The following is a 59,200-nucleotide window of genomic DNA, read 5'->3' as shown; positions in this document are numbered from 1 at the left end:
GATTCTATGATTCTACGATTCTATGATCATAACTGCTAACACTCAGAAGAAAAATGGCCAGAAAAATCCTCATTCAGAGCCTTGGGCTTGTGTTTTCTGAGTGTTTACGTACAGGAAGTGGGATAGAGGCTAAGGACTAAGCTGGAATTAATACTGTTTCCTAAATGCCTTCTTTCCATCCATAAACAGACTGAAATTAAGAAGGTATCAGAGGAAACGTGGAGAGATAAGAGCTATTTTCCCTGGACTCTAGTTGTTTTCATCAGACTATGTAAAACTAGCCATGCAGTGTGGGTGTTTTTCTCTTAACTTTGGTCCTCTTCTGGGCTGTGACCCCTGGAAATGTCCTTGGAAGCCAAAATCCTAAGTCCTCTCTTGGGACCACAACTCCCAGCATCTTCAGTCTCCCCACAGGCCTGTTTTTGTGGGCAGCACCTCATCCAGGCTATGATCTCCCTTGCCATTAGGTTGGGAAGAGTCTAGGAGACAGAGGTCACCAAGGAAGAACAGATAAAGCAAAAGTATGGGGTCAAGAATGTGATGCTCTGGAGAGAAGAAAAGAAAGGGAAGGTATGGGACGGAGACAGTTTTCTTGCTGTGCCTTTCTCAGCCATTAGACATGTGGGGTTGGCCAGGTTCCTTGTAAAAAAGACACACAAAGTCAGAGTTCAAGCTTCTGTGCAAGCTCTGTTCTCAGAAATGGCTTTCAGGTTTTTTATTTAGTAGGTGCCACTAGATTAAGGAAATCTGAATCTCTGTCTTTCCAGACAGACTGGATGGGATGGGACAGTCATAGGGAAAAGGTACTGAATGACTGAGAAAAACAGCAAAACAAATTAATGAAGCAAGAAAAGGAAGACTGACATGTATAATCAGTAATGCTCCAGTGACGTGGCCATTTTGTATATACCACCTGAAGGAAGAGGTTTGATTCCTTCACAGGTAATCTAGAAGTGCAAGTATAGCACAAAAGTCCATGGATTGAAGCCTCTATAGTTTCTCTATGCAAAACTTCTGATTTCATTTTGAGCTATGACCACACATGGTAAATTAGTTGAATGAGAGGCAATTCACATCCCAGGCTCAGAATGGAGTTTGGAAAGGAAAAATAAGATAAATCCACCATGTTTGAATTAAGTGGAGTAAACTATTTCTAGCAACAAATACATCAGATAAATATGAATGCTACCTCCTCCTGTGGTAGCCTAGTTTTTACATACACCTCTAGCTTCAGGAGCAATAGGCATGGAAGAATATATCTCATTAAAAACGCAACAACAACAAAAAAGCCAGCTGCTGGTCATCATGTCTACAAGTTAACAATTAGAGTATAACAAATATAATTGAGAAGTCCAACCAGGAGATGAAGGAAAAATTCAATATCCAGTCACAGAGGTGGTTGCTTTGGAGGGCACCCAATGTGCAGGCCAACGTTCTCTGTCCTGACTACTGAAGACAATTAGTGCTGTGGCAGCCCTTTCCCCAGTCTGATCTGAAGTGGACTGTGTCACTGCTGAACACACACTAGGAAAGAAGTAGGGTAGCCTTTGCCTCTTCATATCGGCTAGGAGAGACTTTAAGGCTACCTAAATTTTCCCTCACCCTTCCATCAAATAGGTCCTTAAGATGTTGGCACAACCAATCTTATAGCAGAGAGGTAGCCCAGATATACCTTGGCCCTTTTTGGCCCATTAAACACTGCCTGCAGAAACTGGTGTTTGCTGCCGAGGTGTTATGTATGGGCTAACATCATGCAATCTCTTGTGGACCTTAAGGTAGGCTGTCTGATAAAACAAATGGCCAGCAGCACTTTTTAACCAAATCTGGACAGTGGATTGGCGTTGTAGGACTTTAGCATCCTCAGCAAGCCCTTTGACACACTTAGAAGCAAACCTGAAAACAAATTCATGCTACCTGTCCACATGGCACAGAGCTTGCTGATAGTTCCAGGCTAATTCACGTCACTAGGCTGTTAAGTAAACCATATAAAGCCCATACTGTTTTATGTAAGGCCAAAACTGCAGGCCAGTGGATGTTCTTCCAGGTCTGTGGCATCTCTTTGACTGCTGCAGCCAGGCAAATCTTTGTTATGGTACGATTTCATATAACTGAAGGCAGGATGCAGAACATGGCTAATCCCATGGAAATCCAGAGACACTCTTGCCCTGCCTATCCTTTCCAAAAAGAAGGCTTGGTTACTTGCACACGAAGAGTTGGTACACGAAGGACCTCTCCTGTGCCTCACGGGACCATATCCTCCTGACACTGCCAGGAAACTTCTCTTGCTCCAGCTGCCAGGAGCTTCTGCCATTAAGAATAATCCTTAAGTAGCAGACAGGGCACTGGAGATGTTGCTTTTAAATAACATTTGCCACCAGCTCTTGGCATTCAGGGCCAAGAATAAACTTTTTTTAATTTTTTTTGCACGTGGCCCAGCACAGTGGACCTTACCTCTGCAGAAAGACCAGTGGTGTTGGTCAAAATGTATGTATGCAGATGCAAGTGGTCACCTGGAGTGAAAGTCAAGTGACTCTTCGAAGGCACAGTTGTGCCAAGACATAAAGACACTTCAGATATCAAACCTGAGAGCAAAACTTTGGGCAGGGCTCGTTTCTGGGCTCATGTCACTGTGCAGTGTCCTGACCAGCATGGTAACTCCCAGCCTATTGGCAGCAGGGGCCACTGAGGGAAGCGGCTGTCTGCAGCTCAGCTGATGCTGCTTACAACCCATCTCACCTGCATCTTGAGGGAAATGGGGTGTTTGCTGAAGCAGTAGCAAAGACCAGGATCAAGCAAGGCTTTACAAATCCTTAAATTGCTGTAGCTGACTCACTGTAATTCACCTGCCCAAGCCCTAAAAGTATGTTTAAAAGCTCCCTTCAGAGAAGATGGCTTAGCCTGGGTTAACTTTTATTGATATGTTTAGATGTGCAAACAGCAGCAGTTAGTTAAATCACTGAAAGTGTTTTTACAGCAGAGCTTGCACAAAGGTCTCATTTTAGTTAAATTAGCTTAGTGGCTGCATGTAGAAAAGGTCAAAGAACCAAACAAGAAAAGTGTCAGAACTTATACCCAAACCAAGGTATTTCTTCCATTCTGTTATACACACAAGGAATTGCATTTGCCATGTACCGTGTTTGTGGAGCCAAGGAAGAATCTAATTGCATCCATGCAAGGACAGCCGGATTCCACGAAAGCTGGAACTGGCAATTAAAATAGAGTCCCGGTATTTTTAATTGTGGATCCAGGTATCAATGGAAGATCCTTTAAAATGAGTGTCCAAGCATTCTGATGGAAGTTGCAGCATGGCATGATCCATCTTGATTTTCCCAACAACTCACAGGTCTGCTATTGGAGATCACAGGCTGGCTTGGGGAAACTCCTGAGAAGGGGTGGAACTTCAGATCACGACTCGCTATGGACAAAGTCCATCAAAGAGTGATGAGAGGCATCTCAGCTTGATAGTCAAGGCAGCAAAGTGTCATACACAACTGGATCAACTGGGATCCAATTTCAGCTTTAGTGGAGAGCAAGACTCAAATTTCACATAATTTGATCCTTATAAAGATCTAGATGACTTAGCTGCTCTTTCATCACACTCTGCTAGTGATCAGAGCAAAAAAGATTGTGTGCCTTGAAGTTTTGTGTCTTCAGCATGTTGTCCCTCAAGTTCTCAGGAGGAAAATGAAGCACGGGCTGTGATATTGGTAGGACCTCATCATTTCTTTATGGGCTGAAATAGGTTTTTTTTGGCTCTTGTCCCAAGTGTTTATTTCAAGGTGATACCTCCATTGCCTGCCAAGGGAGCTGCAGATGCCTCCTTGGGCTCGGTACCAAAAAGGCAATGGAAGAAGCTGGACTTCTGCATTTGTTCACTCAGAGCAGTAATGAGTTAGAGGAAAAGGCAATGTGTCTACTTGCTGTTCTCATTTTGGAGCAGTGAATAAAGAGAGGTATGCATTTCATTCCTCTCAGGAAGTTTATCAAACTAGCAGAAGCACTAACAAAGACAGTTTTCTCATACCTCCATCTGACTCTCTAAAGAAGGTTTTGCACGATTTCACTCTAAGCAGCACTGCTGCTGTTACCTACTTTATCCCATCCATCCTGTTTTGTCCTTCCATCTGGTCCTTAACTGCTGGCTGGACAAGAGACATAAGTTAATGAGGCAGCCCACAGGCCAAAGAAAACACCTGGTGAACTCAAGTTGCAGTCCCTTTTACAGTGGATCTCCTACCCTAGTTTCAGCTTCCACAGAACTTGTGAAAATTTAATCCTCCGAGACACCGGTGAATACCTTCAATGACTATTATAGGACAGAGTGACTGATGGCAAGGCAACAGCCTATTTATATATCCTGATTCCTGATGAAAATCAGACCAGGATTTTTCATTGAGAAAGAAGTTAATTCTTGAAAGATCCATTTTCTGATATTTAGGGATTTTGACAAGTGAAAATATTTAAGAAAAGGAAGGAAACAAACAAAAGTAAATTTTAGTGCCCTCAAAGGGCTCACCTCCACATTCTAACAAATGTCATAAGTATGGATAGTGAATGCAGAAATTTGTGACTAGGTGCTTTTATTTTTATTCTCACCCACACTACTTTATGGTTAAAACAAATCAATTTTCTGTCCCACTCCACAAATAACCTCTCCTGTCTGCTATCATCTTCTTTTGCCCTCCAAACTACAGAACTAGCTAGAAGACTGCAGAGTTCCCAGCAGCAAGAATGCATTACTTCTTAGTACTTCATTATTGTGAAGGTGAGATGAATAGAAAGAACTCTGCTCCAGGTGACATTTGTCATTTGTCACTGTCAGCTTATTGTTATAGGTGCAGAGCATTGGAAAGAGGACAGTCACCTGGCTCCTGAGGAAAACAGGTTTCTGGATGTTGTTGGAGGCTGGTCAAGATGTAATTCTTCATGGTTGATGGCTCCCTTTAACACATCTTCACTTGTACTTTAGGAAGGTTGATACTGGATGAGCAGACTGGTATACTAGAAAACCACTGGCAATTATAGACAACAGAGTTCCCTTCCAGAGGAAATAGTTTTCTCCACCATCACCTGAGCTCCTTAGATGCCTAGAAGGCATTAACATATTGCAAGCCCTCTAGCACACCTTCTTTTACTTTGCAAATGGATCTATACCACACACTCTTGCAATACCCATGCTCTTAGGGCAGGGAAGTCTGCCAGCCCAAGGCACTGAGTTATTGTTGTTCTCTTTTCTCCCCAAAGAAGTCCCAGGCCTGTGCCTATCCAGCAACATTGCTATTAATAATATCTCACCTGGGGACTGAAATCTACTGAAAAGAGCATGTACACTGTAATTTCTGATAGCAAATGTCAAACCACTCAGTGTTTCTTTTGTAATATTCTCTAGGGTGGAAGTGGTTTTTTTTAGCAGAGATGGCAAATGCATTACACACCTTAATTTCAGGACTGTCATTCAGAGAGACGAGCAATAGACAGGAACCGAGAGGAAAGCTCCCCTTTCATATCCCCGGTGGGCACACTGTTCTGCACAGCATGCTTCTCTGCCCGCTAAAGGAGCGCTGCCAGTTAGTTTATGCTGCAGGCTTGACCTGGTACTGTGGAACAGCTCAGGTGTTTTCTCTTTGCTCAGGCCTTCACTTTGATGTAAGGAAATCAATCATCCCATAGTGCAATGCAGGCAAACTTCACAAATTCAGACTGGAGGGCCATGAGAGCAGGATGTGGCATAAGGAAGGCAATAGCAGGGCTTGCACCCTTCAACAGAGAGGGCGCGACGGTTTAACTTTCCCATTACATGATCCCCAACTGATGGTTTAATAAGTTTATCTGGGATCTTGACAAGTCAGAGGAGAATCAATCTCTATTAACTTTGGCATCTGACTGGTATGCCCAAGCAGTAACTAGTGGAGACAATTGCTTGCCACAAAAATTCTCCATGTGCCAAGGTTGGAAAACATATTACAACCCCTCTCAGTTCCCTCCTGTCCCCGTTGCAACCTGCCGAATCAACAAAGAAGAGGTCAGTGGCCCCTGGCGTAGGATGCAAAGAAGACATGATAGTAAAACATATAAAGACAGCAGTATCTGTAGAAGGTAGCAGTACTCTGGAAAGGTGGAAGGCTTTTCTGGTTTTCCCTGAGCTTCTACCATAATGTTCAGTCTCTGGTTTGGAAGAGCACTGTGGTGTACCAGAGAAAGGTTCCCCGTGAGTGCCTTGGCAGAGCATCAGACGCAGAAGGCCACCAAGACCAACATGTCTGTGGATGCTGGTTTTGTTCCAAAGACATCTGAAGTATGCATAACACTCATTGCCACTTTCCTGACCAGGGTCAGACCTCTGTCACACTTAGCTGTCCAGAGAGCTCTTAGGACACCAGATATGAAGCACGGTTTCCTCTGGCTGCTGAAATGGCAACACAACTCCTCTGAATCTCCTCGTGCCAGTCCTCTAAAGCATGTCTGGCAACAAGTGAGCTCATATGGTTTGAAAATCAGGATGAAATGCGTCATCAATTTGAAATCCATTCTTCTGGGGTGCTTGTCTGGAATTTTTTTTTAAAAAACTTTGTTTTTCTAAATCATTGACCTCAGACAAACCAGTGGATAAATTATATTTTTTCCTATGTCAACTGTTTGTTATCAGAGGAAATGTCCTCAGAGTCAGGACTTGCTGGTTTTTGTGTTTTATCTGTGGAGCAAATTCCATTAAGTGAAATTTAATGCCAAAGCTCTAAGGTCTGCATTCCTGGGGAATGACTGTTTGGGGGGCATTGTCTTTGAATCGGGAGAAAACACAAGCTGATAAAACACTTGTTGGATTATTTAGTCATGCCATCTTTTGCTGGATAGCTAACACACACATACAAATCACTAGAGGCAAAAATATTTCCTAAGTGGAACATTGATGATTCCTGAAAGATACAGCAATGGTCTTAGGCAAGTAAGCAGCCCTACTGGTGATTAAACTGTTCCTGACATACATAACAGCCTGAACAAGATCTCCCTCTGCCCTCTCAGAGTGACAAATCTTGTTTGTATCTGGTGATGTTGTGCAGCAACACGCATGGGGAAAGAAAACATCATCCTGTTTAATCTTCTGAAAAACATAACTGTGGCTGATTCTTCATCAGTTTACACCATGTAATTTAGGACCAGCTAGAGGAAGCTTGAGTCGTCTTCTCATCCCCATCTGTAGAAAGAGGGGCAGAGCAAGCTGGGGCAGAACAGTTGCTGGTTTATATCTGGGAGCCTCATTGCATGTATGCATAAAGCTTAACAACCAGTCAGTGTGCAGTGCTTACACCTGAGCAAAGGGTACATTATTGTGTACAGCATCCCATAAGGAAGAAGAACTAGGAGGGAGTCTGTGCACCTAATGAAAAACTATGATTGCTATGGGGAAGCATTATGGGGGGGATCATCTGCTGCCCTGGAGATGAAATCAGGAAGAGGACACTTGTCTGGAAACCTTCATTGCTTCTCTCCCCACTTGCTGCCAGAGAGCGTTTTCCCCTTCTCGTTTCTCTTTCTCTCATTTGATTTTTATTATCCCCCAAAAGTCACTTCCACCATTACAGTCAATGCATGCCATCAGCTACTGACCCTGCTAATAAATAGTTGTGCACCTGTCTCAGCATGCTTTGTGCAGCATGTTCCATGCTGGATAATTGACAAAGCCAGAGAAATTATAGTACTTGGGTAAGGCCTTATCTAGGAGCTCCTGCACCCATCGATAAGGATTGGTATGGGTTCAGCTTCAGCTCCTTGTTTCCTCTGTGTTGCCTGCAAGGGAGCAGGTGTAGTCTGGGGGGCAGTTGGGGACCCCAGTGAGGGCTCCTGGGCTCCCACTTTGCGAACTGTCACTGCTGGAAACCTCAGTGCCCAGATCAGCTAGATTTGTGTGCCAGTGTGCTAGGTCCCTGGCCTGGCTGAAGCAGGTAAGCAGGCTGATGGCCAGAAGTGCTAAGCAGCATCCTTACACCCATGATGTAGCGGTAGCTGCTGTGGGCTGCTACTGTAGATGCAGTAACACAAATCAGTTGTGATTGCTTTTCAACCATGGCGAGATAAATTTGCTAGAAAATAATTTATCAACCTGACAAAGTTCATTAACTACAATGGGTCCATAAAATGCTCCTGTTTCTCTGATGTGTAGGGGCATCGGCTGTCCCCCTTGTAAGGAAGGCTTGCCTTCAACAGGACGTGTTTGAGAAAGTGAGTGTCCAGCTGGAAAGAGGGAGAGCGGCTGGGCAACAGCTACATCGCCTGATTGAAAGAATACAACTGTTTTGCTGAGCTCTGTTCCCAGTGTTACTATGATTATGAATTCAGTTGTTCATATTTTGTTATAGGCATATTCATGGATTAGGCATTCAGTTTCCACACTGTCATTAAAACCATAGTCTGGCTCCAGGGCACTCCGTCCCTCTGCTGACCTGTTGGCTTGCTGAACCTACAAGGATAAGGTACTCGAAGTGACATGATTTTGGAAAAAATAGTCAGCTTTTTCTGCAGAGGGTAGGAATCATTTGACACTTCATAGGTGTCAGATAAACATAGCAAACAGATGATGTCAGCTCCGTGGTAATGAGACAAATATGACTTACATCTGCTAAGAAATATTCAGGGCTGGCTTCTGACACCCTCTGACTCTTCTGACTGTCTTACCTCTGCATGTGTGGCCCTAGAGAAGACACTGGCAGTATTTGCATCAGGAGCTACTACTGTGAGGAGGGAGTGAATTGATCTGGGTCCAATGGCTACTGAAGTGCTAATGCTCTGGAAATCCCAGGAGCCAGCATTGTCTAAAGGATTAGCACAGTAATTAATAGGCTCTCTAAATACCTCTGAGTTTCCAGAAGTTCAGCTTTAACGACCTTTCCTTGAGGTCAAGGTTTCCTGGCTAGGCGACAGCCAGTAACGGTTATTTGAACTTTATGCAGTTCAGCTAGGTATTTCAAAAATAGAAGTTTTCCCCATCACAGCATTACAGCACAGGATATAGCTCTGTGTGTTCCAGTGTGTACCCGCACTTTGTTACTGAGGCCAAGCTGGATTTCCAAGGATCCAGAAAAGCACCAAGATAGCTTCAGGTGTGCAATTATGCAGGCACTGCCACTGGGACATGCAGCTGGACTTCAGGAAGTCTCAGGGTTCAACGCAACATGTGAAACTGTGGCTTTTCCTGACTGTGCAAGTCTTGCCTCGTCCCTCCACATCACACCTCTCCCTGGCACCATGGCAGGTCTATGACACATTGCAAGGCGGCTTTTTATTCCTCTCCCTGCCAACTGCCCAAGCAGCAGTGTGATGAGGCCACCTCAGGATTACTGCTGGGTGACCACAGCTCTCCCTGATAGGGTGGTAGATGCCAGCTGAAGCATGGTTCATCCTGAAACCTGCTGCTGAGCATCCTTTGCCAGCCCCCTGTGGCAAGCAGTAGGTGGGCTGTCATCGCCCTGTGTTACCCTGGCTATCAGGTGAGGGGATGTTGGACCCACTGCAGCACTGCTAGACAAGTCCTTTCAGGCAGAAAACCATGTAATCATAGGCCAGACACCACCTGGTTTTGGGTCTTAGAGTAGAGATATTGCCCTTGTGCTAGGCAGGACAGGTAGCATTGCTCACACTCCTGCAGAGGTTTGGGTTGCTCCCTGCTTGCTGCCTGAGGGAGTTCTGCAGCTTTTCCCAGGAGTGGTCCCCATCCCCCTCTTGCCCCCTTACCCTTCCATGGGTGCTGTTTGTCCCGGACCATAATGGCCAGGTATGTCTTGCTTTCTGTTTCACCCTTCCTGGCCTTTTGCCTGCTGCTTCCCAAACTGGCTTGGCTGCAGCAAGTGATGTGCACAGCAGCACTCAGAGCTGGGGTGGCAGGCAGAGCTAAGCCCAGCCCAGCCTAGCTTTTTGTTTGATGATGAAGGTGCATGGGCAGAAGGGCTGCCCCACACTGCTGGGTGGTGTCGATGTTGCCCTATCCTGTCCAGCTCCAGGTGCCATCTCTGCTCCTATCCATCCACAAGCACCAGTGCCCAGGAAGAGTGTGACTGGTCTGTGGGTAAAGGAGTCTTTTATTTTTCCTCACCTCAACTCCACAGCCTTCTCCTTTCTACCTTTTTTTTTCTCTGTTCTCCTGCTTTCCCCCAGCTCATCTCTCTAGGATGCCCTGCCCCTGCTTTCCCCACCTAAGGGGCTCTGGGGCAGGCTGGAGAAGCCCACAGGGGGAGGCAGGGAGCCTGCCAGCTCCTCCAGGTGCTCCCCTTCTGTCCCACTGTTGGGGTCTGCCAGGAAGACAGCTGGTACTCTCAGCCGTACGAAGCAGCCCAAAGCAGCCCGAGATACTTAGCACAGAGTCTGTCATCTTGTGCCTGAGGGTGAAAGTGAGGAGAGCGAAGGGGAGGGAATACCTCTCCCCACTGTGCACTGCTTAGAAAGAAACATGGTTTGTTATGATGCCAGAGCATCAAGCATGTTGTTGCTTAATTTGCCTTGTGGGCCTCTTGCATGGCTTACATCATAGCATTTCAGCTCAGACCCATATGTTATCAGCTGCTAAAAGGACTAATCTGAAAAATATCTGACAGTGTATGTAACTCTCATAGCTACTGAAATAGTTTAAACAGATATGCCGTGCTTCTGTTAACGCTCTCTTAGACACCCATAAAAATGCTAGTCACACAAGTAGATAGATGCTTTTGTACCCCTGAGACCAAAGATCATGCCCAGTTTTGGGAGAGATCTCATCCTGAAAGGAGGAATTAAATACAGGTTTGTTGAAGAATAATAACAGCAAAAAATTTCCTTTGCAACTCTAGTTCAAATTTTTTTCCCTAACCTATCTGATCACATACTCTGTCTGATACTCTGGGCTGGAAAAAATGTTTGATTGATGCCTTGCATGCAAGCACAAGTCCAGCCCTTCAGTATGCAAGGTATTCACAGCTAATCCCAAAGGCAGGGTAAAACTGGCTGGAGTTTGTGACCCAGTCAGACTCCACTCCCACCAAGACTGATATTGTGGTGGACAAGATGTCTGCATCTTTCCTGTTTCTTTGCCCTTATGGTTTGTCAACATCACAAGAGACTTTTTGGTCTGTATTTACGGGCTTGTGTCTGGCCAGTACACCTGCCTGTTCACTTCTTTACTGCACACTCTCCATCCCAGAGCCCCATTTGGTTGGTGTCACCTGACTTGCCTGCTGTATTTTCTCCCAGGCACCAGCTCAAGGCATTAATGTGATTGATCCAAAAGGTGATCTTGAATTTAGTCCTCTGAGGTTAAAAGGAACTGGCAGTCCTGCATAAAATATGGCAGCCTGTGAGACAGATGATATAGCACTGTCATCCATAAACTGGTGGCCCAGTCTTGGAGAGGAAGAAAAGTGAAGCTGGCCATAGTCAGTCTGTCTTGAATAGACATGGGACAATTCATGGCTGGAAGGGAATGTTCCCATCCACTAGAAGTGTCTCATCCTGAAGTTCCTCAGAGAGAGAGCAAGTTTGGGCAGATGAAATATAGCACAGTGCTTGCAGCTGGATAAAGCAGATCCATCCCTCCTTATACCAGGGACAGGAGGGATGTCTAACAAGTAATTGCATATTTGAAGAAAATAGCTGAATTAAACTCTTCCAGCTAGCTCATAGAGGAGATGCCTTGACCGAAGGTGAGTCAGTGTCCTTAAACCAATTTTTCCTGCCTACTATAGAACAGCCTGAGAAAGCTGACGTGACTAAACAGACTAGAAGCTACTTTCACAGTCTCTCTGCCTCCTTTTAGAATGTCCTTTTTTTATGAGACCTTGCAGCAAGCAGACCTTTGATAATGGCCTAAGCATAACTGGGTTGAGTACTGAATCGTTTGTGCAGCCCACGTCTTGTTATGTGTGTTGCCTGCATTTATACAGCTGAGACCATGCCACTTGAAGAACACACAAAAAACCCATTTATTATAGCTGGTAACTCAGTAAAACACTGGAGATGTCACAGATTTTTTCCCAGATCCCTTTAATTTCAAAAGTAATCATCTGACACAGTTCAAAGACTGAATACCTCCCTGCATAAAACAGAATGGAGGGGCTACATGGACTTAGTTGCCCTAAAGGGGAACTGAGACTTTACCCTGATTTTCCTTTTATTTTGTCCATAATTTCTGGAAACCTTTCCTATTGCATTAATTCAGCTTTCAGTACTCTTAATCTGAAATTGACTTTGCCTGCCCCCTGCCAGGGCTTTTTTTAATGTATTAATAACACTGGATAGGATAGGTCAGCATTAAAGCGAGACCAGAAATCTGATCAAATTTCTGGTTTACTCTTGTTCCCTGCAGCCACACAGTCTATGCATCCAGAAAATTATTTTCTGAGGGGCTGCACTTCAATGCACAAGTTGACTCCGAAAAAAATTAATTAACCTTCTTGACTTTTACCTTGCTTAAGCTATTTCCCACTTCCACAAGTGTCTTTTTGTTTCTCTTCTAATTGCATAGAAACCAGAATGTAACCCAGCACCATCAACTAAAAAAGAATCCAGATGATGCATTTCAATATGATTAAGCCCGTTATGTTTTATTTTTCTAAGTGCAGCTTCAAGTGACAAACCTTTAGAATTGCAGGTATGTCTGAAAGAGATGTTTTTAATCAAAAAGTTATAACAATTAAGGAACAAGGGACTTTTGGCTCCATTTTCTGCAGAGGAAGGTGGGGAGGCAACAGAGTGCCAATGCTGCAGGGTAGCCTCTCCCAGCTTGTGACCTTACGTGGGCCAGGTTGTTAATGGAGATTTTAGTAATTACAGTTTTTAGTAATTATAGCTATGACCACTAGTATCAGACATAAATGCTGCGGGGCACCTTCTTCTGAGAAGGAACTGGTTCAGTACTTGGGGGGACACATGCAATGTAGGCTGTTGACTGTGAAAACAACAGCATGGTCAAGGGGCAAGACGGGCCACTGAAGAACCTGTCTACCTTGGTCCATCTTCACCTTTCACAGTGCCTGTCCCAGAAACACATAGGTCTTGTTCAGGTGAAGCACTCCTTTCCTTGTGGCTAGCATAAGAGGTCTTCTCTGGCAGTATACACCAATTTGTTTTCCCCCTATGAATAGCTGTGGTGAGATGACGGTCTGTCCAAGCCTAGCTGAGCCTCTGAGCTGAGGCATGGCAGATCCTACAAAACATGGCAACGGAAGAAGTGACAAAACTAGCAATGCCAAAGTGCAACCTGGTAATTAGTGGCAATCCTTGCAAGGAATCCACAACACACCTCAAAGAAACTGAGTTTACCAGCCCCCACAGTCCTGTGGGGCAGCGAGAAAATGTTAACTCAGTCTGCTGCTAACCCCTCTGCAGAAACAAAATTCTCAGTCCTCTGCAAGGGAAAAGCTGCGTCAGTGGCATGAAGCGTGGTAAGACCGGAATAATACTGTTATGGGAAGGTGCCCTGGCTGCAGCCACCCGGGAGTTAAGTTGCGATCTTGGAGAAGAAGTATTAGATGGGCAGAAGACCAAAAGGCAAAACTTTGTCCCCATTTGGATTTAAGAAAGAGTTTTGTTTTCTAGCAGTTTGTGTTTTTGTTCTCTGAGGCCAGGGTAGAATCAGACACACGGTAACCAGGACAAACATCAGACTGAGGATTAGGCTCAGCACTTACGAGCCATTTGGGGAGACGGGTGTGTTTCTACTCAGAAGTGTGGAAAAGTCAGAGCAGCAAGGATGCAAAAATGCTCTAATGAGCGTAATTCAGGCATCACACAGGCCTGCTAATTGGCACAGTGCCTGGGGTTTGTTACTGGACGACCATAACAACATGCCCCAGACAATCAAGTCACACTTCCTCCATCCTTAGAGTAAATGAGGAAAGGCTTTAGTTTCTGGAAGCGTTCTGCTGGCAACTGCAGAAATCCGTTGTCATTTTCTTTCTGCCAGGGAGGGTGTCAGCTTGCCAGAAGGCAAGCAGACCTCTGCTCGCCATGCGGCAGACTCCCTTACTGACTGAACAGCATTGTCTGTTTCACATTCATTTTCCTCCACTCCTGCTGGCACAGAGGTAACTTCTAGTGGCTGTTTCTAGCCACTATGCACAGTTTGCAATGGAGAAGCAAATACTGTCTGCTTCTTCAACAGACAGTCCCACTGGGTTTTTTCCTTCTCTTAGGACTTGCTCTTGATGACCAGGCAGGTGTTCACGTTAACTTAGGAGACACAAGAAAGATGACTGCTGTGCACAGCCTCTCTAGCATAAGGTTTCTGTGAACTAATCAAAGTGCTTGTCCTGTCCCTGGCTGTGGCACTCTGGATGTGGCATGCAGTCGTTAGGAGAATGGGGACCACGCATGAGATCAAAGCACAGATGCAACTCCCAGTTATTCAGCCCAAAGGCCTGTGACGCTGTCCCAACAGGGGTGGGTGTTCCTAAGTGTTATAGCTATGCTGAATTATTACATCCTCTCATTAGCAAGAAATTTCTGCCACTCCTTTCTAGTTATGCTTTCTGGACTGTTTGTGCCTTCCTTCCCCAAAGGTCCTAAATACTCACTGCTGGTCAACTTGTTGCCCTGTTCCACATGGAGATGTCCAAGCAGACTTACTAGGCTGTCCAAAGGAAATGGGAGCAGTGGAGAGATGCTCTTTGCTTCCTGTCTTTGAAGCTGGTCATGGTCTATTTCACATACACCTTAAAAGTCACTTTCTGAGTACCAGCCATTATGGAACAAGACCAAGCCATATTACTGAGCACTCCAGACAGCTTTGTTGTGTTTCAGCTGCCAGCAGGGGCTTTGAGACATTTTCCTCTCCTTTACTATCAATGGCACCAGGTTCAGATGCATTTTTGTTCCAGGGTCTTTCGAAGAACTAGGGCATTGCATGGGGCTGGTATTTCATACTCCAAACATACGCCATTTTCAGCTGAAGCTTCCTGCAAATTAGCTGAGAGAGGACCCAGAAGCCTGTTACTGGTAACAAACTTCAGCTTTATCAAGGTTACATACTATACAACACTGTGTCACTATCACTGTCACTTACATTAATAGCATTAGCAATCCTATTTTTAATCCCAGCCATTGCATTAGTGCTTGCTATTAGCAAAGCAGTTACTCATTCTGTTGCCAAACATTTGCAACGTTGTGAATGAAGGCAGGAGCACCCCCTATCTTTTGAAAAGCTGCAGAGTGCTCATCTGCACAACCAAACCATGATGATACTGAGGCTAATCAGCACATGCAAATGAGGGCTACCATCCTTGCAGAAGGTTTTCTCCTCCAGGGCAAATCATTATTCTTCAAAGACCAAGAAAAGCAGTTTCTCCTGGGAAGGGTAGGGGTGAAGAGTCTGCATTTAACCTACTTATCTTCATTTCTATGAAGCAACTTCTGTGGGGTGGCACGAAAGCATTCATGATTCATAAACAGTATTCTCTTTGCCCAACTGCTTTAGAGCTTTTGCACTTCCCCAAGCCCCTTCTACGGAATCTGACCTCAGGCATTTCTCCTGTTTTATGCAATAGTGGAAAAGGCTGTTCCAGAGAGGCAGGATTCAGCATAAACTATGTGTAATTTTGTACTTGGACTGCCTGAGTCATATATCTTGGGGAGAAGGATGATGGGTAATCTACTAGCCTGAGTACAAGAGTGGAAGTTAGAACCACCATGTTTAGCCATAGAGATAGCTCAGCAATTCCTGGAAATGTCAACTGTTGAACACTTTCCTACTGTTCACATAGGCTTAGCCAAGCTGGTATATCAATGTTAACTACCAGAGGAGAGAGCTTGATCTGCACTTCAAAATCTTTACAGAAGCCTAGATAAGTAGTCATGTGGCCAGTGGATGCTAGGTTCTCTGCTGTCACTTCTACTTTGCTTTCAGCAGCAAAGAGGATATCCTCTACCCGTAGAGGGATTCCAGCTTGCAAAGTCTTGGGGACTCTCACAGAGAGATGAGACCTTTCAGGGTTACTAAGTGAGTCCTCCAGGAGAGTTTACATTTGGATGGTGCAGTTACTTGTTTTAGGCAAAATAAACATCTTGCATGGGCAGTGGATAATATCCATCAAGTTCTTGACACATAGGTACGATGTTTATCTACAGGTGGATGGGACAGCTGGTTACAGGACTACAGTCACTGGACACCCGTGTCACTGCTTGGATGTACAAGGATGGTTGTGACCTTGTCTCAACCTCAGCCACTAAGCAATAGCACCGCTTAAAGCAGCCACCCTTCCCTCCTGAAGATCCTGTAGTGCATTTGCCCCCAGGAGCAAGCTGATGATAAGTGTTGGTAGTGGGTGAGAGCATCTGCTGTTCAAGTGTTGTTTGTGCCCCCAGGATTTGGAGGACTTTAAGCCAGCCTACAGGCTGGAAGCTTCTGTTGCACTTCATCTCAGCTCCCACCCACCACCCCTCCAATAAATCAGGGAAAACATTTGCTCTTTGGTACAAGAGATTGTTAATCTTCTAAGTCATGGGATGCCTCTGTTCTGAAGTAATTCTCACTACCATAGCTGTCATAGCAGAGTATTGACACAGTGTCTGGTTTCAGGCCAAGATACAGAAAGTCAATCTCTGCATTTGTTTCTTCCTTCTCTGGGATGGAAGGAGCACTGCTGAGATCCTGGGTCTCCTCACTGGCTTCAGGAAGAAAGCCCTGGATAGGTGTCTTCAAGCCAAAGGGCTTTCCATTTCCAAGAAATGAACTCTGAAACCTCCACACGTGCCTAGGGCATGACGCACTGGAAGGCACTTAGATGGCTGCCTTATTAGAGCAATGCTCTGAATACTTCCGGAGCTCCCAGCTCAGCCAGGTCTCTGAGTGCCACTCCTTCACCAAAAGGGGTTTTGAGCCTCTTTGGATTTGGTAAAGCAGTTTATAACAGGCCATGTAAGTCCTATTCAAAGGAAGTTGTCACTTGGAAATGAAAGTAATAGGTACTAAAGTATAAGACTTCCTTTCTGTTATTTCATTGATATGACCCACAATGTGTGATTTAGTACCATGACAACTGAGCTGCTGGTTATAAAACAGACACAAGGTAGCTGTGGTCTGCCAGTTCTTATTTGGAGTTTTATTACTTTGAGCTTTATTTCATAATCATTAGCTATCAGATAAATATTGCACATTTTAGTTGAATATGGTAAGATGGTGTGTGCAGATGCTAAGAGGTCAGACTTACAGGGCTTTTTTTTTTTAATTATTAAAATGGTTCAGGTACACTAGGATGGTATTATTTTGTTTTCTAGAGCTTTTACTAGGGGATGATTTTAAAACTGGATGCTGGATTGCAGGTTTCTGAATTTATACTGTGGCATTCATGTAAGTGGTCTTTATAGCGTATTGCTCTGGATTACTGCTTTCACGGCCCTAGTAGTTCCCACTGCTTTTTCCAGGAATGATGCTGTAGGCGCAGGTATCTGAGTCTCCTCATATACATTCAGCAGATTACTGTCTGTTTTTGCGGAGGATCTGACTCACCACACCCTCAGCTTTAGGGCCTTTAGGGTGCAAAGGTGGAACACAAGAAGGGAACCTCCCAAGAGCCAGAACTCCAGATGAGAGTTGCTCTTTGCAGATTCTCTACCACATATAGAGGGCCCACGATGCATTACTTGGCATCCTCAGTGACTTTTTCTGTTTGGGATGAATCCTTTGTGTCTAGGGTTATTCCAATTACATGAGGGGACACACTGCCACCCTTGATCCTAACCTGAATCCCCTCAGTCCTCCACCTTGCCAGTTCCTTTTCAGTTGTGGCCCCGTGAAGGCTCCTCTGCAGGCTGTGATCCAGCCTGTCCAATTGGGGAAGCAAGAGGCATTCCTTTTCCACCTCTTCACAGACATACAGGTCAAATAACACCCTCATTTTTAACTCTCTGCTGTGCAAAAGGTGCTTCCTCTTGGATGCAGACAATTTTGCAGCTGCCGAATGGCCTTGTTGAGGTGTTTTTCCTTTCCTGTCACTGTGCATACCCTGAACATCAGGAAATCATTACAGCAAATTGGGAAACTGTATGTGTGTGTACACATAGTGAACACATCACCCAATTGTCTGCAGTAATGTGCACTGTAAGTTAAAATACCTCCCATACAATATTTGGCTTCGAAAGCTTGGTTCCAAATTAGCCATTACCAGAGTAATGATTTAATCAGTTGTTAACAATCACTGTATTCCCTACCAACTGATGAGCATGTAACCTTGCAATGACTCCCTCGCCACCTCCTCTGTTGCTATCATCAGAAGAGCTGGCCTTACTTTGGGTGGTTTCTATGCACTGTTGACAGGGTTCCTCTCTCCTGAGTTCCCAGGCCATCATATTGAGTGCAGGGAAATCTCTTGCTATCCCCAAGGCAAAGATACAAAATTGAAACCTCAGCAGCTGTCATTTATGTTAAAAATCCACCTTCTAATTAAACTGGTGCTAGGTTACCTCCTGGACCTAAAGTCTTAGAGAATGAGGTCTAGTTTCCAAGGAGAATTAATTCTGTTCATACTGACGGCTTTGTCTCGGGCTCAGACAATCCATGCAATCCTTAGAAAGTGCAGAGCTCTAAATACACCCTGGTGGAGAGAGCCATACTGTCCTCAACTCCATTGTCAGGGTAGCCTTCCTAGATGTGCATGGGCCTGATCATGTTCCACCTCTTTCTTGCTGGGAGATGTGTAACTTTCCTTAAGTTCTTGTCATCAAGACAAGGGTGGAAACGGGGGCATCAGGAAGATACCGGTGACTTGTGACATTTGCCCTGCCATACTTAGTCTGGAGACATGTTGAATAATTTTGCCATCAGTAGGACTTTTCTAGTAAGGGCTACTTTGTCATGACTCCAGCAAAAGTTCATAGCATCAGGTAGAAGGAACACTCTGAGATCAGAAATCCCTAAGGCTCTATATCTTTTTTCTGAATGATAAGCCAGAAGGGTTCCCAGTGCCATTGTTAAGGGTTTGTTGTCACTAAAGAAGAGTTCTCAGGCTCATAATCTGAGCATAGTACATGTTGCTTTGCTTGCACTACATGGGCTAAACTTCAGTGACTAGCTGCAACACCTCGAGGCATTTGATACAGTTTTCACCCCATCAGCTTTAGCTGAGATGGACTGAACTAACTTGGGGATCGTGTCATCCAAATCATGCACTCATAATTGTGAGGAGTTGGCATGCTAAGAACATACTTAGCTGTGAGCTGCAGAAATGAGAAGGGTTTGCTTGCTTGTCCTGTAATGCTCCCTGAGGCCACCTGCTTCCAGACCTTGTGGAGAAGTGCAGAGGCAGGAGTGTGGCAGAGAGAGGCAATAGGACAAAGACAGCACAGAGTGAAAAACAATGTTTTCGCAAGGACAGCCGTTTGGGACACACACTCTTCCTTCCTCTTTTCCTTCCTCCCTCTCTTCCTCCCCCCTTTCCTGTGCCCCTTCTTCTGTCCTTCAATTCCTCTGTCCCTCCATTTGTCCATCCCTTGTCAGTTTCGCATCTCATTCAGTACCTGTAAGTAGGTGGAAGGAATCTGACCTGCATGTTTCCACCAGGCTTGGCAACAAGTGGGTGTGAAACACATCCAAGACGTCTTTGCTGCATCACTCCCTCCTTTGCTCACTCCTAGCTTTCCTCCCTCCTGTGTAGTACTTGTCAATAGCAAATGACTTTACATACTGATATCATGTAAGGACAGCCAGATCAGATGTCTGCCCTGCCCTCTCTCCAAGAGTGGCAGATAGGTAGAGAAGGGTAAGAGCAAGGCAAGTATACATGATATTTCCACCTTACACAACCTCCACATGCTTTCAGTTCAGATATTTCCCACATCTGATGTGGTCTCCATGGGTTTAGTAATTCTCATTGTATTAGTATCTAAGATCAGCCCCCTCCTTGAACCCATGGGAACTTTTATGATCCACAACCTCTTGCAGCAAGGAGTTCTCCAATTTCCCTCCACCTCACATGAAGAGCCACATCTTTCTGAATACAGTGCCCAGTAGTTTTTATTGATAACTCTATTTCTTGTATTAGAAGAGGTACTGAACAGACAGCCCTTTCTTATCCTCTACAAGATAACTGTGTTTTCATAGACATTTATGATATCTCCTCTCAGTTGTCCTTTCTTCCTAACTGAGACCCAGCCTACTCAGTGCTCTCTGGACCTCACCAGCTCCATATATTTGTTCACCCATTTTACCCTCCAAACCCTTTCTTATTGTACTATTTCAATTCTGAGACAAGAAGAACAGGACCAGTCATTGTATTTAAGATCTGCACAAATCATTAATTTATACAGTGGCATGGTAATGTAATCTAATAATTCCTAGTATCTGATTTGCTTTATTGACTGTTCCTGAGCAGTGAGGTGACATTTTTGTAGAGCAGGCTCTCACAGCCCCAAGACTGTGTCGTTTCTGTCCCACTCAAGCCCCCATCCACCCTGAGTAGTAATGATCAGGATAAAGCTAGTAATTCTAATTTAAGAAATGAAAAATGTTGTACCTAAGAACAAGAGTGTCTGCCAGAGACCTCCACAGGGACAAGTGAGGAAACTCAGGGAACAGTGGCCCACAAAGACAGAACAAGACCTTTATAACAATGTTTGGATCCAGAAAGATGGTGGTCAGTGACCTGACACAGTCTGCTGAGCAGCTGGGCCAGTACAACACATAAACAATTTAATCGAGCACCTCTTTTACTGAAAATGAAGAACAAAACCTTAATAAATCAACAATTACTTATTGCTGTATTTGGGATAATAAATTCTTTAGTTTATCAGTAGCTTGTGGCTTCCATAGCATGTTCTTTGAACAGTTTGCCTTTCAGTTACATCCCCTTTCTCTCCTGAACAATAAATTAGCATTCATTTTTCTTTTAAAGGAAAAGAGGGGAAAAAGAGGATATATTACAATTTTTTTCAAAGCAAAAAGAAAAATGCAACACATTATTGACATATATCTTAAAATAATATGAGGATAACTTTCTCCATGTGTTAGATGCCTATGTATAAATAATAAAGGATGTTATGTTATTTACAGCGTTACACAATAAACTAAGAGAGTCTTATTAAACACATAATCCATAAAGACAGTAAATGATGAAAACATCCAAGTATGTACAAGATGTATTTACAATAGAATAGAGAATTACAAATGATTATAATTGGCCATGTTCTTTGTCTGCCCTTCTCTGCAGCATTTCATAGGTGCTTTTTTTGTTTCTTACTAGAAGTAAGTCCCAGCTGATGGTAAGTAGCCACACTGCAGGGCCAAAGTGTTCAACAGGCTGAGAAGTGTGTCCTTTGAGGGGAATCATGTCTGCTCTCCTGGATGCTCAGGAAACTGCTTGCACTGTGTGTGAGAGAAGCAGGGAGATGCAGCGTTGCTGTTTTGGAGGACTAGAAAGAGAAGGATCTTTCCCATTTCCTTAATAAAGGCAGTGATTGATCTCTTAAACCTTGGGGTGTTGGGGTGGCTCAAGTGAGGAGGGGAATAGGTGGGCCAGGAGGAGGGAGTAGGTTATTCTCTGTTACATGAGAACCTCTGTGGAGCTGTAATGATTTACACCAGCCGAACAGGCAGGCTGTACCAGGTTGTGCACAATGTGTTCCAGCTATACACCCCTGAAGGAAGCCTTTCATCCTGGAATAATTCCTGCATGTAAACACATACACAGGGAAAACTCATGGCTGAAGTTAAAGGACATGGAAAGAAACCAGGGCAATCTGAACAACTTTGCCACCACTGGAGTATTTCCCCCATCTTCAAAGTACATGTCTCTTTCCGTGAGCTGGCAAGGGTTATACAGTGATGGCTCAAGGGTGTTGGAACTGACTAGCTCAAAGGTCCAGGTAATGAAGCAAATATCCCCAACAGGGGAGCTGGCCTTTCCCATATGCACTTGCTGGCTCTGCTCCATGCTTGCTGCAGTTTCCAGCCCCTTGGCCAGCAGGAGCTGGCTGCAGCCTGCCAGCAAACCCTGTGGCCATGTAGACTTGCTGACTTTGGGGTGTGGACTTGACTGACACGGAGCACCCTCACAGTGTGCTAAAGCAAGTCCAGAGATGAGGGGCTGCGTCCTGCTCCCACTTCTGTGAGTGCCAAGGCAGGGCAACTCCCATAACTCACTGTTGCATGAATTGTGCTGTAAGGCTGGGTTCTCCCCAAAGACCTAAGGGCTTAGGCAGCCATATCCCCAATTGTATTTTCTTGTTCTTAGGTCCATGTGAAGTCCCCAGCCTATTTTCATGCTTACCCTACAATACACTACTGTATGTACCGGGAGGAGGAGGAGCAGGGACTGCGCATCACTCTGACTTTGAGGCACTGCAACAGAAGAGGTGTGACATTTTCCCCTAGGCCTACACCAAATCAATCTCACATGTACAGTTCCCAAGCATGGAATTGCTCCTTTGTTTTATACTGGCCCTCTACAATAACAGTGTTAGTAGTCAAATAATTTACTCGACTTCCAGGCAAGTTCCCTTTCCATCCTGATTAATCTGTCTGGGCTGTCACAGACACTTCAATGAGAGCTGGCCTTGTGAGTAATCTATACTGGAGAAGATTACAGAAGACCTGTGTTATAATCTCTATTCTGCCACTAAAATGTGTCATTTTGGGGCAAATCTCTTGTTCTTCTGCCATCCTTTTTCTGTCTTGTCTCTCCTGTAAGATCTTTGCAGCACCAGAGACCTCACTGAAAGGACAGATTTTCAAGTGCCTCTGAAAACTCAACAGTGCAAATCGTTTGGAAACTGGTGGTCTGCATCAGGAAAGCCCACCTGGCCTTCTGTACTACTGAGTTGCAGAGTTACTGGGGAGGTGGATGTTCTGCTGCACGGGATTGCAGATAAATAGGCATGACTAAAGGGATGAAAATGAGTGTATGGTATCTAGAATTTGTGGAGAGCTTTTGTTTTGGTCTGCAAAGGCAAAGTGTGTTCAAGTACATGCTAGCTAGGGAAAAAACGGCAAAGGGGACTTAAGTCCAGACAGTATGTATTTGATGAACTCTGCCATATCCCATAGACTTCTCAAATAAGCAGTGCTATTTCAGCCACCACACAGCTCAAAGCTGTGCTAGTTTCCTATCCTTTTGCTTCTACCACCAACATCCTAGTGTACAACTTTGTCATAATCTTCTACCTACACTAAGGTTTTTCTGTTCTTTTTCTGCTGAATCTGATAGTCAGGTAGACTCAGCCATGTTCTTACTAATGTGATGTGGTTGATTTACACAGTGAGCAACTCACTGATTTTCATAATCCTGATAAACAGCTTCATTTACTAGACTTTGCTTTCAGGTCTGAAATCTATAGGACACCTTGTTCAGCAAAACTCTTGAGTGCATGCTTAACTTTATGCATGCGCTGGATGCGTCAATGGGAGTCTAGCACATGCTGAAGATAAGTTTTGCTAGAATTAGCATAAGCATATGCTTGAACAATTTACTGAGTCAGGACTTCAGTTCCTCAGGTTTACATCTCATAAAACTTCCTTGACTTATTTCTCTTCATTTAACTGGGACCAGGATGTGGCCCAAAGGATGAGTGTAGTTTGGCTGAAATTCTTTTTCTCTTGACACGGCTCTTTAATATTAGAGTCCACTAATACCTGTAGAACATATGTTCTCATTTTCAGAATCCCTGGAGTCTAGGAAAAGCATTTGTTTTCCACATCAATCCTGAGTCTATGCTGTGCCAACTGAACACACAACAAAAATCAAAAGAAGAGAACAGGCAGAGTGAACCTGACTAAACTGATAGGAATTCAGTGCAAAAGAGGCCATTTGCTTCTGTCTGAATGGATGCAAACGCTCCAGCACTGACAGCATCCTTGTTCATTACTAGTCAAAGACTTCAAGGCCATATAAATACTGATATCAAATAGCGACACACACTATGGCTGTAACTCACGTGGTGTGCATGCCCTCATAAATGGGCTTTGTATTAGCCTTGCTTCTCTCACCCCAAATAATGGAGTCAAAAAGGAGAGTAGAAATGAACTCCACACGTCTGCTATGTCCTTCCTACTTGCCTATACTTTTTAACCATTCAGCAAATCAGTTCTTTCCTGAAAGTAATTTCTGTGTCCAAGAGTAACCCTTACTCCAACAGAAACTCTAACAAGGTATTGCTAGAAGCTTGCAGGGTTCTCTCTGAAGAGGAGAAGTAAGGGGAGAAAACTGAAGGGAAGTGAAAGGATGAATCATCTATTAGAAATCAACATTACAAAATAGAGGTGAAAACTGATTGCACTTCTATTAGTGGCATTTGTTTTCCAGCTAGATCTCTTCCTTGCTTGGTTACAGATATCTGCTATTGTATTTGCCCCATTAACTTAAACTACTATAAATATTTTTTTCTTTTTTCTTTTTTTCTTTTTTTTTTTTCCTTTTTTTAAAATAGAGTATTGGGTTCAAAGCCTCAGCTAACCTAAACCCATTTTCTAAGGGATAACTAGAACAGTTAATATCTGGAAAATAATGAAATGGCAGCTCCTACTGATTACAAGCTGACCTCTGATTAATAATATATTTGGTTTAAAATCACAGTATTACTTTCTTTCTATATGTAACATTATTTAATGCAGGTTGACTTTTTTTTGGTTGGTTGTTTTTGTTTGTTTGTTTGTGGTTTTTTTTTTTTTTTTTTTTATCCTGCTGTAACTAATAATAGCATGCTGTTGGATCTACTATTATCCCAGTGCTCAAAGAAGCAAACCTTATGGCTGGCAGAGAGCAGACAAAACTAATTTCATATACGGAAAGCAAATAAAACTCATTATACAAGAAAATATTTTTTTTGTCATTTTTTAAGCTTTTTTTTTTTTCCCTCTTTGTGTGTGTGTTCTTCTGGTGGGGTGAGTAGGGTGGGAGTGCCATTACAGGGCTTTTTGATCTGGGGATTTTACAACAAGCGGCCAGAGGGACTTCTGCAATTCTTGCAAATCATACATCCAGTCATTATAATGCAGTGCACAAAAAAGCCAGGACAACTGAGGGCTAGAAGGTTTTGCAAAATACTATGGGACAGCAATCATTGTAACTGTACAAAACTTGCTCTCAACGTAACATAACATAAAGGCACCATTGATATCTTTCCCCATTTTTGAAATACTGTAAAAAATTGCTACATATGGCACATAACACATTTGTACATACGTATATTTAATTTATAAAAGTTTTTTTTCCCTCTCCTGTTTTCTATCAGCTGAATTGCTAAAATAAAATAAATTGTTTAATTTAAAGGTGGAATACTTTATTATATAAAATAAAGTTTTACATGTGAATCTATGTGTTTTATGTTTTATACAGCAATAGGGTCTTGGTTAGCTATCACATTGGACAACCTTGCTTGCAACTCTTCTGGTGTGGAGAAGCGATTCGCTGGGTTAGTCCTGCTCTCAGCCAGCCGGTAGGCAGCGGCTGGCTCCAGACTGGTCGCCATGGGGTTCGGTATGCTCAGGAATGGTGTATCTTCACCTATTCTTTCATCTTCAGTTTCACTCTCAGAGCTGCTGCTCTCAGAGCTTGTGTTGGAGTCCACTTCCACCCTGTTGGAAATGTGGCCATTGGGCTTCGTTCTTTTGACCCTCCGGCTGTTGGTGAATTTCTTTGGAGGCTCCTGTGCTGGTTCATACTCCTGCGTGGTCTCATACTCCTCGTCCTCCACTATCCGCAGAGGACTTGGTGGCAGGCTGTTGCTCTCGTGGGCAGCGTTATGGTGGAAGGAGTTGAACTGCTGAAGGTGGTGGTCATACTTCTCACGTAGCCGTGGCGGGGTCACCAGGAGCAGTGGTCGCTCCTCTTCTATGAAGGGACTCACTGCCACTGAAGGGACGGAAATGGTCAAGCTGGAAGCCGGTGGTGACATTTGGGAGTGTGGGGACTTGGGAGAAGTCGGAGTGTGGAAATCAACAGGTGACATGCGAGCTGGTGTGGTCATAGCTGAAACATACCTGAAGAAAAGAGATGGGGAAAGGTTGCAAGCACAGGAGCGGTGGTGGTATGTGAACACAGCTGCTCACAGGGGCTGGGAGGGAAAAGGCAGGAATGGGATCCTTTAAGATCCCCAGCATCCTCACACAGGGCTACTGGGGAAACTTTCCTGTTGCTATTAATCCTGTAAAACCGCTGACTTCTAGGACTCTGAGCAAAAACATTTGAGAGCAGGAGGAGCATAGCAAAGCCCCCAGGTCTGTTTGCCTCAGAAGAGCCATGGAGATGCTGTAAATTATTTGCCAGAACAACTTCCTGGAGTGAATCCAGGAATGGGATTCAGAGACTGGGGGGCTGCCAGAAACAAAATGCATTTGCAAGTATTTTCTCAAGAGGAAAATCGCTGCTGCACTTCTGGCAGTATTTGACCAAAACTTGGTGCGTATGCAAACAGACAGGAGGAAAGAAAGGAAGGGAATCAAGGGACAGTCCTCTTGTGGCTTCACCCTCTTCTGGCAACCTGATTGTCTCAGGCTAAGGAGGAAAACAAAGTTTGGACAAAATCTAGAGCTAGATTCTGTTAATTTTAATCACAGGGGGGAGTCAGAGGAGGATTTGCAGCATCATCCCAGGAGCTTTGTGCTGCTCTACTCCCTGGGTGCTAGTTATGCAGGCTGGTATGTCTATCTGCAAAGAAACATGGAGCCTTAGTTGTCCTCGTGTGGGAACAAATGCTGACAGAGAGGGCTGTCTGGCCTAGTGTTCATGATTGCTCTGCAAAATTTGCCACTATTCCTTCATAAGTTTCTGTGGGAAGGATAGTGATCAACGGTGATTTCTGAAAGTGAAGCTCATCTGCCAGTACAGAGTTTGTCCCAAAGGAAGAAGACAAAAAATGTGAGACTCTCAGCTGGTTTGAATCAGCAGAGCTCCATGAGGTCATGTGGATTCATGCCAGGTGGGGATCTGCCTGAAAACTTCTGATCAAAGGCACAGTGCCCAGCATGATATTCTGCATTGTTTGGCTTTGTTTTTGATCTCATACTAAGTTCACCTGCCTGAATTTCATTTGTGTTCAAATTTAAAATCTTTCTAAGCTCCATCCCTCATACAGGCCCATTGAGACAAGTTTTAAGGCTATGATTTATTAAGTTATTTCTTTTTTCATTAGTGATTTATTTATCTGAGTCTGAAATTACCAAAATAATCTGAATCCAACTTTCATATCCAATCTATGACTCAGTTGCACATATCACACCTGATTAAAACAGAGCTATTGGATAAAACAGAAACTGGGACAGATCCTGAAGTGATGTGTAGTAGAGTAAATTGGTTTCAGTTGAGGTACATTGATTCACATCAACTGAAGAACAGGAGAAAGAACAACAAAACTGGACTAATGCATGGGAATTAATCAAGTTGTTTGCTAGTGAGGGCAGAGGGCAATTAGTAGGTCTGTGCATTGGATGAATTAATTCATTCTTTATTTTTCCTTCCATGAATGAGCTTTTCATTCCTTTCACATTTTTAAACAGGCATTGTCTGAAAAACTGAAGCCTTTCTACTTCCCCAGCTGGTACAGTCCTGGGCATGTGTCTTCTTGACACACTGGAATTTAGCACTAAGTTAGTTAAATATGTTCAATGTACTGTGCATGCTTCCATCAGTGTCAAGTTACTCATATTGGGGTATTCTACATTCACACTTTTCTAGTGTATTCCCCCACACCATAATGGGAAACAGTGCTAACAAGCTGCTGTCCGTGAGCTGAGGCACAGGAGCCAAACACATGCAGTTCTAGACCATCGCGAAAGGAAGGTTATAAGGTGATAGATTTATCCAATTTCATGGTCAACAAGAGGTAAACCATGCTGGCTCAGTGAAAGGGGATCAGAGTGTATCCATAGCCAGCCCACAAGTGTTAACTAGTTACATGCTGTCAACTTCATTTTATACTCTAGCCTTTTGTGCTGAGATGGTGCTTTTTGATCTTCTCTCATGTAAGATGGCTAAGGACTTTCTAAAATATAGCTGCTTGGGTCTTCTGCTCATGTAAACGGGTGTCAGGGTATGGGATCCAACAAAGAGATGGAGTAATGCAAAAGAACCCCTTATAATGTCTACTCTATTTAATTTCAAAATTGTGAAGTAGCTGGGGGACAGGAGGGTGGAGGGAGCAGAGACTACCAATTCACAGCACAGCAATACTTGATGGCTTCAGGAAGTAATTTGTCAGCTTGTACATTCCTTAATGTTTCAGAGTCATTCTTAGTTGCAAATAACTCTCATTTTCCCCCTTATGTACACACACATACAAGCAATCCATCTCAGAAATAATCTGACATGTATTTCCTGCCTGCTAAAAATAGATGAGGTCTAATTTAATGCTCAGGGAACTATCTTCTGCATTCCAAACTCACGGTCATTTCAGGCAGAGGCTAGGCCATCAATGCCTGGTGAATTATCACAGAAATGTTGCTGGTTTTCACCTGTAGCATAATCTTCAAGAAACCATGATTGATGAAATGCCTTCTTTCTTCTCATCAAAAAGGAAGGGCACACATTCCTTTTGCCCGTGCTAAAATCTGAACAGCTAATATCAGAATCACGTTCTGGGTGTCCCACGCAATGTGGGAAAAGAGTGCGAATGATCTTTACTTCTCACACGTAGATGCCCAAACATACTAAGCTGCAATACTCATTACCAGCGGGCGTGTGGCCGTGCATCTTGTACGGCTCCCAGGCAGGAGAACAATGCGGTATTTACTGCTATAGGTCCTGATCCAGCAAAGCACTTAAGCCCACACTGAGATTTACCTGCTTGAGTAATCTCACTGATTTCAATGGGGCTACTTGCACGATTAAAAATTAATGTCATTGAAGTGCTCTGCTGGACTGGGGCCATGGCTGTTTATGTCATGTGAGCCACATATCTTGAACTTAAACTCCATGGTAAATAGCAGATTACTTTGTTATAAGGAGAGAGACAGTTCACCATCCTTAGTGGTCCTACAGGCCTTATTCAGGGAGCCCCCAGCCATGGTGCCTTATCCCACTGCTAAGCAGTTCTTTGTGTAGCAGAGGGAGTACCACAGAAATGGCTTTTGCTGTACTTGCACATTCATTTTTCTGTAAAACACAATTTTTCTCCTACACAACTTGGTCTCTTTCCTGGATGCATTTTTGACATCATGGACATCCCACAAGATCAAATCCCTTGTGATTTCACAGTGCTCAGAGAATTGGTCCAGTAACACTCTCCTTTTCTTCTGCCTCTGATTGTTGCGAGCAAAGCTCTCTTTAAATGTCTTGTTTCTTCTCAGTCTTTTTTTTGCTAATCTGGGGCCATCCCATGCTCTTGAGATAAAATCCTAGCCTAAATCTGAGAAGACTTTTTCAGTAAAAGTTTTCTTGCAACTGATGCACAAGTCAGTCCTTAGGTACTGATGAACCACCCTTTTCACAGAACATATTTCTTTGTTGGAAAACTCCTGGCCAGCTTTATTTCTAACTACTCATGATTTAATAACGACCTGGGTTTTTCTGTCTTGCACTTTGTGTTCCTTGCCTTTATTTAATAAAGTGTCAAGGGGAATTTTTGAAGGTGACAATGGGTTTAGGAGTTGGCATCTCCCAGAAAGTAGGTGGCAGCAGAACTCCTATACTGCTTAGGAGTTCTTGGTGCTGTTTTCCTACGGATCAATACACTGCTTTCCCCCCACCTTTTGTGTCTCACAAAATCCCTCAGTTTTCTCAATCACTTCTTCCGAGAAACTGATAATTAGTCAAAAATCCATTTTAACTTTACAATGGAAATTTCTGACAAATTACTTCAGTGGAGCTTATCCAAATTTGAACTGCTGGCTAGTAGGAATAAATCAGCAGAAGCAAGAAGGGAAGAAATGCTGTTGGTAGATTTTAAACTACTACTAAGCTCTCCACCTTTACAAATGAGGAGATGTATGCCCTACATGAACAGCTGCACTGTTGGGTTACCTCCTGTGCTCCCAAGCTTTGAAACCACCTGGGAACACCAGGTCTTGCCAGCTGAAAGCAATGGAGTGGTGTGTCCTACCTTTCACTGTGAGGAGAGTCTCTGTAGGAGTCAGGGGTCTCTCTTGCATGCCGGAGGAAGCTGTTGCCTTCCCGTGGCCCACCAATGCCATTGAGGCGGCCCCGGGGCCCTGCTGGGCTGGTGTGCCTGCTGTTCTCCATGGAGGAACTGACAAGTACCGAGTGGCTTTCAGAGATGATGCTTTCAGTGTGGCCATTACTCCAGCTGGAGATCAGCAACCAGGAAAGGAGAAGAAGGGAGGGGAGTGTGAGAGGGTGCTTCAGTGGCAAATGCAGATGAGCGGAAGTTTAGCCAGGGGAAAGAAAGGGCTCTGCTGCCACTCGGGATGGGCAGCTTAACTTTGGGTTGGTAACTGGGGCTTGCAGAGTTTTGTGAATTGTATGAATCCACATGCATCAAGATGACTTTGCATATGTGAATAAAAGGGGAGGGAAGCAAGGCTTTCCAGTCACCAGGACTGTCACTAATTTAGCAATTGGCACATACTAAGACTCACTTTAATAGCATTGGAATGCCATTCAGTCAATAAAGCTCTTTGTAAATTCCTGGAAAACGAATTAGTTAGGTGAGATGACATCGAATATCATTAGTCTTAAAACGAATACACTACAAATGGAACATAGATTTTTCTGGGTTTGTTTTTTTTCACACATCTTTTTGGTTTTGCAACAGCAACAGATCAGATATTACAGGTGCTCTTTGCCTTCCCCCTCCAGTACCTGTGGCTAGGTGTCTGGGTGACTGTCACAGAGTGATGTGTTGTTGAGGTGTAGTGGCTTGTCGAAAATGAGGTCTCTGTTTCTCTCTCGATTACATGCTCACTGGAGATTACGTTTTTTGAAATGTACTGCTGAAAAAAACCAGACAAACCTCAGGTTTACAAACTGTAATTCACAGCACACTTGCAGATGTAATTTCCAATCCCTTCCCTCTCCCCCCGCCAAGTCACAGTTTTTGACATGTGCCAAAGCACAAACCTTGTCACTTAAATACAGGCAGATTCCACACTGTCACAGTTAAGTACATTCATAGACATGTCTCCATATATATGTCATTTAACTCAAAGTAGGAGGCAACAAATGAGGAAATTAGCAAAGTTCTGCATCCCAATCAGGCTATAAACAACATACTTAGTTACCAAAGAAATGAGAAGTCCTCATGGATAGAGACCTGGAGAGGCAACGCCCCCTTTGCTACCAAATAAATCAAAAATACTGTTCTCTGATAGAGAAGACAGCTGTAGTTAGCAGTAGCAGGATAAGAATCTGGGCAGGAAATCGCTATTTTCAGTGCCCATGGATGCAGCACCATGGCAGACCTATTCATCAGGGGATGGTCTCCAGAATGGGCCAAAGCCTCCTGAGATGGAGCTGGAGGTGCGCAGTGTCCAACCTCCCACGCACCTCTCATCTGGAACCCCCACCCCCAGTGCTGTTGCTGGTAGGACGCTCCCTTCTCCTCACTGGGGACTCCTGCTTTCTCCTCTCTTAATAATCTGTCTATGGATTTAGTTCTTTTGAGGGGAAATATTGGAAGTTGAGCTCTTCTGAAGAGGTGTCTTGGCCTTAACCAAGGTCAGTAGGAGCTTTGCCATTGACTCAGCCAAGCCAGGGCTCAACCCTGCAACAAGCTGTCACGAATATGTGCAGTGATGGTGGAGCAGGAGAGCAGGGATGGCTCAAGCCGGTGGGAGGCTGATGTTCCCTCTGAGCGCCAAGCTTCCCTAGGAAAGGGAGGAGAGAAGGAAGTGGCTACAGGCAGCATGAGCCCTGGCCTCTAAGACCAAGGGGCTTGGCCAAGTGGTTAGTTGAAGAGTAACTCTGCGCTGCTCTGACAAATGGCTGGAGGATGCTGGTGGGGTATCTGCCCCAGCCCCATCTCCCCAGCTGCTGCTACTGTCCAGGTGAGATCTTAATTCAGACTTTTACTCCTGAGTTCATAATGTCACATTTCTGATTTGAGGGATCTGTCCCTACTCACCAACCATCAGGCCAAGGGCAGTAGGAAGAGCAAGATGTGTGTTTGAAGAAGTTTATCCCTGCAGCATTTAGCCATGCTATAGAGACATTAGTATTTTTTTCTAAGGTGGTTTTCTTGCTTTTGGTGTCCTAGATCCACAGGCACAGCTGAAGCACTGTGGCATGCCCCAGTAAATTGGGCATCTGCAGAAACATGTCTCTTTTTACTTCCTTTTTTTTGCAAAGTCCCTAATTGTTTCTGGGTGGAGAAAGCCAAGAGAATTCAGTCACCAGCCTGCAACAGGTAGAAGTTTAAAAGCTGTGAGGCAAGCCTTGCTGTGGTGCTGGCAGCCTAGGCTGAAGTGGGGCTAGTAAAACCTGCATACACCAGTGAGCAGTAAAACCTACATTCACCAGCTGGACGTTATCTGGCGGTGGGTTGGGGTGGTGTGGTCCGTTGGCCACGTTCATCACATTGTTCCTTTCTGAGCGCAGGCTCTGCCGAAGGCGGTCGTGCAACTTTTTCCTCTGCTTCCTGTGCATGAAACGCGGAAATGATTTTAAGAGTCAAAGGGAAAGCAGCTGCACCTTTCAGCATGTTAAAGATGATGATAATAATATAACATCACTTTTTTTGCCAGCACATTCCCCACCACTGAAAGATCTCAGAGTAACTCTGAAGACCACAGGTCTAATTGCAGCTGGAGCTATGGGGACCTGCAGAGGGGGAAGGATGTGTGGGAATCCTTCCAGGAGTCAGGAGGCCACAGAGGGACAGGAAAAAGTACGAGGAATAGTGAAGCCATTTCTAAGCCGTGCTCTGTCTCAGGAGGAACTCTTTTCTTCACTCAGAGGGGAGGGGGGGAGAGATTTTTACCCAGCTACCTTGACACCCTCACTGCAGCCATGGCAACCCACTGGGTTATGCTTCTCCATTCACCACAAGCTGCCGAGGTGGCCTGGCTTCAGGGCTTGCTTGCAGCCATTGGAAAACATGGTGTGTGCCACAATCTTTGTGATGTGGCAGCTACACATTTTTTTTGTGGGATTTATCCCCTACCTCAGCAGTGCACTCCAAATACATAAATGTGTTAAAAGAAGTGACAGGTGCAGAGGAAGCCCCAGAAATCAGAAGTGAGTGAGTGTGTGAGGTATGCCTGAGCCTCCAGACATCCTGGCAGCAATAGAAGGTTTTGTTATAGCAACGTCACATTAACTCTGGAACCTAATGATTACTATCTGGATGTAAGGGCTGCTAATGCATTCAATAGAACCATCCATCAACCATGGTCTCTGGCTGACTTGGATGCTTCTGCTGTGCCCCATCCTTAGCTGATCATTCTCCAGTAGCTAATCCTTCCAGCTCTCCTCAAGGGAACTTTTCAAGAGATCACTACAAGCTGTCAGTAACAGAACTTGCAACATAGTAAAACCTGGTGCTGTGGAAGCTGTGCACAACATGCTAAACAGAACACCAAAATAAATAAACTGGTAAAGAGCTATTCAATTTCATACTTAATTTATCAATATTGTGTAGTTTTGTCTGATTATACTAGACAACTTCTACCATCCCGCCACAGATCCAGGGAAATGAAGGGAGGACGCAAGCTCCAATGTACTGCAGAATGCATGTGACCTTGGTTGTGGCAAGAGCTAAAATACACACAATTCCCTAAGCCATATTAAGAACTGCAGATATTTTTGGCAGGGTAGGATACTGTAAGATATAACCATTTTCAATCCTGTTTTGAACTCAAGGGGACTATTCCAAGCTTTCCAAAGAGGAGAGGGGAGGAAAAACAATAAATATATGAAAGTTTGATAGCCAGGTAAGCTTAAAGACAAGAAAAACATGACTTGACACACTACGTATTTTCTCTGTGTGTATGTGCCTGGATAGTGGAAGACATTTAATTTATGTCACTCCACATGCACGACATAAGCAGACACAGCTGCCTTGGAAATGCTCCTGTCTCAGCAGGACATGGTTCCTGGTCCACATGGGCTTTGTGTTTGGAGGATAACGAGGCATCATCTTAGGACACAAAAGTGCTTAAGGTGGATGGTGAGTGCAGTGCCAGGAGATACCTGAGCAGCTACCCAAAGACCAGTCTGGGCTGAAAAGCAACATAGAAAAGAGTTTAACTTGATTTCACAGCACCCCTTCATGAGATCTTAGAGACCTTGGGAGCTGAGGACAACCCGAGTCCCCTGACGTGGCAGAGCAAGTGGCTTCTAGAGGGAGTTTGAGTTCATCATCTATGGATCTGAGATCCTGGCACATATCGCCTGGGAATCTGTCCCTAGGAAACTGCATTGCTTCCCACCTTCAGTGATCAGTGTATTTGCATTTTGCATGCTTCCATGTGTGCTGTTTGTCCTCTAGTAAAAGGACACTAACTAAAAAAAGAAATTACTCCAGGAAACTGAGAAGAAAGAATAATGGGAAAGTTAATTGTGTACTTCAATTATTCTGAGCAGCCCTTCCCTTAATGCAAATTCCTTGCAAATAAAGCACCTCTGAATTAAGGCTCAGTGTCAGAAGATATTGCCTTAGCATTTGACCAGCAGTATCTCTTGCAAGGAGATGAACAAAATCTAAGCCATTATATTTTATTTAGTGTGTTCTCCCAAGACCATTCCAGGCTTCCCCTGGTTTCTGGGTTTTCCCCTATTAGAAGGAAAGATCATGGGGGGAACATCTCACATATAGCAGTCTGGCATCACCGCTGCATATGGAGGGCCATGAACTGGCAGCTCACTTTCACTCCCATCAGTCTTGTTTGAAAACATTTAACTTTTGGCTGGCAGTGATCACTGATGTCTGGGACAAACTGTGACAAAGCACCCAGACCCCTGATGGATTCTGGAGGCTCTTTAATATAAAAAACCATACTTCAGGACCACGACTAAATGTTTGCTGCAATTCATGGTGATTCTTGGCTGATTTCAATGAACTTTGGACGAAGAAAAATATTGTTTAGCTGCCCTGGCTTGACAGTTGTAATTTCTAAAAGCAGTAGTTGATCTGATTCTTATTACTGTTTCAGTTGCTCCCTACTGACCACTGGCATATAGTTGTGGGTGGGAGGAGTGTGTGTGTGTGGCTGGATTCTCACCAAGGGGGGCAAATGATTCTCCTCTTCCCCCACTTTTAACACATCTATTACTGATGGGGCTTACAGGGAAAACCAACAACCCAACTGCCAATCTGTCCCTGCAGCAGTAAATATGGTTTATACAAATGTGGAAGATTTATGATAAGGGTTTTCTGTGTTTTAGTGAGGAGATTTATAAGAGCAGCCAGAGTTTTGGCAGCACAAATCCTGCTGATGTTCAGTGTAATTTATGGTCCAGAGTGCCTCAAGCATGTTTGAGAGTCACCCCCAGTAATTTACAGAGACTCACAGAATGCATTTAAGTGCCTACTTTTGCATTGGGAGCACTTCCGCATTCAGTTCTTTGGCCTTTGGTGTTTAGTAACTTTTAGCACTGTTAATCTTGCCTCAAGTACAAACAAACCAGGCTGATACGTAAAATTTACTGCTGGAGAGCAACACAATTCCAGAGTTGGGGTTTGTTCCTTCCCAGCTGGGGAAACTAGCTGGGATGGGTGATAGACAAAGAATTGCAAGTCAGTGAAATTTCCTCAAGTCACATTGGAAGGGTGAGAAGCCTTTCAGATACCTGTCTTATTTTTGCACTGCTGATGGACAGGGGGACCTGCACTCTTCTGGCTTGGACCAGAGCACACTGGCCACAATTTTGTCTCTTCAGCTCTGCTCTGCAGAAACCCAGATACAACCTTATGCTCAGAGAAGTAGAGGCTACAGTCAGCTGGGAAGGCCCTGACCAACAACCACAGATATAAAAAGAAAAAAGAGAAAAGTTTACTTGGTTTTGCAGTAGGCCACCACACACATGATGCCAACTACTAGAAGAGCAATGCAAATGCCAGTTATGGTGAGCACCCGTTTCTGGTACAGTTCCTCAGCTTCTAGAAAGGGACAAAAACAGAGAAGGTCACAACATGGAGGATGGCTACGCAAGGAGCACACAGTCAACAGCTGACATGCTACAAACCACTGTACAGATTCACACAGCCACACTGAAACACAGCCACCACACTTCAGGCAGACTCATTATTGACTGCAAGGAGAACAGGACTACACCATAAGCTCTTAACATGGTACTGAGGATGAGTGATCATCCGTACAAATACAGTCAAAAGTAATCTTTTTTTTTTTGTTTAAGTCAACAAGAATAATAGCTAAGAAACAACTTCACAATTGACAAATGCTCAGCATTTGCTGGAAATAAAAATGCAATGCACTAAGGTAGTAATATGAATTTGCAAATGCCTTGGAAGTTTTGCTCTGCAAAGACAGCTGGAATGAAGGCCAATTTTATGGGCCTTAAGAGAAATTTATTTTCTTATTATCTTTTTTGGATTGTTTTCATATCCAATGTTCCTCTGCCCCCACGTCAATTTAGATCTCAGTTGTCTTTACAGGACAGATTTCAAAATATCCTTCTACATTTGAGACATGAGCTTGGCTTGTAATTATATCATCAATGGAAATTAAGACAGGTTTTGAGCTCTGGTCATGAAATTCAGACTCTTTCTCCAGTGCTCCTTCAAAAACACAGTAATATCAACAGCCAGCAGTGCCTTGTATCAGAGAAATGCTGGGTTTCTACTGCGTCAATTTATGTTCAACAAAGGAACTGCTCCATCTGGAGTGGCAGCTTGCTCAGTGATGACAACTTGTTACCAATCTTGTCCATCAGAGGTATTTCACTATTACAAAGATGTTAGTAGCACTGGTAATGTTTGGGTTGGAGCTACCCATGCATTCCAGCCTTGCTCATGCTTGGCAGAGAGCACCGCTGCATGCTGTGCTGAGGAAATGTTATGTAAGGAGTGCTGAGACAGGGGCATGTTCTGTGTTGACACTTCACCAGATTTACATGCTTTTAGGACAAAAATGAGTGTCTAGGTAGGATTATTTTCTCGAGTCTTATTTTTGATTAAGCAGGTAGTCCAGAAGACTTGCCCTGGAGGATCCAGACTGGAGGGTGGCCTCAGGTTAGACTGCAATATTTGCCACAGTTGGAATACCAGCCGGTGGTTAAAAATAAATGAACGAATAAAAGCTGTGCAGCTCCACACTACCTTTGGGATAAATGCCAGCATTATTCCTGCACAAAGGGACTTACATGAACACAAATCGTGGAGCAATTCACCAGGAGGTACAGAGATGCACAGTGGTCCCTCAGACGTGCCATGAGTCTCTGTCCAAGCTCAGGCACTTAGATGATATGCTGTCATAAATGCCATGCCGGTTCAGGAGAAAATGCTCACTACTGAAGAGGGAGCAGTCATTCCTCCATTGTGTTTCCCAGGCTTATCTAGTTTAGTTTTAAAGTTGCTGTGGGCAAATGGCAAATATTCCACGCAACAAACCATAAAGCAAAAAGAAATTTTAATTTCTCTGATGCAATGCACCTTACCATGGAATGAGTTTGTCCTACAAGCCAAACCCACTGTAAACCAAAACACCAGCAAACAGGTGACGAGCACTGTCAGACAAAATTAATAGCACTGATTATTAACAAGGGGGGAGGGAGGGGAAGAAGTGAGTTTGGTAAAACTAGGATGCTGCAAAAATGTATTAAAGAAAACAAAAACATAACTCCAAGAACAGAAAGTCAAAAAAAGGAAGGAAGGAAGAAAGAGCTGAAACTCCAAACCAAATCAGGACAAAGAGGAAAAGAGGAAGGTGAAATACAGGGAGAAACAAGGTTAAAGGGTTGAGAAGTCAATGGCGGGCCTGGCACAGCATGCTTGATACTGGAAAAAATAGAGTGAAGAAATGCTTGGGGACAAAAAAAAAAAAAGTCTGAAGCAGAGTGTGAAGGGATTTCTCATACAGCATAACTCCTTGCCTAGGCTAGTTAGTGGCATTTGATCCCCTTACCATTTTTGCCCCTTCTGAAAGCACTTATTAGTTAGCCATGGAAATGGTGTATTACAAGGATGTCACAGGAAACAGAAGAATTGCGCTAAGCAATTTAAGGGCAAATTTTAAATGCTTTGAAATTATTTTTTTTTTTTTTGGTCATGCTGTCAGCTCTTAGCTTGTGAAAGCAAAATGAATAAGGACCTATCAACCCATTTTTCTTGGAGGGGAAGAGAGAGGAGGAAGAAGAGTAATTAACAGTGAAAACTCCACTTGGTTGTTTATCCTCAGGGAAAAATTGCACTGACTCCAGGAGGTTTACTCCAGGCTGAGGCTGTTGCAAATGAGCCAGGTGGCTGGCCAGTGATGGCCTTGCTAAGGCTGCCTGTGGGTTGAGGCTTATCACTTGTGTGTTGGACGCTCCTGGGCTCTCACTCACTGCAGGAGAAGGGGGTACAGCAAGTGAGTAGTGCTGTGGGTGCAGCCTTGAGCAACGCTCCTGGCACCAGCAGTCCGTCTGGGACTGTAGGTCTCATGGGGCACGGAGGGGTATGCTTTCATTGCCTTAATTCCCTCCCATACACTTCGAAACAAGGCCCTTAGGACGATCCAGCTTGACATGGTGTGCATCAACGGAGGTGCTGCCAGGCCGTCCCTCAATCCTTGGAAGGGGGGAATGGCTGCCTGGGGAGGCACACATGTCCAGGCACATCTTGCCCAGCAAACCAGCAAGCTCCCATGTAAACCTGGCCATGCTCCTGGCTGACGAGGTCTACCTGCCTGGGACGACAAGGGCTGACTGGGGGACACCTGGGTGTCCTGTGGGCCGAGGTGGGTGGCAGGGGATGCTGGCAGCTGGGCTGGGTGAGGATGTGGGCCATGCAGGCAGTGTGGTGCCTTGAGGGCGAGCCTCAGCCCCCTGTTTAAGGCTAGAAGAGATGTGCAAAGCAGTGATCGAACTCCTGCAGGGCAATGGTGGCTATGCTGGGTCCCACCCCAAAACTGCCCTGTCTCTCTGACCAGTGTTAACATTTACAGAGTCAGTTAATGACACCCAGCCAAATGACATGCATCGTGTTTGCAGTGTGCATCAAACTGGCTTGAAAAATATTAATAGCAGCCTTGGGGAAAAAGCCATAGAGAAAGGTATGTGCAGGGAGAATTTAGAAAAAGTTTTAGCCTTTAAAGTTTAGTTAAGTACTAAAAATTGTTTGAATACATTTTTTTCCTCTGCAGAATGCTAGGAAAATCAAATCAACATGAAACTTAAGTCAAGATATTAAATCCCTCCATATGCAGCCTTTCAAACATGCACACTATGCAATTAATTTCACATCACGCTAATTTATACATAGTTGATGATATATATAGATGTCTTAAATTTGCTCTGTTTGAAAGTTTTTCTTCTTACAGTTATCTGAGGTTTTTTTAAAGAATTTAATCCCAAAAGGTGGTTCTGCTGACATAATTTCATATATAAAGCAAAATTTGCAAGTCCTTTTTTTAAAAGGATTTTAATTTAATTCCTCATATGTTAATGTAGGTATATATCTTCTACTACAGTCTAATACTTCTGAGTAAGAATTAATATTATCTTGTGATAATAATAATAAAAATAAACTGGGTTGTGAGAGATTTTTAAAATTTGGACTTGTAATGGGTTTTCCACAGTTCACAGCTTAAGCTAGTGACATTTGCGGGGGAATTTTTAATAAGAACATGAACTAAAGCTGCGTGAAAAGCATCACTGACTGGTTCTTCTCATTTGCCAACAGTTTTAGGAGATTCCAAACAAAAACTGACATGAATTCCAAGTTAGTCTATTCAACAGATGCATTATTTGTAACCCTGATTACTAATGCTAGTCAGAGAAGTACAGTCTATTAATGAAGAGGACTTATAAGATCTATTTCTACTATATTTAAGCTGAAATGTAAAAATAGTACCCACCGCCAATATTCTTGGTTGGGTCCAATATGAGTTTGGTATTAGAAATATTGAATATATTTGCTGACCTCAGGATCTGGAGTCTTGTTGTAAACCTCTACTTAAGCTCCTAAACAACTTTCAGTTCACTTCTAATTTACAGAACTAGAAATGAATGTATATATGCCCATGATTTACATATATGTATATGCATCTGATTTACATACCTAGCTGTAGGTTTAGACATATAACTTTGAAACCAGAGCTCAGAACTGTAAATTTGCAGAATTTTAAGTGGCTATAACAGCATATCTTTTTTTATTGACTAGTTGGTAATTTTGCTTAATGCTTACAGTGGTTTCCAAAATCTGGCAACCCTAGAAAAACCTAGCAAAAGCAAATGTCAAAACTAGTCAAAATTACAAAGCAGAAAAAAATGAATGTACACTATGTTACAATTAGTTCAGTAATTCCTAGAACTCCTTAGGTCTGGAATAACCTATCACTATTACTATTTTAGTGAGCTGATCTCTGCTAACATTTTAACAAGGGTTGTTGTTATAGCTGTATGATCCCTTCTAAAGCATAAAGAAATTGGTTAGGAATTGAAAAGGGGAGGTGGAGGAAAAAAAAAAAAAAGATTTATCTCTCAGGCTTTAAAATCTGCAGGCTAAAAGGAATGATTGGTCCATACCCATAAATTCAATCCCAAGATGCTCTGCCAATGCAGAAAGTTGACAAAAAAAAGAAAGAAAAAGGAAAAAGTTTCAGAAAAGAGCAATACACTGTACTCAAAAACAATTCACATATGAGAATTATGTCTATTCTGTGTCTGCACATGAAACAGGACAAAGGGGCATGTGGTTACGTGGGCAGTGCTCAAGTGCACCTCTGTAAGCTACATGACCGGACCTTCTGCAAGGGTTACACAGCAAAATATGTATGGGGGATCTTAACAGCCACAGTGCAGGGGACCAGCAGGAACCACTAACCTTTAAAGATCTTACTGAGATGAAGAGTACTATGGCCTGAGGATGCCATGTGAAATGGGTGATTGTTTTCAGACAGGGACCATGAGAGCACAGGGATGCTTTACAAGTTGTGCATTGCCCTCCATTCTCACCCTGCTCCTGTCCCTGCTATGTGGCTCTTTGCTCTTGCGGGTTGCAACCTGGAGGTGGTTGGGACTGCTTGCCTAGCAGTAGGAGCCCTTCTCAGCTTTGCAAACTGACTTAAGCAGGGCTCTCGTTTCTGGAAAATGAGGAGCCAGTCTCTTTGCCCCTGCCTTTGGGCTGTGCTGCCTCGGTAGAACCACCCACTGGCTAGCTGGATTACACCCTGGGGTGCAGGGGCTGACACTGTTTACATGCCTAAACTAGCACCCCCAGGCTCCAGCAGCAAGGGGTGAGGAAGAACACAAGTTTCTCTCCAGCAGGTGCCCTAGGAGACCCCTCCCATGGGGCCAAAACCATAACCATGGTAGCTCTCACTTTGTCCTTGTGTGCCGTGAAATTTAAATCCAATCCTGATTTTCTGACCAAATTGATTTTTACGTATTTTGTACAAAGGGGGAATGTCAATTCTTTTCTGCCAATCAGTAATGTTTTAAGGGTTAAGTAAGTTGGAATCCATCCAGGTTTCTTTCTAAAAAGCCAGTATTACGTGCCTACGTGAACACTGCTAACGATATATATTAGTTGCATAGAAAGCTTGGTTAAGTCTTCAATAAAATGAATTACATGCCCATGCATATACATTGCTGTATTTATGCTTGCTTACAGGTAAGATGCCTAGCCTGGATGTAATTTAATTTTTAAGTCATTCATATCATGCAGTTTCTATTTCAAATAATTAAATGAGAAGTTGGTACTTAAAATGAGAATATATCCTGGCTCAAAGCCCTAACAAGAAAACATGCTGAAGAAACATGCATTGCTTATTCAAACCTAGACGGCATGTAGCTCTTATTTATCTTTGGTACTCCTACCTATGTTCCCTAGACCTGATTAAAAGAAAGCAGAATATCCCAACACTTTTCATTCTATAAACAGGTAATTATTTTTTGATCTTTTCCTATTTAACCTAATATCATTGCATACTTTTTATGCACACTGTGTTTTCTATTGAATATTTGTCCAGGTGCTCTGAGAAGAAATAGAATTAATTATTTTTAACAACTCAGTTTTCATGCTGGATGTGATTTTTGTAGGGGCAGTACTGGAAGTAAAAAATGCTTCAGATGCAGGTTTTTTTACAAAAAGTGACTTAAAACTACAACTCATTGGATATACTGTAGCCTGCTGAGCCACAGGGTCTACAGAACAAGAGTATGATGCCTGGAAATGCTGGAACAGGTCCTCCAGGACTGCATGCTGTGTTCATGTGTGGTGTGCCACAGCTGCTGGGCACCCAAGATTTTGGGCTGGCTATCACATAGAGTTAGGTGGGTGGGTAGCCTGGGGACATGGTGCTGTCGAGTGAGGGGTGAGCACAATTGCAGGTTTGTGTGGAGACCTTGCACTTAACAAGGGAAGGACCCATCTTGATCAGCAGCATACATGCAGCAGAGAGGTCCAGGGAGACCAATTTCATCTCTGAATGCATCTTTCATCAAGGTGCCATGTTTCTTAAGTCACTGTTTAGTTTTCTTAGAAATGTGTTCTGTGGGTAATGAAGAATTCTAAAAAAGTTTATTTTTCATGTAATTTGAATTGAAAACAAACTAAAATCCCCCAAACTATCACAGAGCAGAACCCTACATGTTGGCCAATTTTGCTTGAGGGGTTGGGATGCTGTGCCTCTTCATGAGGCTTAGTATCCATTTTGGATCCTAAATCTTGGTTCATTTCAGTAGTACTCAGGCTGAAAAACCAGTTTTGAACTGGTTTGGTTGGGATGTTAAGTCCTATGGCTCCTGTAAAAGAGTTATCCCACAACTGGTTTGAGTCTCAGATGTATAGAAGATGTCCTTTTTTTAATTATTCTGTCATAGCAATTTTAGCATTTAATGAGCATTAACTGAGCACTTTATAGTGAAAAACCATCTTCTTTAACCTTGAGCAAAACATGGACAATAACATTTTTCAAATCTGTTTGTATCACTTAGGAGTCTTGGTCTCAGCACATAAATAGTACAAGTTAGGTAGAAAATGAAAATTCCAGGTATATTCCAGTATTGTCTAGTACCCTTATACGGATGTGACCACTTAAGAAATACATAGAAATTTAGAGATACTGAGGTAACAGAATTGCAGAAAAATGGACTTTTGAAGACCTGTGGTTTATGTGGAAAGACTGAAAAACTGAGGCTCTTAAAGAGTAATAGCAGCTTTGGTCATCCCTCTAGAATATCACAGCTTTTTCCCCCTTTAATCTCTCAGCCAGGCTCACCTTGACAATATGAGGCAGGGGCTGTCATGTAAGCAGAAATTTCCCTCTGCCCTCCTTGATACTGTCCCTCTTGCTCACCAAATGTCAGACCCGAAATGGACAGTTTAAACTGGTGTCCCATGCTGAAACACTTGCCTTCAGGAAGGCAGGAACCACATCCTGAGATGGCTCACAGCATGCCGCTCAAGTTGTTCTACATTCACAATACTTCACTGTTAACTAGTGAAACAGGCTGGTGAATTGGCCCTTTGAGTGGGGCCCTTGGCCCATCTGGGGGATTTGGGAGGACTAAGAGTTTACCTGTGATTATGTTCTAGAGAAGTTTCCTCAACCTTCTGTTAATCCGAGGTTCTGCCAGTGTTCCTTATCCCAAGGATCATTCTGCACAGTGTTCCTGTAACAGTTCTCATGCACTGCTACATAACAATTAGCTAAAACTTAATGTTAATTAATTACTTTCATCTTCTTCCATTTACCATGCTTCCTTGCCTTCAAAGGAGTGAATGTATGAATGTTCAAATACAGCAAATACATCTGCAAGGAACAGATGTATTTTTGCAACATTTTATGAACCACCTTCTGGTGTCTTATGGACCAACAGTGGACCACGAGCCTCAAGGTGAAAACTGCCACAGCAAAAAGCCAGGGTACTGGGGAAAACACCTGGTAGCAGCTGTGACTGCTGTGCTCAAGGAAAGGACATCATAAGGTCTGCCAGCCAGACTTCAGAGACGAGCAAAACTAGTACAGTTTTTTCTTTAGTTTCCCTTAGTCTGCAGGGGTGTTAAGCACCAGCTGGAGGGGGAAAACTGTGTAGCTGCAGTGCTGGAGGTGACTGTGGCCATGGGGAATCTAACAGCCATCACCTCAGCCACAACAAGTTGTCCTGTGGTTTGGTGTGTTTGCAAAGCTGGAAGTCAAGGGACAGTCAGCCTGAACATGTGCTTTCCACTAGTCTCTTTCATATCCAAATGCTCACATTTCCACTGGCAGAAAGGAAAGACATTTCTGTGGAAAAACTTTAAATGGAGATCCATCTCATTTTCTATGTCCCTTTTCAACCTATTTCTAGTGCACCATGGTAACTGAATCCTCCAGGGCTAACCAAACCCTGACAAGATAAGTCAGTGTCCCTCTGTTGGGAAAATGATTTCCAAAATGCTCAGCATAGGCCTTGTTTTGATCTTGCAAAAGGCCTTCATCAAAGCTTGTAACTTCAGGACTCTTACAAATACCAACTCTAGGGCCGATTTCTGAAACTTTCAAAACCCAAATACAGAGCCTTAAGATAGTAACAGCTCATCAGTAGGCACACTGGGCATGAGACCCCATTGACCCTTTCTTTCCAAATGAAGAAAGACCCTTCTGAAAGCAAGTAAAATGAGACAGCACTGTGTAGTTCACATGTATGCTTTTGATTCCTACTGGCATTTACATTGTTTAATGTCCAGATTTGCACTGTACTTTGCAAAATCTGCATCTACAGAGCTAAGTTAATCACCCGTGACATTTGGTGCAAAACATAAGCTTGGCTTTAAGCACCACATGCAACATCTGCCTGAAAATAAATCTCATTCTAAGTCCCCTTTTTAATTGTATGCTCTGGTCTGCTTTGGGTGTAATACTAAAAAGTCATATAAATGCTTCTTCATTGATTTTTCTGTTAAATACAAATGAACCCTCACTGGACCCTTTTCAAAAGTGATTTTAAGATTTACAGCAATTTAAGAAACCCGACTTTATACTGCAGATGCAGGGTAGGCAGGAGTGCCAGAGTTCTCATAGCCATTGCCTGGGGCTCTCAGAGCAGCCTGAGGGAGATGGTGTGTTCTCCTGCCAGTGCATTTCAAGGAGAGGAGGGCTGGACTAGCTTAAGTACTTACAGCCGAGCATAACTCTTCTAGCAAGGCAAGGGCATCTATGCCTTTTCCATGGAGGCAACTTCAGAAAATCTCAGCCTGATGTCTGTTGCTCAAAGATTCCTTTAAAATCCCAACCGAAGTTGGGAAACTGAAAAACTAATGAAGGAAAACCCACCTAAATATATATATATTTTTTCCCCTGGGTAGGAAAATTAATTTGTGATCAACATACAATTCTTCCATAGTTTTCAGGGTAAATTCAGCAGCAAACAATGGGTCTTACATTTTTACACCATCTCCTTTTAAATTATCCTTCTAAAATCAGAAAAACTTAACTGCACTTTTCACCACAATACACAGAAAAAGCCATTTAAATCTAACATTTGGTAAATTTAAACATTGTAACAGCATAAAAATTTTCAAATCCTTTGTTACCAGAGGCATTTTAAAGATAACTCACACTAATAAAGCTTTTAAAACAGGGCATAAAATACACACTTGAATGCTGGAAGGTCTGGTCTCCAGTCAACACCCTTGGGATTTACATGGGTAGCTTCCGTGATGGGCAGTATGAATTATGTATGGACATTTTTCATCCATCAGTATAAGAGAAAACCTATGCACCTCTTCAGGCTCCAATATGTCCAGCACATGCTAACAGCTTTTTGTCCTATATACTATATACTAATGGAAATTAAATTAAGCTAGCCTATATTCTCTGAAATCTTTCTGTGCTGGCAAGTAATACATCAAAAAAACATCCTATAATATTACTCTTAGATCACAGTGCATTCTGATGCCAGCAACAATTAATTATGAATAGTACACATGCATTAAAATGTAAGATCTTAGCAATTTTCTTGTGTTACCTTTGACTTTGCTATAGCCAATGAGAGAAAATAAATATTCAGTCTACTTTCTGTTTCCTCCCTGACAAGTAATAATGATTAACCAGTCCTTCCATGGGAAAGCTTATGAGATATGTGACTGCAGTGCTGATTTAACCAGTAGTCTGACACTGAGTACTCTGTGTGTATATGTGTGTGTGTGTGTGTGTCTGGTACATTTCTTAGGCCAATTAACCTGGCTCTGAAATACTCAATCTCTTGCAGCTGATACCCACAAATAAATACATCAGACCCCATTGTTTATGTCATCTCTCCCCCTTTTCTTTTTATTTCCGTGCTCTTTCCTCTGAAACTTGGACAATGAAGAGGAAGAACACTTTGATCCTGTTGGCATGTGCTTATTAAAAACAATGTAAGCACATCAGTTAATTACCTTTAACTTGTAGGTCCAAATACAAATCTCATATCCAAGTAGAGGATTAACTACCTGTCCCTTTGTGGGGGAGTACTGTCCTGTATAGAGACTCATAAGCTTTTTGTGGCAAATAAAACGTGAGACTTTCAAAATTTTTGCACTGTTACTGCTTGATGTCAGTGGGGAGTCTGTATCACACCATTCAGTGTTAATTTCACAGCGTTCCTAAGTCTTGCATTTCCCCATAACCTCAATGACAAACAATCCAGGAGAGTATTACAATTGCTTTTTGTTATTTTCATGCAACAGGCAGAGTCAATCAATATTAGGCCTTAGGCACCAAATCTAGTTAGAGATTTAAAAAAAAAAAAAAAGTTGGAGGAAAGATGCAGCAACAAGAAAGCAGCACCGACTGAGCATGCTTCTACTGCGGCACAGACAGAAAGGTAGTGGACGTACTGTAGAAGCTGGCCATTACGTAGTTTTGGCAGCGATCACCAGTAAATTCATTTGGGCACCTGAGAGGAAAAACAAACAAAAAAAATGGTAGAGAAAAAACAGAGAAAAGAGAAGAGGTGAATATATGCTAAGAAAGAAGCTCCTTCAGTGTGAACTGATATGACTTGGTGAGTTCACTTTCAGAAACTGAATCTCGGTTTAGCATGTCAAAATGGCTCAAGATGCTGGGAGCAACTCATTTGCTCTGTGTGAATGAAGAAATTCCCCCCGTGAAAAACCAGACAAACCCAAACCAATCCAGATCAAAGTGTGTTTCAAGATGTCAGAAAGAAATCCACCATTCCAAATTCCAAAATTGCTTTTAGGATGCACTTTCCACAAGGCAGCAAGGACACAAGATCTGTAAATCACTCATCTCCGTGAGTCTGCTCTTTTAAGGTTGCACTTTATAGCAGTCTCCCAAACAAGAAAGCTGCCAGTGTGTGCAATACAAATGCATCTGTGAACGGATGGAAAGATCAAAAATCACACAAATGAGAAACATTTTGGAGGTCAATAATGCCATGGTGTACAGATTTTACTTTAGAGAATCAGGTCATAAATTAGTATGTAAAGAGGCCGGTTCCAGCTGAACTGTGAAAACACCAAGTACTATTGATTTTGTTGCTGTAGTTGGGGAAGAAAGCAAAGTTCAGATTATTTTAACATACTTTCTTGGTTTTGGATTTTCATGGGCAGAGTTTCAGTACATCTTGCTCCAGTGAATCCAGGTTGGCACCTAAAGGGCAAAAATGTGGTAAGCAATAGTACACCAAAACCACTGCACTAACAGACTGACATCTGCTCGCCTACGGAGATGGGAGTGCATTAAGTGACCTCCTGGTTAGGTGCTAGTGCAAAATGATCAGAAAAGGGGCAAGAAAGTATACGTTTCCAGAAGATAACACTTTGCAAAATTTACAGCAAAAATCCACCACAGAAAAGATCTAGGAAGTCTTTTTGTTTGTCCGTTTTGAAAAGGAAGGAAGAATCAGGACTAGCAAAAATGTGTATCAGCTCATTGCTCATTCCACCTCATGAAGGGACCAGATTGAGTTTTTTTAATTTGCAATGCAGTATGTAACAGCAATTTATACTTTTGCTTTCATCAGTCACATAAAATCTATGAAAATATGATGATTTCCCTATTTCTGTAATGGAATGTTGTGCTGTCCAGTAATTTCCTTTGAAGGGCAATAGTTAAAAGAACAATCACAGAAAGTAAAAAAAAAAACCTCAAAAAGTGAGAAGACAAACTCAAATCCAAAGGCAGGCAGTATATTTAACATGGCTGACAAATGGAAAAATGGTCAGTCCAGTCAATAAGTAAGATGAGAGGGCAGAGGTACTCTCAAAATTTGAATCCCCACAGCTGTCCTCCCTTTCAGTTCACAACCTCTTCTGCAGAAAATTTCAGTGCAGCTTTCCTCTTGGTTATAGTGAAGGAATTTATCTTCCATGCCTTGTCTGCATTTTCTTCTACTGGCTGTCAATTCTTCCTTCACTTTTAGTCACAATTTTGAGGCAGAACTCAGGTGTTTGCTCCCAAAATATCATCATAGCAATGCAAACTCGTGTTCTTCAAACGTTAAGTGTGAATGACTGTCCACCACACTAAACATCTATAGATTTCGATATTCTTTCCTTCTCCTTCTTCTGTCCACTCTACTCAGTGTGTAACCCAAAATTACCTGGTATTCCTATTCCTTGAATGCAGCTTACTTGCACTGCTTCTCTTTCTGGTGCTCTCCATGAGTTTGCCATGGTGCAAGAATCTCCCCCTCTTCCTCTCCTGCTGCCAGTCTGGTGCTCGCCTCTTTTTCAAACTGCTTCATCATTTAGTCACCACTGGCAAAAGAGCTTTCTCCTTTGCAAATGCAAGTTGTTTGGAACAATCCTCCAGCTACAGCTCTTCTGTCCATCCTGATTTTTAAAATTCTACTGTTCCACAATTGCCTCTAGCCCTAAGGGTCAGGGATGCTGCCCTTGTGCAAGTGGAACTTCCAGAAAAGCACTTTGGCAGAGTACCACTGTCAGGCATAAACACTACTATCTTGTTCAAATGAACCACACAGGAATGTTTTTGTCTAACAAAGGTATGTTTTTGAGGATCTGCAGGTGAGTCTTTGGAGCTCATTTGCTGTAATGATGTATTTGTTTATCAAGGAAGGGAGTTTATGTTCTTCAGAGCCAAGTCACATCTTCTGATAAGTACCCAATGTGGAGAGACCTCAGTCTTCACAAATATAGTCAGCTGAGAAAATTGCAACAAGGATAACTCTGTCATGAAAAGGTGATATTGCTGGGCATGAGAGAAGACTTTTTGCATCTTTGATAAAAGGCATTTTGACCTGTGTTACGGAATGAGAGTAAAAATGTTTTACCCCTGTGATTTCAGTTTTATTCTGCACTATGATGATCTTGTTATATACCCATCCCTGGAAAGCTGGTGTTCATACTGGCATTGGCTTTCATTTCACAGGGACCTCTGCATCTCATTCGTCAGGCTCAACCCTACAGAACCCCAAAGAACATGCTGCTGATTAAAAGTCTTAGGCTTTGCTCCTGCCACTGGCCTGTGGTGGTCGCTTCCTCTGCCTGTGCTTGTTTTCACATGTTGGTGCAGTTGTGGAGGTGACGAGAACAGCTTGACCCCTGGTGCACTCATGCAGACAATTCTGAAATTGCTTCCAGGCCAAGCAGGATCAGCCCTGTTGAGATGGTGCTGAAAACAGTTCAGGTGTGTTTATACTCACTCTGAAACCCTTGTAAGCAAATGGACTGCAGCATCTGCAAGGGAGAATGGGTCCAGGGTGGGCCAGCAGAGATGAGAGACATAAGCCTCTCTGTTTATGAGTATGCATGAATGCTAAACGCATTGTGATGTGCAGTGCAGCACCATTTCCAGTGCTGTTTGGGAGGTTGTTTACTGCAGACTGTGTTTTTACAAACAGATTGCAATGGTGTTGTTTCCAAAACACCTTGCCCTACTCAGTTTATTTCTTGTTGTGTCTTTCTTTTCTAGTTCATTACCCATGTACCATTTTCTTTTACCATACTAGCAAAACCTGGAGTCAAGCAACTGGGGGCAACAGAGATGCCTTACACAAGTAGACAGCTGTGCACAAGAGCCCTATGATTTCCTTTCTGCCTAAGAAAAAGGCTACTTGGACTATTTATTTATTGTATTAACTGGGTAAAACCACAACGCTAAGCCACATATACTAAAATAATTGCTTTTTTCCTCTACAGTAGTTGCAAAGAGCAGTATGTGCATGCGTTCAGAAGGCACGTCTCAGAACATCGAACATATATCATCAAACAGTGTTTTTCAGCAAGAGAGGAATGGCTGAATGGATCAGGACTCCACACTTCCATTTTATCCATTGCCTATAAGCAAATCCATTGTGGGAGAATGCTTTTTTTCATGGGAAGTACTGTACACTTCCATATTTAGTAGGCTATTTCATATCCTAAGTCAGAACTAGTATTTCCATCCTGCCTGTTGAATGTCTCTGGAACTTTTGCTAGCATCACTGAAACAAATTTTCTCTTCTTGCTGTTTTCAAGAACCTTCTGTCAATTCTGTTCTACCAAGGGTGTTACATGAAGGCAGCTATAGGAACTGGCTATACCATTAAATAATTCATGTAATTCACTTTCTTACTGTTAAGAAAAGAAGTAGCATCCTTCTGCTAGAAAGGAGCATTATTTTCATACAGTGAAATTCAGACATAAATTCATTTCCTCAGTAACAGCAAAATCACTACAAAAGATGATCTCTGTGAGTAAGGAATCAGTCAGAACAGCAAGGCCGTCACGGTTGGATACTTCAAAGGAACACTCTAAAAGCGTAACACATATTATATTCATATAGATTTTTCTTCAAGTAAGAAGCAAATGCTAGGAATTCTCTTCTTAATTTTGTATTTATTGAAGAAGCTATCTGATTTTTTTGTCTTTAGTGAACTTGGCGACACATTTCCAACTGAACAGAAATGACTCAGGAACATCAGTCTCATAGGACGCCAGTAATGTCTATGCTTCCAAAGTCTATGATGTTTTAAAAATGTGACTCCTGTTCCTATGAAACTTTTGAAAAATTTGTATATTAGTTTATTTAGGTAGTCTCAAAGCTTCCTTTTTCACAGTAAGAGATTGTTTTGTTCAGTCTGGTGCCACAATTAAAATACATGCAGGGAACACACACGCTACCATAGATGTAGCTGTACAATCCATTATTCAGTTTTCACACATCTCTTGAGTGTTTTACATGTTTATGTCTTGAAAGCGGGGAATTTTCTCAAGGTTCACACCAGCATCCGTGAGAGCAAGATCTGATCCAGTCTGGATCATTATGCTGTACATTTTACAAAACACGGTTAGTTTTTTGCGTGTGGTGTGGGGTTTTTTGTTGTTGTTGTTGTTTTTGGTTTTGGTTTATTTTTTTAAATATAGAGCTAGATTTTAACAGAAAGTGGATTTAGGAGCTCCTTTTTTAAAAAACAGAATAAGGGTTTACAAAATCAGAGATATCACTTGGAAAATTCCATGGTTGTTGTGAATCTGAGTCACATTTTTTTTGATTAGGGATAAAACCAATTTAGAATTATATGGCTCATGATTTAGAAATTTTGTTTTTGCTCCCAACAGATGGACCATATGGAAAAATGTGAACCTGCTACTAAGAGAGAAATATGAAGAGCAAGTACCATATTTCAAGCATTCTGTTTCCACAGGCATGTTCTGGGGGAAGATTTATTTTCTCAGAACAATGGAGGCAACATGTACTGGTTAGATACTTATTTTAGTTAACACTGGAATACTCGAATTAAAAGTAGACATCTGTATTTTTAATGAAACAAGAAGAGAACCATACTGTATCTTTTCAGTTTCCCAGTAGAGGCACTTTCAAGTACTCACAAATTTATTCTTATGTGCCTGTATTGCATCCTCTTTTGCTACAGAACATAGTTTCAAATCTGGCAAGTATTAGAGGGCATAGTGAAAGGCCCTACAAAATAGCGGTGGCCCTGACTGTTCTCAGGATAAGAATCTTTTTCCACTGCCTTACTGAAAATGAGATTCACCCTCTCAGATGTTACAGCTCTGATGCTTTTTCCAAATAGGTCTTGGGCCACCCAGAGAGAGGCACATCTGCCAAATTTGGGAACTGCCTTTTCTTTCAACTCCAGCCCTAGAATTAAAGGTTATTTCTTGTCTACATGAGGGAAAAAAAAAAAATCTCCTCTCCATTCAAGTGTCTCCAAGTCATTTAATTAAAAAAATTAGCCAATCTATAACATCAAAGAACAAATGTCGTCAGATCTCAGAATTAAAAAAAAAAAGTCCCTGTACCAGGGAAAACAGGATACCTCTGAAACTGTCAAGACAATGATAACTATTAGCAATTCTGCTAGATGCTCAGCTCTGCTGCCCTGGAGTTGTCTGAGCTGTGTTTGGACAGGAAGTTGAAACAGGCAGGTAGGCTCTTGTACATGCCCTGGAGAGTTACAGCAAACTGCTTATCTTGTACTGCTGGTTTACAACAGTCTTGTAAATTTAAAACAAATCTTTCTCTCTTGCTCTCTCTCAAAAAAAAAAAAAAAAAAAAAAGAATCCAGCCCACCGGAGCCAGTAACTATTCCATATTCACTTTAGCTAAAAATGATTCTAAAATTAATGAAATATTCATCACTTTTTGCAACGGAGCAATCTGTGGAAAAAAAAAGCTCACAAAGTGCAGGTATCATCCTTCTACAAAAAAAGAAAACTCAGAAGTAAAGCAGAACATTGTGGGGTTTGATGTTTGTGTGTTTTTTTGGGGTGTTTTTTCCCTTTTCTTTTAATTAACAACAGAGACAAGCAGCCTATGCCTTCCTGGCCTAATGAAAGCACCACAGACCGTCACCTAAATCACCCATCTGAGTCATCTTTACAATTAGTGTTGGTTGATTTTTAGTCCTAGAAGACTGAAAATCTATGCAGCTACAGCAGATGACAATCTTTATTGTCCACTGTCTCTTGTCTGTCTAAAAACCAGTGACATCCTCACGAAAGTGCTCCCCTTACGCTCAGTCCTGCTAGGTGCCAAAGATGTTTCCTGGGGTTTAAATGCTGAGTTCCCTCTCAAGCCAGAGAGATGCAGTAAGTTACTATGACTAGTTCAGCTCCAGAGGTAAATGCTACACGATATGCCACCAGGCAGGAGCTGAACTCCAGTGCTGCAGCTCTTCATGGATGTTCAACAACATAATGGACTATCACAAGAGCCCGATATAGCACAGGTCAGGACTTGAGAAAGGTGCACAAGCACACCCTTAAAATTAAACTCATATGACTTCTTGAATCAAGATGATTAATTGTTTTTTTATGCAATTAAACACAACAGCAAAAACTCCCGTTGTGAATCCAGTCTCATCAGAAAGTGTTCTGTTACTCCTGCAGACAATAAAAATAACCATTTTGATCTGTATAAATGGTACTTATCCAATGCAGTTATCCACACAACTTTTTTTGCTATTTGCAGTGTATTTAGTTTACACTATCTGTTTCATCATTTCTGATATAAGGCTCAAGTTGTGTTACTTCATGCCATGTAAACATCAATGGGGATTGTTGTGCCATTATCATGAGGGAGGATTTCCCGGTTAGCTTCTGTTATACCTCATATATGGAACACAGAGGTCATTCTTGGTAGATTATTTTCAGATCCACATACTTAAAAAATGAAGAAGTATCTAATGCCACAAGTACTGGAGAATAAATTGTTCAGGTGCTCCTTTAAAGAAAAAGCATTTATGGAACTTGGTGGCTCCACCAAAATAAGCAAATAGGATTTCTTACCTGCACAAGTATCTTGGGGGGTTTGGGAGGTCTTTAACCATGTAACACTCTCCCCCATTTACACAGAAGGCCTTCTGCTTTATGTCACATTTCGTGAGATGACTTGTCCCAGTTGTAGATGTGGAAGTGGCTGGAAAAGACAAGCATGAAAATATGGATTAGAATGGCTTAGGCTTTTCTTCCTGATTAGTAAGTGTACTTGTACGACAGGGAAGAAGTAAGGCCAGGGAGGATCTGGGAAGTCCTCTAAGCTCTCTATCTGCTGCTACCACAAACACTAATTGCCTGACCTTGTATTTTGTTGATCAACACAGGGAGTGGAGTTTAAACACGTACCTCGGAGATTTGCTACCCTACACCCAGCCTGGGCGTAAGGAAGGATTTCACCAGCCTTGTCCATCAAATGACCTTAAATTTCTGACACACTCATGTATTCAATTAAAAAATGTGTAATTTATGTGCAGTTACTTAAACTGCATTAATTGCATTCAAGTGATTGTGGGGTGTGAAAGGCATTACAGACTGCTGATATACTGCCCAATAAAATGAGGGCATGGATGAGGTTTCTTTGTGACTTTGCCTTGAAGTAGGTGTTTTTTCAGTGTAGCTGAACATGAGGCCTTGTGCTGATTCAACCCTTCGGGACTGAACCCCTTGGTCCAGCCAGTGCTTTTTTCCCAGGTGAGATGGTGACCAGCTGAACACTGAATGCCTCTTCCCCTGCTCATAAATAAGAGCTGTGGCTACTCTGTCTCCACTCTGTAGGGAGGGAGAGGACAGGTGGGCTGGAGGCATTGTCCCTTCCTGTGCATATATGGTTGCCACCCTTGTGTCCACAGGAGGCTTTCATCTGGAGGCCCACCTAGCATCTCCTGCACATGCGTTCATCTGCAGGAAGTATTAACAGTTCTGGGCCACCAATGCTGCTAGACACCATTAGGTGTCTAAATTATTATTATATGGAAGTACTTCTGTGCCTTCAGTGTTTCTTAGCTTATTCTCTGCTGTGTTTAGGAATACCTGGAGAAGGCAGAAGCAGGGATTAGTTAGTAAACTTTAAGGAGGCTGCTAGGGTAGGATGAGAAATCCCAGCTTTAGGATTTGCCCATGCAATGTTTGTCAAGGAAATATAGTGCCCAGACCAAAGGAAGCAGTACTGTAGGAGAGACAGTGCTCAAAAAGTCCCTACTGCAGTCACTGCTGGTAACTACTGGTGTAAGGTGAATCTGCCTGAGGTTGCCCTAATCTAGCTAATAGCAATAGGGATGATGGGGAGGCCATATTATGTTCTCAGCTCTTCACCCTCTCTGTACCTGCAAAATCACCTTCATGAGCCGCGTTAAACCTAAGACAGGCATGTACCTGCTAGGCTGCAGCTGCAGACTCAAACTACAAGCACTGGTTGCCCCTTAGTTTGGAGAAGTTTTGCTCTAAATTCTGTCAAAAGAGTGTAGGAATGCTTGAAGCCTGGACACCAGTCAGTACCCAGCTCAGGAACCACACAACTGATGGACCATGGGACTTCTGGCAAGTAATTCAGGTTAATAATTTCACTTGATTTTATCTGCCTAAAGCTGAATTGTATAGTTGTAAGGCACTCTCCACTACTCACGGAAAGCAGCTCAACTTGTCCACCCAATGGATGGGATAAACAGTCTCTCTGATGGTGTCTGTCTCCCTGCACTGACTGCAAAGCAAGTGTAAACTCTTGAGAATATGCCCCTATTTTTAAAAATAGCTGAAAGTAGCTGAAGTGACCATCTGTCATCTGTAAAAAGTGGGGAAGATTCCTGCATGGTTTTTGTTTAGCCATCTCCAGGCACACAGAAGTAAGAAATTTGAGAACAAATCTCAATATTTTTATTTCTGAAAGATAGCTTCTACCCTGAGGGGGAACAATGCTCTTATCTACTGACTTGATTCCACTGGAGTTGACTAGAAAGCTGCAAGCACTTACACAAAAGTTGTTTGATATTCAAAGCCTTTTCTAACATGAAGGCAACCAAGCAGCATGTTTATAGTAGGTGATGCATGACATTCTATAATTTACTGCACACATTGAATCCAAAGAAAATATGCTTTTAGCAGATCGGCTATCAACAAATACCACGTATACATTTCAAGTTCTACTTTCTGAGAAAAAAGATGTAGTCTCTGTCACATCTGATTTTCATGTGTTTCCCATCATCTTCCAGGTAAAACTGCTTTGTTATCACTCAGCACTTGGGAGAATGGGTCATCTTGGCTGGCACCATTTTCAGAGTGGCTTTAGCTATCTTGTTTCAATGATAAATGAAGTAGTGCCTGGGGTATTTAAGTTCCCCCTCTTAGTCCATCAGAATCCCATCTGCCTGTACAGCTAAAGTCCCTCATAGTCCTCCCTCCTGTGCTGTTGACCACCTACAGGCCAGCTTCTTTCTCTTTCTTCCATGCTGCCTTGTTTTCAAGCGGTGCCCTCCTCCGACGGGCCTCTTGGGACCTCCTCAAAAACTCAAGCTCCCTCCTGCTTTTCACTGTTGCACCCACCCATTGTGTCACATCTCCCCAGGTCCTGATCTTGACTGGGGCCTCTAAGTGACAATGACATGCAAACACGGAGTACTAATTCCTCGTAATAACACATTCCTTTCTCCTGGCCCCTCAAAAGCAGGATTTATAACCTCTCAAACCATGATAAATTTCTGCCTGGTCTACAGGCAGGAAAAGGGGTCATGTTTTAAGTTCTTTCAGCTAACACCAGTTCAAACAGGACTTTGCAGCCAATGTTGACAAAAGGCTGGCCAACAGATTGCCATCAGCTCAGCGGTGAAGGGTCATCTATGCTTGATGTCAGTAGGTTGGCCACCATCCTTGACATCAGTCTTAGGATGGGGAGATTTGCCTTGTGGAAAAGCCTTTCCTTCCTCACTGGCTTAAAAGGAGCCTGGGTTATTAGCCCAAAGGACATGCCTGACATGACAGGCTACATCATGCCAAGACCTAAGATGTGACAAACATGGGTGAGTGAATCTCATCTATGTAGTAAGGCGCATTTTGAAGCCTTTGTGACTCTTAACAGGCAAACTCAGTATTAAGCTTATCCCTGCTGATAGCCTATCCGCCGTGTCCTTTTACCTTACTTCATCCTGCAAGTACGAGAAGCATTCTGAGGATGTCTGCGAGCTCAGAAAGCTAATACATTAATTTAGAAGGGAAAAAAAACAATATTGTGTGCAGCATTTCTGACAAAAAAACCATTTTGCTACCCTGCTGGCTAATGTAATGTTTTAAATTGAATTATAAAGGTAGATATAGTATCAAGTGGGCTCATAGCTGTGTCTAATTGTTTTCATCATATTGCTTACTGCATTTTCTTTAAGCAGCAACTCAAAAGCAGATCACCATGGAGTTTCAAAGTAACAGTTATTTCCCAGCTGATGCAAGTGAGCTTTGGATAGCAACAATTGCCCTGAACTGATTACTAGAGATGGGAATAATCTGCAGCTCTCAGAGAAATCTCACGACATAAGGAGTTCACATGTATTTGTGAGGAGTGCCTCCACCCACGTTTTTGGCGTCACATGTTCAAAACTGTTGTATAAATCTTGTGCGAGAATTTTCTCTGCTTTACTGATCCACTGGCACCACAGTCCTGACCTGCCTGAGTTTTGTAACTCCATGGGGTGCAGGGAGGAAAAAAGTCTCCAGTGAGTTAATTCTGGTATTAGTTTTTCTTTGCAAAGGATGAATAGTTTTGCTGGCACATGGCCAGTATTCAGTGCATGCACTGTAAGCCTATTTTGCAAATTAAATACAAGAAACACTAACTACGGTTTTGGGTTTCACTTAAAGCCACATAACGGAAGAAATGTGGTGTTTGGGAGCAGATGTTCATCAGACCCCATTTCATACAGCCCATAAGTAGCCCCCAAACACTGCCTTTCCATACATCTCTAGCAGACACGGGCTTGGAGGACGTACAATGGAAATGACCAGCAGTGGTGAGGTAAAGCACAGCTGTAGACCTCGTATCTGTGCACTGTTCTTTATTCACCTAGCCAAAATTCATACCTCCTTTCTTTTCTGTAATGTTTTCTTCGGCTATACAAGCACAAGACATAAAAGCTGATTTGTTTGAGAGTCCTATATCAAACCCCTAGTTTACTGAAAGGACTAAATTACATGCTGTAGTGACATTTGAAAATACCATGCATGAGACAACATCTGAAAACACTGAATACTCTATCTTTTTTTTCCCCTGAATGCAGAAACACCATACTTAAAAAAGCAACTGCAGGCAGCACAAACCAAGTCCCCACTAATGCGAATATTCACATGGCACTGAAAAATGAGATCTGCTCCCATCTATGAAAACCACTTAAAACTGTTAAAAAGAAAAGAAACAAGAGCTATTGCATCTTTCAGAAAATACTCTCTAAAGCATTATTTATTGCTGCAAAACTACCTTAGGATCATTTCATATCAAGCAGCCACAACTTCATGTAATTCTGAGCTTACCTGGGGAATCTCTGACTGTTTTTTGTCCTGAAACAGAAAAATGCATTCTCTCTCTGTTTCTTCCTTTCCGAAAACCTCTCTGCAGTTCAGTGGCTACAGCAGTGGGACTGCCAGGCCCTGCAAAGGTGAGGCAGTCTGCTGAGAGGAGCCCTAAGGGATCTCTGAGTAAAGACTAAGAGGGAAGGGCTTTGCCACCTAAACAGAATAGTATCCATGCCTCTGAACTGAGTTTCTGCAAAGCCGGTGTAAAATCAGTGGATGCGCTCAAAGTCACACAAGGTGACTAGTAAGATGCTTATGACTCAGTGGAGACAAAGCCAAGTGGCAGCTGCAGCACAAAGGAAAGGTTTGCCATTCTCACTGCAAGGCCAGTTCTCTGATGTAAATATGTCACCTTATTGGACTGTAGGTGGAGATCTTTCCAGTTTCCTTTTGTGAACAAAAAGAGTAAATTACTGGGGAGGAACAAAACAAATACTTCTGCATATCACTGTTTTCTGAGACTAAGGCTGAGCAAAGCCTACTTGCAGGTGATGTCAATGGAAGAGGTAGGGAACTGCATGGAGAGAGGGAGGGACAGAAGGAGAGAAGAAGGGGGAGGGAGAGTGCACAAAAGCAAGCTTTGGGGTGACAAAGGGCTAAGGGGTCTGCACCGTCTTCCCCTGTGATGGCCGATTCCTCCATGCAGACAGAGCTTCAGACAGCAGAGGCAACCGTACAGACCTTGGTATGTGGGAGGTGCCTGAACTACTCTCCTGGGGTGGGGATGGGAGACAAACCATCCTGCAATAGGTGTGCGCAGGTGGACCAGCTCCTAGAACAGGTGGCCAAACTGCAGGAGGAAGTGTCAAGATTGAGGAATATTAGGGAGTGTGAGCAGGAGATAGATGGGTGGAGCCGCACCCTGCCATCCCAGAGACAAAGGCAGGAAACAGAGGCTCCACAAGAAGCAGAGGATCCCCTCCCCTCTAGCCAGCAGGGCCAAGGACGGGACCTAAGAGAAGGGGGAGAATGGAAA

At 43.0% G+C, this 59,200-nt stretch overlaps 1 protein-coding gene across 1 annotated transcript; it reads right to left on the bottom strand.

The window, feature by feature from the left end:
- Positions 1 to 24,818: 24,818 nt before the first annotated feature.
- NRG1 (neuregulin 1) lies at positions 24,819 to 54,625 on the bottom strand. The gene is made up of 9 exons (XM_010079923.1): positions 54,620 to 54,625; positions 53,686 to 53,815; positions 46,801 to 46,859; positions 40,521 to 40,544; positions 35,832 to 35,934; positions 32,346 to 32,472; positions 30,699 to 30,829; positions 29,980 to 30,183; positions 24,819 to 25,924 (listed from the first exon to the last, which is right to left on the bottom strand). Exons 2-9 carry the CDS (start codon positions 53,724 to 53,726, stop codon positions 25,273 to 25,275), a joined length of 1,341 nt encoding a protein of 446 aa, XP_010078225.1. The 5' UTR covers positions 53,727 to 53,815; positions 54,620 to 54,625; the 3' UTR covers positions 24,819 to 25,272.
- Positions 54,626 to 59,200: the final 4,575 nt, after the last annotated feature.

This window comes from Pterocles gutturalis, unplaced genomic scaffold, assembly GCF_000699245.1.
Source record: "Pterocles gutturalis isolate BGI_N339 unplaced genomic scaffold, ASM69924v1 scaffold35219, whole genome shotgun sequence".
In the NCBI taxonomy this organism is placed as follows: Eukaryota; Metazoa; Chordata; class Aves; order Pterocliformes; family Pteroclidae; genus Pterocles; species Pterocles gutturalis.
This window is presented reverse-complemented; position numbering and strand designations above follow the sequence as displayed.

Coding starts and splice junctions, on each gene's coding strand:
- NRG1 (XM_010079923.1), bottom strand. CDS start 53,726: ATGGTTAAAGACCTCCCAAACCCCCCAAGATACTTGTGCAG. Junction 30,184..30,698: donor ACCCAGACACCTAGCCACAG/GTACTGGAGGGG, acceptor GCTGATCTCCAG/CTGGAGTAATGGCCACACTG. Junction 25,925..29,979: donor GACTCTCCTCACAGTGAAAG/GTAGGACACACC, acceptor TCTTTTCTTCAG/GTATGTTTCAGCTATGACCA.